The sequence below is a fragment of the Scardinius erythrophthalmus genome (genome assembly GCF_964197995.2).
Source record: "Scardinius erythrophthalmus genome assembly, chromosome: 21".
Taxonomy (NCBI): domain Eukaryota; kingdom Metazoa; phylum Chordata; class Actinopteri; order Cypriniformes; family Leuciscidae; genus Scardinius; species Scardinius erythrophthalmus.
Genome location: NC_138241.1, coordinates 34,972,072 through 35,033,596, shown reverse-complemented (window position 1 = coordinate 35,033,596; position 61,525 = coordinate 34,972,072). Strand labels below are relative to the sequence as shown.

At 36.8% G+C, this 61,525-nt stretch overlaps 1 protein-coding gene across 1 annotated transcript; it reads left to right on the top strand.

The window, feature by feature from the left end:
• The first annotated feature begins 19,910 nt into the window (after nucleotides 1–19,910).
• irf2bp2a (interferon regulatory factor 2 binding protein 2a) lies at nucleotides 19,911–23,113 on the top strand. Its single transcript, XM_081350839.1, has 2 exons — nucleotides 19,911–21,289; nucleotides 21,965–23,113. Exons 1-2 carry the CDS (start codon nucleotides 20,494–20,496, stop codon nucleotides 22,675–22,677), a joined length of 1,509 nt encoding a protein of 502 aa, XP_081206965.1. The 5' UTR covers nucleotides 19,911–20,493; the 3' UTR covers nucleotides 22,678–23,113.
• Nucleotides 23,114–61,525: the final 38,412 nt, after the last annotated feature.

The window sequence follows — 61,525 nt, the reverse complement described above, 5'->3', positions numbered from 1 at the left end:
GGCGACGTTCCTCTCGTTACTTTATTTTAATGCAATATGTGTTGTTAAATGCGTAAGTGCGATGTATCTTTTTTCTGGGCTTGAGCGATGCTCAATTCACAAATGAATCACTCTTTTGAGTCGATTCTGTTCAAAGACTTCATCAAACAAGTTGGCAGATCTATGGGCAGATCTGTCTAAATCGGTTCGCGAATCAGTTTGAATGAACTGTTCAGTTCCTACACGCACTGAATCGTCTGAAGCGATTTCAATTCACACTGGACTCGGATTCGTAACAGGAAGATTTAAGCACATCAAGAGCGTTAGATAAAGCGGCAGTGGACCTACAGTACAGTCAAGCGAGAGCAAATCTGCAAATGCGTCATATATTTGCCAGCGATGAAGATCTTTATTAGCTGAACATCTTCGTAAGCAGTCTGTGAATGAATGATTCCACAGGACGATATATTCGATTTCATTTCACTCAGGTAATTCATTTTACAACCAAACAGATTACTACGCCATGATAGCACTACTAGAAAGTATGACATTACCCGTTTTTTGGACATATACATTAATTTATACATTAAATAAGCTACCATTGCCCACAGTTTATGAACACCCGCCATCCCGCGGTAGTTTGTGTGTATTGTTGCGCAGTGGCGTGCGAACTCGGCTTGAAAACGAATGCCTTTAATTGCCTGCCGTAGACACCGTTAACCAGTTTAAACATGCTTGCAGAAATATACATTTGATTTTTGGAGAACTGACAGAAGAAGATTCGTCGATGTACCTTTTTTTTTTTTTTTTTTTTTGTGTGTGTTCAGATGTTCAGTAGCAGTCATGAGCGCGAGCACATGTGAAGAGTAACTCTTTCTTCTCTGTGTCAATTGCATGCCTTTGAATGCAACACTCTGCAGATTCACTTTATTTCGACATTGTCTAATAATCCAAATGTAGTTGTATAAGTTATATTACTATTATACAAACCAAAGGACAGGCAATGATTTTCTTTTTCGGGCTACAGATGGGAGAAAATGCTTCTTGTTGCAAAGAGAGCCAGACAGTCTACTTATGAAAATAATAGTCATTTAAATAAAAATAAAAAATTTAAATAATATAATTTTATATATATATGACGACTTCAGATGCAAAAGCCTCTAAGTACCATCTGAAATTTTCTTCTAAAAGAGCATTTTTATCAAGCTTGTACGTTTATGTTCAGTTATTTCACTTAAATGGCAATGAAAAGTACCTATTGATTGTCATTAAAGTGAAATTACTGTACTTAAATATACAAGCTTGATAAAAATGCTTGTTTTAGAAGAAAGTTTCAGATGGCACTCAGAGGCTTTTGCATCTGAAGTCTTCTTCATATATATATATATATATAATCCGAAGTAAGTTACTCGCTACTTGAGTAGTTTTTTCATTGGATACTTTTTTACTCTTACTCAAGTAACTATTAAGATTATTACTTTTACTTTTACTTTGAGTAAATATTTCTATAAGTACTTGTACTTTTACTTGAGTACAGTTTTTGGGTACTCTACCCACCTCTGCATGGTAAACAAATAAAATACTACTTTCTTTAATAACTGTTTTATTTTGATTATGATTTTAGTTAAGTGAACATGAAAGGTATTCCACTATTTATTAATATTGTCATTTTTGTCATGCCTGTCGTGGTAATTCTAACATGAGACACTGAAAATTAATAATTTACAACACAAAGTTCGGAATGGAGATTTTTACTGTTTTTGAAAGAAGTAAAACTACAGTAAAAACAGTGAATATTGTGAAATAATATTGAAATTTTTCCCTTTTTTAAATTCAGCCCATAATCTCTCAAACTAAATGTTTTCTTTGGATCATTACTGTAGTTTATGACGGTTTTATAGGTTCTGTTAAAGCCAGTTTCCCTCAGGATATCATCATTCTCCAGGAAGTATTCACACACTGAACGTCAGGATGACTTGTAAGATTGAGCTCAATGACTTCTACTGTTTACACATCCAGCTCTGTCCTGAATGCAACCCTCTGCTCTGCTTTCAGGTCACAAATGTGATTGTTCGAGGTAAATATTTGACATGCTCTTGCTTTAGTGTGTGTGTGTGTGTGTGTGTGTGTGTGTGTGTGATGTCACTGGCACAGAGCAGATGAATGTCTCTCTTTAGGCGTATTCATCTCAGATCAGCTGATTCAGCCTCTGGTTGACATGCTGGAAATGCTGAACGAACATTACTGACGTGAATGAGCGTTGTTGAGGAAAGGTGCGGTTCTTTATCTCCATGGTGTGTGTGAGACGTTAGAGCTGTTCACAGATTGCCGGTCGTCGGCCTTTATGCTTCTGAACACACTGTCCTCATGACACAGGATAATTAGTCTGGGACTGATAATCTAAAATAGCGTTCAATATTCAGAAGGGCGTCGCTTCCATGTTAAAGAGCGAAGCATTGAGCGTGAAATACAAGAGCCTTTAATCAGGCTCAAACACACTAGATTTATCAGCACACTTTCATGATATCAGTAATGCAACTTTAGCTTATATATGGCCTCTTTCATTAGCTTATTTATTTAATACAGTTCAATTGTGATTTAAAATGCAATTTTTATCCGAAAATTTTTGCCATAATTATGTATCAATATGACTATAGTAATAATATTAATAAATAAAAATAAGAAATATTACTAATACAATATTATACTGTAAAATAAAAAAATAAAGTATGATATAAAATTAAAATTACATTTCTAGCCTTTGCGGTTACCAACAATTATATTTCAATATGAATATAATAACAACAACAAAATGCTGCTGCTACTACTGCTACTACATATAGTAATAATAATTATTATTATTATTATTAAATAAAACATGAATCGAAAAATAAGAATAAATACTATTGCAATATTACTATTATTATTATTATTATTAAATAAAAAATGCGGTTTGATTACTAAGTCAACAATTACATAACAATATGAATATAATAACAACAATAAACATGCTACTATTACTACTTTTTTTACTATTTTATTAAATAGTAAAAAAATAAGATTAAATACTATTGCAATATTACTATTATTATTATTATTATTAAATAAAAAATGCGGTTTGATTACTAAGCCAACAATTACATAACAATATGAATATAATAACAACAATAAACATGCTACTATTACTACTCCTTTTTTTTTTTTACTATTTTATTAAATAGTAAAAAAATAAGATAAATTACTATTGCAATATTACTATTATTATTATTATTAAATAAAATAGTAAACAAAATAAATTACTATTGCAATATTACTATTTTTATTAAATAAAATTATTAAACAAAATAAGAAATATTACTATTGCAATATTTCACTGTAAAATATAAAAATGAAGTATTTAAGACATATTAAACTTGCAGCCTTTGCGATTTGATAGTTGCACTATTACACACTGCCATATTGCAATTTCAGTTTTATTTGGATGAATCATGCAGCCCTAATATTAAATGATGCCGAAGGGGAAACTGGTGTTGTGTTTAGTGTGTGTTCTGGCTGTGGAGGAGGACCGATCACAGCGCTAATGTCAACCTCATGACTAACCTAAAGCCGCATTTCCATTCGACTACTTTACACCCAGAATGGAAAGGAGAGACTTCCCCTTTAAGACGCTAGCCGTGGGGTTATGAGGTCAGGAGAGAAGGTGTTCACGCTCTGAGTCACCAGTCATCCTGTGTGTGTGTGTGTGTGTGTGTGTGTGTGTGTGTGTGTGTGTGTGTGTGTGTGTGTGTGTGTGTGTGTGTGTGTGTGTGTGTGTGTGTGTGTGTGTGTGTGTGTGTGTGTGATGCATGCATGCGCACTTGACTAATGTGCTTGGGTAAAGTAAACAAGTGCATGCTTGCTGTACCGTACTGGGCTATATGAGTCTGCAGGGAGGCGTGGCTGCTGTGCATGCTGGGGGTTTTCTGTCCACACTGTGAATCGATTGGGTTGCTCACTAGACTGAATGGAAATGAACCCTGAGGGGGAAGTGTGTGTGTGTTTGTGTGAGTGGGCATCAGCAGAAGGGAGAAGTCTGACGTGTTGTCAGCGGTCGGGACTGAGCATGCTCAGAAGGGCTCAGTGAAATTCAGTGGAAAACACGTCAACCTTTCCGATCCGAATGTAAATATAGACTGGTTTCACAGACAGGGCTTAGATTAAGCCAGGATTAGGCCTCAGTACAGTAGCTTTTATAAACATGCTGTGCTGTGAAAAACAATGGCACGGATATATTTTAAGATACGTTGCTTTCATGTAAGACGGTATAAACATGCACTTTGTCTGTGAAACCGGTGGTGGACGTGCTGTTCCTCTTCAATAATGTGTTTTCATTTGCATGTTTAACGTTATTGCATTTGTTACAGGGCAGTCGGGAGGACTGTAAGCAGTTTAAAAACTTAACAGTAAATGAGAGAGAGAGAGAGACAATAGTTAGTGGTTGCTTAAAGGTCCTCTTTGTTGTCTTTTAATCAACATTGCACTTCAGAGTCATTAAGACACTTTGAATCAAAGGATTCATAAATACATTGAAATACATATAGATACTTAAATCAAATCACAATAAATAAGTAAATAAATAAATCAAGAAATCTTAATCATATGTACAGACATGCTCTAGCCTAATTCACTGGCTGAACTCGTACGAATGGACTTCTTTATGACAAAAACATGTATGTATATGATATATATGACATTAAAACATGTAAATAAACATTTGATATGAAAATTAATGAATTTAATAACTAACCTTAACAGTAAATGAGAGAGAGAGAGACAATAGTTAGTGGTTGCTTAAAGGTCCTTTTTGTTGTCTGAGGATGCTCGCAATCGTCACGGCAACTCCACTCTCTCAACTGCCAACCAGAATTCGGAAGATGCAGCTGAGCTGCCCAATGTACACTCACTACAATAATAAAACTTATATATATACAAGCAAACTGAAATAGACATGTGGAGGTAAAAAAGAAAGAATAATACACAAACAATCCGTATTGAATGAGAATCTTGTATTCAAAAAATATATTGGAATTACGTGGTTGCCATGGTTTCCAAACCTTTAAAGGGGTTATTTCTCCCTAAAATTAAAAATAAGTAATTTACTCACCCTAATGCGGTATGCCATCCTTTCTTTCTTTCTTTTTTTTTTTGGACTACAAAAGGATAATTAAAAAAAAAATTCTCCGGTTTCTGCTCCTCCATATAACGGCAGTGATTAGCTTTTTAAAAAAAGACGCAAACGTATCACAGAATTATCCCATGCGTGTATTCCAACGATAGGGTTTGGTGAAAAACAAACTGAAATTTAATTACTTAAAGTCCTGCTGTAGTCAATATTTTTAAAACTCATATTTGATCACCAAAATAACATATTTAAACTTTTTTTCCTTTGCTTTCTCGACACCCTTGCCTCATTTAGTATACGCGGTTCTATGAATATGCTAATGAGCCCCGCCTCCACTCACTCACTCAGCTCAGAGATCCACTGGTTGACGATCACACGTTGATCTGATTGGTTACAAGGTAGTTTGTGACGTCAGAAACACCAGCGATTTCAAAGTGTGTTTTTGAGACTGTCTTTGGTTCACTGCAGTTTTAAGGAGGAAATACTCAGCAATGCTGTCGACTTATGAACTTACACATGGTTTGTCTTAAAGCACATTAAAAACACCACATAGACACGCTAGATTAAAAGCTGGATTTTCACCACAGGGGGACTTTAATGAAAATCCTGACCTTGGCCGTTGGTCTTCTGTGCGTTCATTTTCGTCAAATAATACATTCAATTTCGGTTTCTTTTTGACCAAACCCTATCATAAACCCCCAGAACACGTGGGGTATATACGGCACGTGTCGCATGGGATCATTCTGTGATGCTTTTTTAAAAAGCTTGATGCTGGTCGCTATTCACTGCCATTATATGCCTTTTTTATTATTTTTTATGTCTCCTTATGTGGTCTGAAAAAGGAAGAACAGCATTACTAGGGTGAGTAAATGATGACTTAATTTTCATTTTATTTCCTTTTAAGTTGTGACTTTCAAAATGATTGGCTAAATAACAGAAGCGAAACTTGGTTACGGCTATTAGCTGGAAAATTATGCCTTTTAAAGCGTGATATTTAGTGATGTTTTCAAAAAAAAAAAAAGACCTATTTGGCCTTCCACTTTCCACAGCCTTGGTTTTGTAAGTATATGGGATTCACAGCATTGCAAGCTTTGTTTAGATGGAAGTATTTGAAAATTGAACAAAAAGATTAAGAGTCAAGACTGTGAGCTTACTGTAAAAGCTTTAGTGAGGGAAAGAGCGAACGTATATGAAGAATTGCGGTCGGATTACATAAATTGTCAAAACAAGTTGGAGATTTATCAAACGATTGATTTAAGGATGTTTATTATGTACATAGAAACTATATTTCACGTTTTTGGGTTAGGAAGCTGACTTGAATATGTCATTCACAGTGCATCATGGGAGTTTTTTTAGCGCGTTTCAATACTCTGATGATTGGTGGATATTTCTCTGCAGAATCATGGCTGACATCACTGTAAAAAAAAATCTGTTAAATTTACGGCAGCTGTGTTTGCCAGAAATTTACCGTAAAAAATACGGTAGCAACATTTTAGATTTTACAGACTTAAATTTACAGTAATAAACCGTATTTAATTATCTGATATAAAGTTCATTTACTGATCTATTGAAGTATTTATATCTGTTTTGTACCATAGTAATACGCTGACAACCACCAATCACAGTGGAGATGTAAATCACATGATGAGTTAAACATCATCACAAGCAGCACGAAGAAAACTATGAAGAAACACAGTTATTTCAACAAAAATACATCAAATGTGAAGTGTCACGCAGGGAATTGTGGGAATGTCAATTTGCGTTTTTTCACTGTAAATTATACAATGACTTGTTCTTTTTCACTTCCAAAAACTGTACATTTAACGGTATTTTACAGTAAAATTACATTAAATGTACCGTTAGATCTATCACAGTTATTTACCGCATATAGTAAGGAAACTTTCTCTTAACCAATTAACAGTTTTTCACTGTAGCATTTTTACAGTCTTTGACCGTTAAAATCACAATCATTTTTTACAGTGTTTTACCAGGAACTTTTGAGCATGATTATTTAGAAAAACAGGTTGAATTAATGCGGGCCAATGGCTGTAACAAAAGTATATACAATCAATTAACAGCCTCGTAAGCTCACAGTAGGTCTGTTTTAAAAGGCTATCGTTCAAAATCAATTCCTCTATGGAGAAAATGAATGGGATTTTACTTCCGAAACCAGACTGGTGCACTCTATACTTAGTGCTTTAAGGGTTTGTTCAATCCATTATCCTGATTAACATGTCTGAGCTTATGAAATAGACAGATGACTAGCGTATGTAAAGGGTTAATAGCGAGACACAGTCAGGAAACTGAGGGTTAACATTTTTACACCAATAATAAGCACTGGTTTTCTAGGTCAGTTGTACTTTGGGAGTGAAGGGTGTCTCCCACAGTCTCCCAACATATTTCTACCACTGCTTTTATCGGATTCCTGGACTCGCTCTATTCCCGTCTAGCATCTAATGAGCTGATGGAAATATTAATCTGCATGCAGAACCACCGCTCTGTTTGAGAGACGAGAGAGAACAGCACTTAGGAGTGATTGATCATAAATTACATCTTCAACATCTCAGTTGCTTCTCAGATCAAAAGTTTCAAGAGATCTCAGAGTGATCTCAGATCGTCTGCCATCAAATATTAACATTACATAACAATATTAACTCAAAACAACTCTCAAAGTACTTTACAACACAAGTTCAACCACAACATAATATACCCAAAGTGTAACATGTAATTTTTTTTTAAATCGATTCAAAAGCTAAAGAATAAAAATGTGTTTTCAAACAAGATATTAAAGGGTAACTCTCGCCAAAATGCAACCTAGGGTCTTTTTGTTAAACTACCCGAGGCAAACTTTCGTAAGCTTAATTAGAATGGAAACGTCACTTTTAAGATTGATCGTCTTTTCGTTTTCGGTCAAAATGCCTTTTGAATGGGAGTGCATGGGGCACGACTATGATAGCATCAAAATCGCTATTTTTAAAACACTAAGATGGCTCGACACAACATGAAACTGTGCTCGAGTATCACCAGAGGCTCTACACATGAACTTAAACAATTGGGCGCCGGCATTTTGTCAGTCAAAAAAAATCGATCTCCGAATGCAACCTAACAGGGAGGACAGTAAAGATGGAAAGCTCCTAAAGCTTAGTTCCATATAAATTCACGGGTAATTTGTTGTTTTGTCGTTAGTGAAAATCAATATTGAGCTTGCATTTGAAAAAGGATCCTCATATAAGAAGCAATACTAAAATTCAGAGTCAGTTCATTCGCATTCGGAGATCGACTATTTTTGACTGACAAAGTGCCGGCGGACGGAAACACAGTGAGTTGATCAAAATCTTTCTTTTTAGTAAACTCTGTGAACACACACAATGTTCTCAGTACTGGAGTTCATGTGTAGAGCTCCTGGTGATACTTTGAGCAAAGTTTATGTTGTGTCGAGCCTTCTTAGTGTTTTAAAAATAGTGATTTTGATGCTATCATAGCACCCCAAGCACTCCCATTCAAAAGGCAATTTGACAGAAAACAAAAATACGGTCAATCTTAAAAGTGGCGTTTCCATCCTAATTATGCTTTTAAACGAAAGTTTGCCTCGGGTAGATTAACAAAAAGACCCTAGGTTGCATTTTGGCGACAGTTACCTTTTATTTCCAGTCCAGTCATTTCAATAGGAATCCACACGTTCGTCATGACCAATTCACATGATCAACTTGAAAATGAGCGAAATCCATGTGGGGAACTTTTTCATGGCTTTTAATGGATTTTGCCTGTTAAATTTCACAGAGCATTCACTCCCATTCAAAAGGCATTTTGACCGAAAACAAAAATACGGTCAAATTCAAAAGATTACCAAAAAGACCCTAGGTTGCATTTTGGAGAGAGTTACCCTTTAAACATCCGATCTGAGGCCGATCTTACATGAAACAGAAGCTTGTTCCAAAAAATTATTTTATAGCTTTATTTTCTTACTGTATGGTAATCATTGACTCGGTTGTGTCTGTTTTTTAATTCACCTAATTAGGGCTGCACAATATATCGAAATCAAAATACGCAAATGTACATATGGCTTGCGATACAATATGATTTTAATACTCCAAAAGATTACAAAAAGTTTTAGGTCAACACAGACAGCAGAGAGTGGACTGTTACTGGACACATGACTGTTACATACATGTGACACTAACTTTAGCTGGAAAATAACTTTATTAAAGAACCGCTATAAAGCCAAAACAATCTCTATACGCTTATCTCTGCAAAGCTGCTTTGAAACAATCTCCATTGTTAAAAGCGCTATATAAATGAAGATGACTTGACTTGACTTGACACGCTTAATGCTACTAAATGTAATAAGCAAAGTACTCCCGAATTCAGTTCTCTTCCGTAGCTTATATACACACAACATTATGTGAAAAAGCCCGTCTTGGTGAGTATTCACATAAACACAGTCATTTGTGTCTTGGCTAAACAGTTGAGAAATAAAACACGTGTAACAGTATACTGGATCCGTGCATTAGCTCTTAAAGTGACAGTAGCCTAATATTCCTGTTAAACAACAAAAGACAAAGAGAAAATGCTCTCGGCTGAATAACTTTTGAAGCTTTAATAAGAATCAGTATTTAATTCATTCAGTGAAGACTAAGCAGTGTTTCATTTATACATTTGATTATTTGGTAACACTTTACAATAAGGTTTATTAATTAGCATTAGTTAACTACCTTAGTTAACATGAACTGAGAATGAACAATACTTCCACAGCATTTATTAATCTTAGTTAATATTAATTTCAACATGCTGTATTTTTATTATACTAACATTAACCAAGATTAATAAATACAGTAACAAATGTACTGCTCATTGTTAGTTATAATAGATTAACTAATGTTAACTAATGAACCTTATTGTAAAGTGTTAGCCATTATTCAATTGCTGTTGTTAAATAAACCTAATGTAGGCCTTCCTGAAACCCTAAACCCTTTACACTGAGGGTAAAATTACACTTATTTTACACCACTGTTCACTTTCAGGAGTCGTAGGGATGCTTTCTTCTCACTTTTCAGTTTAAAAATGTATTTTACACACTTAAAGCATTATCGTATCGCATATTGATTTAACGCGTCATCGCATATCGCATTTTCCTTCAATATTGTGCAGCCCCGACTCCTAATGAATTTCAAGAGAACATTTGAGATGAAGTTGATGTGATGTAGAAGTGTTAAAGGCGTCTGCCATTTAAACGTTTCTTTATTGCGACCATGCATGTCTTTTGTTTATTTTCTGTTTCAACAGTCACTGACACCCTTCGGCGGTTTGTTTGTGTGTGTGTGTGTGTGTGTGTGTGTGTGTGTGTTTGAGGGGGAGGGGAATGTGCTGCTTTGAATGTTTGAGCGATAACAAAGCAATGCTTCCATGAGGTCATGTGTTGCTGACAAGGCCTGTGGTTTAACTGGGTGGGGATTTTTCTTTTGGACTTCCCTTAATGTGCTCATATATCTACTGTTGGCCCAGTTTTTCTGGCTCTCTCACTTTCTCCCTTTCACAGCAACTGTAAAAGCTGTGGTTAAGCTACAACGACCAGGCGTTACTGAGACGTGAATGCCACCCATAACTGTTCCTTTATCAGAGATGAAACCGTAAAGATAAACAGATATTTATAGCACCAAAAACTTTGTGGACACTTAAAAGAATCGTTCACCCTAAAATGAAATTCCCATTATGTGTGTGTGTGTGTGTGTGTGTGTGTGTGTGAGAGAGAGAGAGTGAATGACGCAGACATGCAAATAAACGATGCTTTCAGCAGTTTTTAGCGGTTTTATTCATGTCAGAAATATTATTTAATATTGCTGAATCAACCTAAATACATTAATTTATACCAATAACATTATTTTAAGGGTTAAATCAAGTTAAAAAAACCCTGCTTTTTAATGTAGTAATTGCAGGTTACCACTTTTAACAGCGTACAGTGAATGTCTAATGCGATAATGTTCATGCATTCGGCTGTGTGAGTTCCAGTAGCATCGATGTTGTTCGGGAGTGAATGAACTGTGACACTTATCTCTCATAACTCTTTTCTCTGTCAGTGTCTTCCTGTAGATTTCACACACTTTGCATTTTAACAGCTTCCTCGTGATGAGAGCTGGAGTGTTGTTATGGTGGCCAACGTGTGTTTGGGACATTTTACTATTGTATACTGCAATACTATTGTTTGTGCTTCCTTACATCCACACACATCATTTCCCTCTCCCGGGGAGATCAAGATAAGCCCCCGTCCCACACAGAAAGTGCATGTGGGTCGCATGAATAATGGATATGCGGCTTGAACTCCCGCTGAACTCCAGCTTTGTCAAATGGAGATCTACAGCAAACCTGCAAACGCCCATCATACATCCTCGGTTGTGCTGATGTGGCCGTTCATTCATCCGCTGTTCTGCGTCTCTGTCGTGTCTGGGTGTGCCGATCCGCTGACACACTCACACAAGAGCTGCTTTGTTCAACCTCGTGGCCTTTGTGGTCAAATGACTTGCATGTATATCTAATGAGGTTAGATAAACCGACGTGCCGCTGACCGGAGACCTGGGAGAAAGATGACTGTAGTTAATGCTTAACACGGCTAATGCTGCATGTTTACATGTTCTTTGACTTCGACCTCTGAGACCATGAGACCATTTTTTTTTGGGACACGTCATATCACATGACCTCCTCCAATGGCATACTTATTTATTTTAAGTAGGGCTGTGAAACAATAATAATAAGATAATTATTTTGTATATATAAATATACACGCATGTATATATTTGAGAATTTTTATTTATTTATATATAAAATATTTATTTATATATAATATAAATTAGTGTATTTATTTATGTGTATTTATATATATATATATATACATAAATACATTAAAAATATATATAAATATATATATATATGTATATATATATATATATATATATGCAAATATTTCTTAAATATATACATGCATGTGTGTGTTTTTTATATATATATATATATATATATATATATATATATATATATATATATATATATATATATATATATATATAAAAAGCATGCACAGTACACACACATGAACACAAACTTTTATTTTGGATGCGATTAATCGTTGCACGGCCCTAATTTTAACGTGATAGTGTGACAGGACATACATTAGACTTTGAATTGTTGCTCGAAATTAGTCTTTTATCCTCACCAAGCTTGCATTTATTTGATAAAAAACCCAGTAAAAACAGGAACAATGTGAGAAATTATTACCATTTAAAAAAACTGTTTTCTATTTCAATTTATTTTAAAACGCAATTTATTTCTGTGACGCAAAGCTGAATTTTCAGTTTCATTACTCCAGTCTTCAGTCACATGATCCTTCAGATATTATTCTAATATGCTGATTTTCTGCTCAAGAATCATGTGATTAATCACCTTCTGTTGAATGAAATTAATTTACACCTTAAGACCATAGAGTTGGATTAGATATGACCATTGATGGTGACAGAACAGACATTTCTCCTCCCTATTTTGCCATCCTAACTATTATACAGCTAGTTGTATTTTATCATTTGCATTCAGCGTAATTTTTCCCTAACAACGCAACAAGGAGTGTGTCTTCATCAGGTTAAATGCAACATGATAACATGGCAATGTGCGATTACGTTTATTGTTTTATTGGTAGCAATAGTCTGACTATTGCAGCACATGTAAACAGATACGCAGTGTTTTTGTGACATCAAATCATAATAACTTAGCCATTTCATGTAGATCATAATCGTGCATGACAGTTCTTGGCCGCAGAATACGCTCTGAAGTCTGGCTATATATCTTTACGACTTATTGCATTCCTTATATGGCAGATTATCAAAGTTTCTCATGTGTCTGATCTTTAATCTACCATCTTACCTCATAGTCGATCAGACGATGTTACGCTGCAGGTCCAAAGTCTGACCATATAAGATGACATTTGGCATTTTAATCAAAACATTTATTACCAGCTCTTTAAAAACCCCCTTGGTAAAGTGTGTTAACGCTAGCTAGTGCCGCTAACATGGGTAATGACAGCCATGTCTGCAGTTGAAAGCCTTGATTCAAAGAGCTCAAGCACGTATCGTACACACCATAACATTCCCTTTCAAGTGCCTCCCTCATTTTCATTCTGTCACTCGCTTTTGAGAGAAATCTGGTTTGAAAAAATCCACACTTTGAAGTCTACATGCGAGAAGGCCGAAGCTAACAGCCGTGTATCCGCTGCGCTGTGGATGCTTCTGACATCTCTATTTCTTTCTCAAGACGTGTCAGTCATATCGATTGCTGGTGCCACTGTGACTTCCAGTGACCAGTGTTGGGGAAAGTTACTTTTAAAAGTAATGCATTGCAATATTGCATTAAATATTGGAATATTCCCCCAAAAAATAACTAATAAATAACCATCATGTTTACACAGCGCGCACAACACGTCCTCACTTTATTTCTCTCAACATGGGGACAGGAGAGCTGTCAGTCAATAAATGTTAATGTAAAAGTATATGAAAAAGCAACTTAGATATTTTGTTGTAAAATGAAAAAGTAATGCGTTACTTTACTAGTTACTTGAAAAAGTAATCTGATTACATAACTCAAGTTACTTTTAATGAGTTACACACAACACGGCCAGTGACACAATTGAGAGGATCCAAAGTGGGATAATTAATGCCATACTGATGCCCTCTCACACACTTTCCCTTAATGGATGAAGTCTGTTTGCTTTTTACCCTTTTTAAAGTTATTGACATTTCAGACTTACAAAAAAATATTTTCTCGGGTCAAAAATGACCCGAAGCGGGAAGATTACACTTTCAATATGAAATCAAAATGGACATTTTATGGAATATTGCAGTATTTATTATAAATGATTTATCCGTGCACATCATTATTATTTTATTTAAGTTCATGTGCCTCATAATCTTTCATCTTAATAACTTCCCCTCCATCTTGCTGTGACATTTCTTCTCTGATGACGAGGGCGGGGCAACCTGTCACTCAAATGAGATCCACCAATAGCAAACCACGAATATCCACCATCCAATCAATTCCCCAAAGACAAAATCAAGCCGTTTCAACTTTAATTCTGATAAAATATAAACATTTATGCAATTTTTGGGGGTATTTTTTTATTTTATTCACCTCTAAATTCTAGTTTTTACTAGTCATTTAAATGTGAAATAAGCACATTCCTCACATTCTTTCACTTTTGCACTGTCGGGATAACTCACTAATATCATGACTTTATGCATAAACCAAAATGTGGTCATATCATAACCGATAATGAAAGTGTTTTTCAGTAGAGGTAAATGAACATTATTCACAGCATAACAATACGCTGATGAATATCAAAAGTCAATGGAAAAGCCAGACATGAGAACAAAAACCTGTTTGCATGACCTGACACATTGTGTAAAATAAATGCACTCATTCATCCAGTAATTTGAGGCTGAGTAATTAGTAACATTTGGAAAGTGTGAGAGCTAAATAAAAGCCCTGATATCATTACGACATTTACGATTATGCGAGTGCACGTTACAAAATGTCCCTGCAATTTAATGGGCAAAAAACACTGAACTGGTTTCTAGTGATTCATTCGCTGAAAACAGGCTTGTTCCACTAATGTATGTGAAACCAAAAGTGTGAAGAGACGACAGCGCCCACACTTCATTTACATAGAGCTGTAGATGTCATCTCACACACACACACACACACACACACACACACACACACACACACACACACACACACACACACACACACACACCTACACCTGCCAACTCACAAACCTCAGATGTGATGTTAGATGTGCAAGTAAGAGTCATGTGACATACAGATCAACAGTTCATGATTAGGTCTGATGCACTTCTCTAAAATGTGTGCAAAATGTTGCTGCTTCTTGTTTCATACAAGTTTGTAAATATATGTGTGTGTAAATGCATATGTACACAAACGCACGCATGCACACACACACACACATATTATATATTTACAAACTTTTATGTTAGATGTGCTTAATTAATTTGACAGCACTAAGGCTATGAATCCAAATCCGATTTGAAATCCGATCAGATTTAGCAAGTGTGAACGGACGAAAATCACATGAAATGCAATTGAAATTGAAACCAATGTTACAGTGTGAACATCAATAATTTTAGATCAGATTCCAATCGGATACACAAATAACGTTAATGGGATTTGGACTGACAGTCTGAACACGTAGCCTAATATAAAACTCACGAGACTTTACTATCACAAATAAATCTGAGTGGATTCATTTTAAATAGCAAATTTTATGGTTTAACAGCTGACCACCGAAATCGTGGCCTATTTCAGTCTGCGTCAATTCTAATATTCAAATGTGAGTTTTTCAGAAGGTATGTCATGCTGTATGTGCAAATGACTGGGGATTTTGACAGGAAACCACATCTCTTCTCATCTGTCAATGACAGCATGCTTTCCATGAGCTACAGCAAACACGACGTGAGAGCGTTTATTATGCTAGAGCTGTTTTTAATAAGTAAATTCACTTACATGTTAATATTTCCCAGATAAGCTCATTTTAACAGCGTCTGCTAAAGCATGCATGACTAATAGTAGATATTTAAATGTATCTTTTTGAGGAAAGATGTGCTGTTACAAAGTATCCAGATTTGGAATGGTAACATTCTAACTGATCCTTACACAATGTAGCAGTCGAGTTCCATATTCTATTTTGCTGTGATTTAACTGCATTTCCTAGCAAGCACAATTACCAGACTAGACTAGACCAGCCTTTGCTACTTCATCATGCTTTTTTTTTCTTTTTTTATAACTGTTGCACATGTGGCACATCTGGCGCTCTGCCTGAATCATTACTTACTTTTTCATGTTGGGCTGGCCGTCGCCATGGAAACTGCTGCATGTTTGGCAGCGAGCCCTTTGAAGGAGCGCGAGAGGATTGCGAGCTCTCAGGAATTGGCCTACACCCAGTGTAATCATGGCGGGGAACTGAAATGAGGCTTTTGGCAGCGCACCAGGTTTCAGAGAACAAAGATGTGAGCCACTAATGTTGGCTGCAGAGCCGGCTTGGCATCCTTTACCATTTCCCAGCAGCCCCTGCCAATCCTCCCGCCCCCCCACCCACCCCTGCTGGGACTGCAAAGAGGATCTGAATAAAGAAAGAGACTTGTTTTTCTCCCAGATCCTCTGCTCCAATGACATCACCTCTGCAGCCTCCAGCCCCCAGATTCCAGACGCCGAGCACATTTTTTCTGCTCCTCTCTCAGGCCCTCCATTTTGACTAAATTCCTCCATTTTATAATTGCTCTTCTACCTCCCCGATGTCACGAAATGTTTGCCGTTTGCACCGACACACTGAGAGCGCTCTGGTGTTTTTTAGTCAGTATAACATACATGGTTCATTACAACCAGATGAATATATGCCTTACTGTTTTGAGAATGTGCAGAATTTAGTCATTTATTAGTATTTAATTGGTAATTTATCAAAACAAATCAGTTTCAAGTTAGAGTATTTGTGTGTGTGTGTGTGTGTGTGTGTGTGTGTGTATATATATATATTAGTGCTTTCATCTAACATAAAAGTTTGTAAAATGTATATTATGTATGTATGTGTGTCTAATTATATATATATATATATATACTTTTAGAGCTGTCGAATCGATTAATCACGATTAATCGCATAAAAGTTTCTACACATATAAGTGTGTATATGTGTTTGTATGTATGTGTGTGTATATATATATATATATATATATACATATATTTTGTATATATTGTATTATATATTTACAAACTTGCGTTAGATGTGATTAATCTATTTGACAGAACTAAGATGTGTGTGCATATATATATATATATATATATATATTAGAACTGTCGAATCGATTAATCACGATTAATCGCATACTAGTTTTTACACATATAAGTGTGTATGTGTTTGTATGTATGTGTGTATATATACATATTTTGCATAATATTATATTATATATTTACAAACTTGTGTTAGATGCGATTAATAGAACTAAGATGTGTGTGCATATATTTATATCTATATAATAAAGTACATATCAATACAAAATACACACAATATGTATGGATTGCTTTTGTTCCTCTGTTGTAAGTCACTTAAAGCATCTGCTAAATGCATGAAATACATTACACACAACAGTAGTGGTCTAGTATGCAAATAATTCAGGCTATTTCTGGCTGTTTTGTATATGCATATATTCTCCTCTTTGTGAACTCAATGCTGAGTGTTTAACGTGTGCAATAAACACTTTATGTACAACGTGCACGGTTAGCAGTCGCTAAACTGAGGTTGTTGCACAACAGACTCGCAATAAAAACATTCTCGGTTGAATTTGTGAGCTGGAGGGAAAAAATAGCAACACAGTAAACAGGATGTTGCCTGTCAGTGGGGCTATCCTGGTGAGCGCAGGGGTTGCCATGGCTACCATTTCCTGAGAAATTAACAGCCAATCACAAGCAGGAACAGAGATTTTACAGACCGCCTGCACTCGGAAACGCAGGGTAGAGAATGACATTGTGTCAGTGGGTTTAGCTTGACACACTTCAGTGAACCCAAAAGCACAGCACATGTTTTAGCACGCACTCGTTTTATGGCTGAGGCTGATGTTGTTTTATGCCGTCTGCGCCTCTGTAAATGTGTCTGGGTCGACTTCCCAGAACTTAAAATGACCACACAAGTAGCAGTTTTAATTATGCTTCTGTCATTTTATATAAGAGAACGAGAGCTTGTGATATTTGTGACCTTATATAACAATATCAATATTTCATTTGTGTTGTTTTCATGTACGGCACCACGTCCTTGAACATCTGTAGCAGATGTAGTTGTGTAACAGAGAAAATGGGCCACTTCATGCAAAAACCCAAAAGCACATGAGAGGTAAATGCACGACACTAATGAATAAAGCACAGACTATCTTAAACACAAACAAAACCACTGATAGGATTTGATATCTGACTTCTAAAACTCACTTGGATCACATTATTATTATTATTATTTTTTAGCCTTGCAATGTTCCTGACGTGTTATTTTAATGAGGCATTGCTTAAGAAGTGCTGAGTCATGATCATGCATTTCTCAACTGGTTTTTGCTTCAGGACGTGGAATTTTATTGTGTGGTGAACAAAACCGCAACTCATACAAATGAAATGTATTAACATTACCTGGATTATTGATGGAATCAAAAAAGTCAGATTGAAGCTAAATTATATGCAAGAGCCTGGTCAAATTAGAAAGTTTATTAGTTTTAAATGGTATGTCTCATATGGTTGTGGTGACCCAATACAGCACCAAAATTGAAAATCATATTCAGCTGTATATTTTGAATAATTCACCTCAGAAAACACATTGTGGTCGACACAAACCATATTTATCCTCGTTTGAAAAGTTGTCTTTTTTTCAGTATATTTTGCTTTCCCGACTATGCATGATTTTATATGCATTTTATATTATTTTATTTGGTTGACTGAACCGATCTGTGTCCCATTTTTCAGTCACAACCCACTGATAAAGAAAACAAAATGACCTTGAGTGACACGTTCATGTGAAATCTAACCGGCCTGCTCAGAATGCAAAGGTTAGTGCGGGAGGAATTAGTTGTCAGGCTGGAAAGAAAAGACGATATTTACAGTTTCTCGGGTACAAAAGCACGCCCTAATGCTGCAATTCCTTTAGGAGGGTTTGATCACACGCCCTGGCTGCAGGCCAACAGATTTGATGTTCGTTGAGAAGGGCGAGGCGAGCTGTGGGTACGTGACTAAACATCTTACTTCCTCTTTCCAACGTCACGAGGGCTTGCACAAACACATCCGGCCTTGTGTCTGCAGATTTCAGACGCATTGCTTCACCCAAAGAGCCCTGAAGCTGCACTCATTTGGAACGAGTCCAAAACAAAAGGGAAGGACCTCTAAAGCTATTTGTTAGTTCTTCTCACACTGTGGACATTATGTACCCAGTGACCAGACACGATCAGATAATGTGTGCAACCATCAAAACTAGAGGGAAAAAAGTGGGATTTGAGGTCAAGTTTGTGTGTATAAATGAAAGTTTAATTCTGTCATTTCATGAGCATGACAAATATGACTAAGATTGGGCAAATCTGTATATTGTGAGTTGATGGACTGGGACTTGTTTACACAACTGAAGGCTGTAGGAAAGAGTCACGGATCAGAAGTGGAATGTAGGGGATCTCCAGAAAAAGAGGAACACCAGACATATTTTATTGCTATTTTAATGCATGAGTTGATCTTAGATTCTCATTTAAGTTGCATCATCCAGCCTCTGGATTTATAAACTCAGTGTATAATAATAGTAATTTAAATAACAATAATTATAAATCTAAAATATTTATTAAATTAAAAATAGCATTTAATTAATTGTATCTATTTATTAATTATACGGTTTTTTAAATTGAATTATAAATTAAAAATAAATCCTCAAAAAGAGCTGATAGTCGACAATTATTTATTTTTTTATATGCCAATCAGGCAATGTATAACAAATAAATAATACATGAATAAATAACCACACCTTTTCCATGTTTTTTTCCCAGTCATGTGAGATTTAATGGCTATTTTATAGAGCAGTTTCTTTCAGATAAAAAAAAAATAATAAATGCAAATCCGCTACAAACTACTTTCACATTTAATTAGTTTCCACATTCGCATGCCCGTAAATCACATTTCCCTCATATTTCCATTGATCGTGGGAACCAAATTCACTTGGAAAAAAATGTAAAAGGGTGACAGACAGCTCACCAGAATTTGCCAGATTTGCATATATCGTCCTCGTACGTCAGCAAGTGTAAACACACATATTTCGACTTCGAATCGTTTCCAACGCGTCGATGATCTCGAAAGCGCTCTTTCGCCTATTTATTTCCTACTTCTCGTCGTCGTTCGTCGCAGATCTGGCCTCGATTCAAGTATAGTTGAATAAAGGATTCAAGGAAAAGAAAGAAAGGGCGGGAGAAGGGGGTGCGCGAGAGAGCGCCGTCAGCGCGCATGCGCCGGAGGGTCTGTTCTATCGAAGAATCAAGTAAATAGAAGTGGAGAGTCAGAGCGGGGCGGTGACGTCACTGCTCCACATTGAGCTCGAGCCTGGCCGCGGTAGTAGTGAGTGAGATAGATCGCGCGCACGTCGTAGTAAAGCGCACGGCTACTATGAAGTTCCGTTTGTAACTTAATTATTACTTTGTGTGAGCGAGAGGAGCTTATTTTTTTTCCATCCTCACATCATCCGCAGACGTTTCAAAGAGGATTGTGCTCGATTTTCGGAGGGTTTTTTTCCAGCTAAAAGAGCGATGTCGTCCGCGGCGGTTGCTGCTTCGAGGAGGCAGTCGTGTTATTTATGTGACTTGCCCCGCATGCCGTGGGCTATGATCTGGGATTTTACCGAACCCGTTTGCAGAGGATGTGTGAACTACGAAGGAGCAGACAGGATCGAGTTTGTAATTGAAACCGCTCGGCAGCTCAAAAGAGCCCATGGATTTCAGGACGGTAGACCGGCAGGACCGGGAAAACAACAGTTGTCGGGGAAAGACATCCAGGCGTTGAATCACACGCCCGGAGACCCAGGCTCGCGTCCGCCGCAACCCCTAGACCGTTACCCGCTGTCCTCCGAGCGTCCACCGAGGCTAGGACCCGAATATCAGTCTGCACGGCACGCCAATGGCATCCCGGTGCCGAACGGATTCTCAAAACCGGACGATCCACCGGAGCTCAACCGCCAGAGTCCGAACCCGCGGAGGACTAGCGGCATGCCGCCCAATCTAGTGCCTTTGGTGAACGGCAGCATGGCGCACGCGATTAACGGGAGACCGGGACAACACTTGGGTCTCAGCCCTGCGGACCTCGGTGGGAATAAACGCCCAGCCTCGGTCTCCAGCACGGAGCACGACAAGGACAAACACCAGCACCGACCGGACAGCATGACGCCGGAGATCAGCGACAACCACAAGACCCGGGCGGACGACTGGATCAACAAGAACAAGACCAGTCTAATGGCGCTCAACCCGTACGACACCAACAACAGATTTAAGAAGGAGCACATGCAGCAGAGAGTCGTGTACGATACTAATGCTCCTGCATCCAAATCAGGTATGATTAAAATGCATTTTTTTCTGTATTTTCAGTCTTTTTGTATAGTGAAATGTGTGTATAAATGTGTAATAAACATGTATGAGTATATACAATTTGAATATTTATATATAATATCTAGATGCATTCAAGAAATGCCATATTTTCAATCTTGTATAGGAAAATGTGTGTGTGTGTGTGTGTGAATATGCTGTGTTGTTTCAACAGTCAAATATGGAAAAACCGAACCGTTGGGTTTAAAATTTTATTTAAAAATACACCAACGGTTGGTTTTAAAATTTTGAATTAAAAAACTTAAACCAACAGTTGGTTTTGTCACCTGTAAAATTTTAAACCCAACGGTTAGTTTTGTCCATATTTGACCGTTGAAACAACCCAGCATTTGTGTGTGTGTGTGTGTGTGTGTGTGTGTGTGTGTGTATAATATCTAGATGCATACAGTAGAATGCCACTATAGTCTCTTAAATGGCCTGCTTTGAATGAGAGCACTATGGCATGAGTCAGCTGCAAGAAAATTTCCGCTGATCAAAGCTCAACGTGTATTTGCATGTGGTGCATTTGCAGTCAAGCCTCATTGTTATGTCTGGCACTACAATGCATCACCGCGTCGTTGCATAAAGCCGCTTTGTGCTAGCATAGTGCAGCCCATTCATGCACACTCATGCTTTTTTGCAGATAGAGGCAAACATCCCAAGAATCTGAAGAGAAAAGCCTCTCCGGAGCCGGAAGGGGAGGGCAGCGCCGGGAAGATTAACGGAGAAGGACAGTGGCTCCCAGCGCCGGCAGATGGTGGATTGAAGATGCCACCAGTACAAACGTCTAGCTTCGCCTCCCCGCCGTCCACGATATCCCCACACCCCCGCACGACCCCGCCGGAGCCCGCCGCCGCCGCCGCCTCTCAGAACGGACATTCTCCAATGGCGGCGCTCATAATGGCGGCAGACAACGCCGGTGGAAACAGCTCGCCGAAAGATGCCAACCAAGTCCACTCAACGACGCGCAGAAACAGCAGTAGCCCACTGTCGCCCAACCAACGGCGGCTGGCGCAGGGTTCGGGAACGCCTCACGTGCCGGGAATGGATCCGGTTCATCCTCAAAGCATCCCGGACTCGTCGGTTCCCAATAGCATCCCGCTGTGCTGCACGCTTTGCCACGAGAGGCTGGAGGACACACACTTTGTGCAGTGCCCTTCGGTGCCGTCACACAAGTTCTGCTTCCCGTGTTCCCGGGAAAGCATCAAACAGCAGGGCGCCACCGGAGAAGTGTACTGTCCGAGCGGAGAGAAATGCCCTCTGGTGGGATCCAACGTACCCTGGGCTTTCATGCAAGGCGAAATAGCCACCATTCTCGCCGGAGACGTCAAAGTAAAAAAGGAGAGGGACCCTTGATTTCCTTTTTTGTTTTTGTTTTGTTTTTCCTTCCTTTTTTGAAAATATTCAAAAATATTGGTCTATATAAATATATAAATATGAATACCACATGCATACATCCAGACAGAAACTAATGGACTTGTATATAATGGACATAAGGGACATGCATACTTCGTAAACATTGCTGTACATTTTTTGATTTTTTGAATACATTGTGTTTCTATATTTTTTGAAGATAAAAGGTATGTACTCATTATTATAACGGACTACGTTCTTCTTTGTCGATGTTTAACGATTTCTTGATGTACTTTTAGGTATGGTGGCAGTTCCTGTTAAACGTAGAATGTGACTAATGCAACTCTACGAGCACTTGGCAAACATTGGAAAACGCTTCTAGCTGTACTTGTATGCACTTGTTTAAAATTGCCAAATACATTTTCTGATCTTGTATTAACGGAGAGTCTCTGCTTGCTTCTTCTGAGGATGTGAGCGTTCGACTGGGGAACGTTATGAAAGGGCAAATGTCCTCTCGGATGTGTTGATCAATTATTCATTTTGACCAGGTCGCACTTTACGTCCCAGTGTTCATGTTACAGTGCGTTTAGTAAACCAAGTACTAAAAATCAGAATGCATCCTAGTTAATATCTAAAAGTGTGTGTGAGACGTGTAATACGGGCACTGACATGTAAATCATTACCGTAACCAGTTATCTGGGCCGTGTTTGGGTACGTTAGGTAGGAGGGCTTTGTGCATTGTGTGTTGCAGGAAATTGCCTTGTCAGACATGGGTGGAGTTGGATGAAAATGAGTGTGTGTGTGTGTGTGTGACTAATACTGAATGACCCTAACATATGTGTACGTCACCTCAGTTCCTCATTTGACTTTTCCACTTAAATCTTCTAAACTTGTTTTAGCATGCATGCATTATATTTTGTTGCGCAATATCAATGCAAAGAGTTGCATAACTAGAGTATGTAACAACATGAGTATCAACACGTGCAGAGCCTCAAAAGAAATGCGTTGAATTACAGCGTGTAAAACAGCACACGGTCACATGCTCAACTGGAATTCCCGAGTCACCGTCTCTCTTGTTTGTTATCTTGACTATGGCATTTTAACATTTCATGCATGTTATGTTATAGTTGTGCATATAGGGTGTTTATTTTATTTTTTAACCAATGCAATTATTTATAGCAATTAGCATGCATTAATTTTGCTGCAAAATATCAATGCAAACTGTTACACAACAATAGCAGTGCAACAATGCAATGAAGACACACACATGCACAGAGCCTCAAGAAATGCGATGAATGCGGTAGCTTGTAAAAACACATGCTCAACCCTGGTATTCCCGAGTCACTCCCTAGTCTACTCATGCTTGTTATCTTGACTATAGGATTTCAACATGCCATGTATGTCATATGTCAAAATATCAGCCAATGCATTCATTTATAGTAGTTTTAAATGCATGCATGCAAACATTTTAGTGTTCAAAATCAATGCAAGCAGTTACATAACAGGAGTGCATGGATATAAATCTCTCCTTACACATGCACAGAGCCTCGAAAGAAATGCAATGAGCGCGATAGCTTATTTAACCTAATGCATCATATGTTATCGATTTAAGTTTTGCATATAGGGTGAAATATCCACCAATGCATTCATGCTTTTAATGCATGCGTCATATTTTGCTGTACAACATCAATGCAAACAGTTACACAACAATGCAATGCATGAATGTAAATCTCTCCCAACATGTGCAGAGCCTAAAACGAAATGCGATGAATGCGGTAACTTGTAAAACAACACATGGTCACATGCTCAACTCTGGAATAGCCGAGTCACTGTGCTTAGTTTGCTCTTGTGTCATGCATGTTATCTGTAGGGTGTTTTCTACTTGAATTAGCATCATGCAGTTGATCTGAGCCTTCATAGCATAAAGGGTTGCAAAAAACACATACTGCATATTCCTGAACCTTAAGGTTCATTCAGAGATGCATCAACACCATTAGTGGTTTGAGCAGGGGCTGTTACTGGAAATGCACACTCGAATAACAAACCGCTCATTATTTAGAGCAGGATTATTAGGAATGCTTAGATGAAGCCACACAGTCTCCACCGCAGATTGTAATTGGAACGGCAAAGGGAAGATCACGCAACCCTGACTCGTCAAGGCATGACAATGCCGAATTAGGAAGATGAGAAATAGGGAGCGTGAGGCATTGGGAAAGTCTCAAAATAACTTGTGGCGCTCTCAGCTGCCGTCTGGCCAACGGAAATATTTTCCACGGCTTGCGAGTTTGAAAGATAAACAGCTGGTTATGTCTTTGATCAGCGTCTTGCGTGAGTGTTGACGTGACCTTTGCCCTCTTCCCTCCCAACATCAGCCTGTGCTTTGAGTTTCCTTCCACTGATGTTGCTTCATTATTATTGCTGTTCTCTGTGTAAGTAAGCAGGGCTAAAGTGCATGCATAAATCTAATCAACTTTTAATCCAATTAGCATCTTGGGGTCGTTTCTTCTACAGTGATATTTGAATGTATTTGTTAAAAAGTCTCAACTCATACTTAGTTTCTTTTTTGCTTGAGTTTTACTTCCAAAAAATGATATTTTGTCAGTTTATCATTTTCTTTTTTACATTTTGAAATGTTACTTTTTTTACATTTTCAAATGTTACTTTTTTTACATTTTCATTTTTTTTTACAATTACATTTTTTTTACAGCGTGCAACACAGATCTAGTTTTTATTTTATTTTTTAAATAGAAGCAGACAAACAAAACAAGCAAACTATGCCAGCTGTTAATGGCGTTTGCTTAGGCAAGCATTGCTTTTACAACTGCTTTGAACAAAGCCCTGACACTATTAAATGTTGGTAAACTACCCAGAATGCCCTAGTAACTCCAAAGCAACAAAACACAATGGTGCAAAAGCAAAAAGCATCATGTTGGCCGAGTTTTGCACAAGCACATAATGCATTTTCTTTTAAAAAACTGTTTTGCATGAATATCTGCTGTTGAAGTCTGTTGTTGTTTTTGCAGCGGCCTTTATGATCGTGTTTATGAGTCCTGCGTGAAACCCGGGAGTTCGTTGCTTGGTTTCACAGTCGTCTAGTAAACACAAGGTATCTCGGTGCTCTGAGGCATTTTCAAATACGGTTGAACATCAATCCTCTGAGCCTTTACTGCCTCTCAACAGAATAAAGAAAGCCACGCAAACACAATCAAGCAAACGGATACGGCTTCAGCCCTGGGATTGCTGTATTTTTATCCAGGACCCAAAATGCTAAGCCACAGATTTCCTTGCCTAAATGTTACACTGTAAAAATAAATAAAAAATCCTTTAAATTTACGGTAAAAAACCGCGAGCTGTGGTTGCCAGAAATTTACCGTAAAATATACGGTAGTGACATTTTAGGTTTTACAGACTTAACTTAAATTTAAAGTAAAAAAAACTTTCATTAATTGATATAATATTCATTTACCAAGTACTAATATCTGTTTCATACCATTGTAATTCACTGACAACCACCAATCACAGCAGTGAAGAGAGTCACATGATCAATCAAAGCTCATTAAAAGCAGCTTTAATTAATTTAACAACATTAAATGTAACATAAAACCCTAATGTGCATAACTGATTAAAAAAAACTCTAAAGAAACATAGTTATTTCAACAAAAATACATCAAATGTGACTCTGGATCACAAAACTCTCGAGTCGCACGGGTATATCTTTGGCAATAGCCAACAATACATTGTATGGGTCAAAATTATCGATTTTTCTTTTATGCCAAAAATCATTAGGATATTAAGTAAAGATCATGTTCCATTAAGATATTTAGTAAATTTCCTACCGTAAATATATAAAACATGTATTTTTGTGAGTGAATGCAGCACAATCGCCAACATAAATGCACAACTTTAAAGGAGATTTTCTCAATGTTTCCATTTTTTTGCACCCTCAGATTCCAGATGTTCAATAGTTGTATCTCGGCCAAATATTGTCCTATCCTTACAAACCATACATAAATGGAAAGCTTATTTATTCAGCTTTCAGATGACGTATACATCTAAATTTAAAAAAATTGACCCATGTGACTGGTTTTGTGGTCCAGGGTCACAAATGTGACGTGTCACGCAGGGAATTGTGGGAATGTCAATTTACATTTTTTTCGCTTTAAATTATACAATTTCTTGTTCTTTTTCACTTCCAAAAACTGTAAATTTAACAGTATTTTACTGTAAAACTTAATGTACAGTTAGATCTATCACAGTTATTCACCGTATACGGATCAACAATCAACAGTTTTCAGAGATGGGGGACTCGAGTCAATGACTTGACTCGAGTCAGACTTAAGTCGCAAATTTTAGGACTTGAGACTTGCTTGACAAATATTAATAAAAGACTTGACTTGACTTTGACTTGATATTCATGACTTGAGACTTGACTCGGACTTGAGGTAAATGACTCGAAATAACTTGTCTTTTTAAAAATAAATATCTGTATTTGAACGCACCGCAACAATCACGTGACGCAGCAGGAACGCGCTGTGTGAACAAAAGCCGCGTGTTGTAGTGATGACGCTGAAGCGCGGGATCGTTCGCCAGCTGTGAAACGGTATGTAATGCGCAAGTTTATGATCGAATCAGAGAGGAAAAAAATGCACAAGCATGGTTTCTCGAGAGATAAATCACAGCTCATAAGCAAACTTAAGACGCTGCTGAGACATTAAAGTCACATCGATGTCACATGTCTTTACGGGATTTTTACGGGTTGTGTGTGAACGCACTCTCTTATTTCGGAAAATCACTGGCAGTGTGAATGAACCTAAATCAAACTAACCCGAGTCAAATCTCGGGTCACTTAATCCGTGTATTTTCCGGAATCTCTGTGTGAAAGGGGCTTAAGGTCACACACCCTGACGAAGGCTCATTAGCCGCAACGCATAGGTGTGCAAGTAGCTACATGTCACCTGATTTTAAAATATTAAAGCCATGATGAAATAAAGGCTTTCTATATATTTTTAATAATATTCGAGTGCCTTGGATTAATGATTTTTTTATGATCTGAATAATCCCTTACATACAAAAGCACAGCGAAAAACAAAACATTTCTTGAAAATTAAAATTGGGTTAAAATATGTTAAAATATGCCATATTCCAGTTTTTCTTACCTGCATACATCCCTTTGTACTGTCTAGTTATATGCTACCAATATAGTCTGCTATCCCAGGGTTGACTTGAATGTTAAACGAAATATAAAAAAAATGTAACTGTAATTTAATAATAATTAATAACACATTGGTACAGAGTCTACCGTTCTCTGGGATTTGTTTTCATGATAATCGAATGTAAAGAGTTTTATCTCTAAAAACTGATTAGCTTATAACGCTAGTGTATGGGGCACAGAGTAAGTAAAAAGAAATCGCTAGTTAATACCACTAACAAGCACCCTCATTATGCTACCGTGTTAGTGTGAGGCTATTTTGAGCCTTGTTAGTGGTATTAACTAGCGATTTCTTTTTACTTACTCTATGCCCCATACACTAGCGTTATAAGCTAATCAGTTTTTAGAGATAAAACTCTTTACATTCGATTATCATGAAAACAAATCCCAGAGAACGGTCGACTCGGTTCCCATGTGTTATTACACCCCAGGTTCATTTTGCGCCGGAGTTGTCCTTTAATAGCATAATAGCATGTGTACAGTGACTAATAATTGGATAGTTTTTGGGGATGCACATAAAAGATTGTAAAAAGACACCTACACATAAAGAAAAAAAAACATACAGACTTTCGAACCTATACACAAATACACATACACAAATAAACAAAACAAAAATTCAAACTTGCAAGCACAACCATGCACACATGCAAACAAACAATACACTCTTCACTCATACACACACACACACACACACACACACACACACACACACACACACACACACACACACACACACACACACACACACACACACACATTCACTCACAAATATTAATGAATCAATCACACTCAATCAAATCACCTCTCTCTCTCTCTCTCTCTCTCTCACACACACACACACACACACACACACACACACACACACACACACACACACACACACACACACACAGAGAGAGAGAAAGTCAAACACAACCATGGACATGCAAACAATACACCTTTCACTCATACACATGCACACACATCATTCACAAATATTAATAAATCACTCACTCGCACAGATTAATAATGTACAATAGTCAATCCACCTGATTGACAGGTGTAAGTTTTGTGTCAATTCAATTATTACTGTTTTTTTTTCTTGTTATTCTTTTGTTAAAAAGGAAAGATCTAACTTGTTGTTAAGGATGTGTTCATGTTCCATAAGGGGATGCCAGTTTGAAGAATGCCATTTGGTGGCATAGGAACCATTATACTTGAATTGTGAATTGTTTAATATCTTTTAATGGTCTTCTGCGATGTTTGAGGCATATATATTTTTTCATGCTTTAATGTTGGTCTAATTTCAGTTACATTTACATTTTAGGCTATGTAGTTTGAAATTTTATTTCTTTTTTTAGATTTTTAACCACTCAGCTGTATGTGGAAATGCATATTTAAAAAAATGTTGCAAATAAAACCATAGTCCACAACTTATGTAGTTTTAACTTATTTTAATATATAAATTCTGTGAAATCATCAAACGTTTGTATGACTTGCCGTGACTTGTGACCCAAGCTACGACTTGACTTGACTTGCTTGACATAAAGCAGTGAGTGACTTGACTTGACTTGACTTGCTTTTTACAAAATTGACTTGGACTTGCTTGAGACTTGAAGGTTAAGACTTGAGACTTGCTTGTGACTTGCACATGTGTGACTTACTCCCACCTCTGACAGTTTTCCACCGTAGCATTTTTACAGTTTTATTTTTAACCTTAAAATCACAAACATTTTATACAGTGTAGCTGTGAAATAAAGCTGTTCGAGCTTCCTAATGGTCATTCATTAGCAGATAAGGTTCTGTGTTCGCTGGTTAATCAGTGTCCGGTTTCCGAAAGCACGCTGTAACGAGGAAAGCACACTCATGTCTACTATTAAACCAGACTTGGCCTTTGAACCCGGATGCTGTGCTCTTATCTGCTCAGAACGGCTCTCAGATGCGATGAATCATTGATATTTTAGACCAACTCAAAGCAGTGGGAAGGTTAACCATGAGTGACCTGATGCAACTGGTTAACACAAAGATCTAAGATATAGATCTGATTGTTGACATATAACAGATGATGACAGTTTGTGGGTATTTTTGTCATAACAGCTTAAAAATAGTCAACTGACTAATTGTGTTTCCGCAACTGATGCATCGCCACAAATAGCGTTACGCTTCATGCAGGAATGTTGTTTTCCTGAACAGCCAATGTTTTTTGTGTCACCCTGCAAGACGTATTTTACAAACCAATTTACATTTCGCAACTCAGCACAAAAGTGACGCCCTCCTCTTTGGCCTTGTGCCCGTAACACACTCCCAGCATGCATCTGTCTGTTGTGTTGTGCAACACCTTTGCTTGCTGGCTTCAGTAATCCCTGTATTGATGCTGGTTTGGGATGTTGTTGCAATTAAACTGTGAGATTAAATCAAGACAGGGTTTATTGAGTTGAAGTTGCGTCTGCGCTGCGGTGGATGAGTGATGTTAGCATGCAAATACATTCTTTGTATCTCGAAATTGTTGTATAATGAAATTGCAAACCAATGAGATTGGCCTGGATAATGTATATAATATATCTGTATTATTAATTTAGAAAAGGCCATGCTAATTGTGAATTTAGTCAAAGCTGTCACGACCTGTAGTGCTTTTATACAATAATTCTTAATAGTAAGGACACAATTTTTCATTACAACATCATTAAGCGTACTCATTAAGTTCCAGGACCGTACACTTTTACACACACACACACACACACACACACACACACACACACACACACACACACACACACACACACACACGATATTGTAATGATTATTTTATTATATTATTTAAATAATTATATACCGTCCAAAAAGTCTGTACGTTTTTGAAAGAAGTGTCTTCTGCTCATCAAGGCTGCATTTATATGATAAAAAATACAGTAAAAACAGTAATATTGTGAAATATTATTAAAGTTTAAAATAACTTTTTTTTTATGTGAATATATTGTAAAATGTAATTTATTCATGTGATTAAAGCTGAATTTTCAGCATCATTTCTCCAGTCTTCAGTGTCACATGATCCTTCAGAAATCACTCTAATATGATGATTTGATGATCAAGAAACATTTGATTACACACACACACACACATATATATATGCATATATACTGTATAAATTCTAATTCCAGTTTGAACTGTTCATTTGTACAATTTATATTTTTAATTATATGTATTTTTTTTAATTTATTTAAAAATAATTTAATTTTTTTTAAATGTAATTATAATAAAACACTCTTATTTGCTCTACAGTCCCAAGCTTGTGTTATGGACCTGATAAATGCACTAAACTCACGTCACTATAACATGCATTTACAGCTATAAACATTTTATGGCCTTTAAATGTGGGTTGGAGTGCAATTTCCTATAAGAGAATGAATACTTGTTATCTCCAGCAACGGTGCAGAGAGGAGGGCAGGGCACTGTGTGTGTTTGTTTTGGAAAAACGAGGGATGAGACCAGTTTTAAAGCGTTTTATCTGTCGATTGGCTCCGCACTCGTCCACACGTCACCGCCGTCATGTGTGCATGCTGAAGCGGCTGATGGGCTCAGTACTTCTTTGTCTTGCTGTGTGTGTTAAAATGACAATTTCTTGAGTTACTGTGCAGATTTTGCATGACACTGTCCTGTCTGAGACTATAAACCAAAAGAGGAATATTCACCTAAAATGTCAATTTGATCACTTATTCATTCCAAACCTATATGATTTTTTTCGGTGAAGCTCAAAAGATGTTTTGACGAATGTCCATTCTGCTCTTTTCCATACATTGAAATAAGGCTGTGCAACAATTAATCGCATCCAAAATAAAACTTTGTGTTTACATAATATATGTGTGTACTGTGTATAATTATTTTGGATATATAAATACACACACGCATATATATATATTTGAGAAATATTTGCATGTATTCACTGTATATATTTATATATAAATATTTTGTACATAAATAACACATTTTTCTTTAAATATATACATGTATTTATATATACAAAATAATTATACACAGTACACACACATATATTATGTAAACACAAACTTTTTAGGATGCGATTAATCGCGATTAATCGTTGCACAGCTCTATATTGAAACCATAAAGTCACTTTTAAGCTCTAAGTATGCATAAAACGCATGTATATATTTGAGAAATATTTGCGTGTATTCACTGTATATATTTATATATAATTAGTATTATATATAAATATAAATATTTTATATATAAATAACACATTTTTCTTTAAATATATACATGCATGTGTGTGTATTTATATATACAAAATAATGCATGCACACACATATTATGTAAACACAAACTTTTTAGGATACGATTAATCATTGCACAGCCCTACATTGAAACCATAAAGTCACTTTTAAGCTCTAAGACTACTGTACCATAACAGCAGGCAATATGACTCGTTTAACGCTTTCTGTGAGGAATACACTGAAGTTGTTAAAATATTCTTATGAGTTGTTCAGAAGAACAAAAATAGTTTGAATCAACATGAGTGAGTAAATGACAGAATTTTATTTTTTTGCATGAACTTTTCCTTTGATATACAGTTTGCTTGTCATTAACCTTTAAATTGAGGTTATCTTTGTTTTCAGACGATAGACAGCAGGAAGCGTCAGACGCGCTGAACTTTAGATCCTGGAAAATCCCCACAAAGTCTGTGAAACCGAACATCAGACGCATCTGATCTCAGTCCTGTTTACGCTGCTCAGGTAATAATTACAAGAAGCACTGCACAAGTCCACAAACGCAGATGTGAATTCTTAGCCAGGGCGGTGCGAGTGTGTGTTTCCGTTGCATATTTATCGTTCAGCGCACAAAAGAACGTTTTACACACTTTAAATTGCTCAGTGCAATTCTATTCAAAACAAATCTGATGGCAGAAGACAAAAGTTTATGCAAATTCTCGCTATCTGCCTTATTTTACAACACAAGTAAGCTATTTCAAGTCAAGCCAGCTTTATTTATAGGGCTTTATAAAATACAGATTGTTTCAAAGCAGTGATAACAGGAAAATATCCCCAAATATCCCCAACTGAGCAAGCCAAAAGCATAGCGTTTTGTTTTTATAAGTGTCCCTTTTGGCAATGCTGACACACACTTGCATTGTGTTTTCAATCGCATTCCGATATTGGAAATATGTGCATTTGCAAACATGCACTTTTAGGCCTCACTGTCAAAATCAGCGCGTAAAACGCGATTATATGTCTTTCTGTCTGCACTCATTCACCTACTTTCCCTGTTAACATCCATTTAGCTAATTCTAGGCCACCTATTCTGTCCAATCTAGGCCATTATAGAGTTATTTTTATATAAAAGAGAGCGCAGCTATTGCACACGTCGAGCGGCAGTCAGCGGACGTATGTGTGACAGTATGATAAATCCAACAACTGCGCCAAAAATAAAATCTGGTCCACATCCACCAAATCCCAGTATAGATGATGCATTGGTTAATTTAGGAGTGCAAGGGAAAACAAGGTCAATCCCGAATCGAGGACACCTTGGAATCCGTCTCTTTTCATCCGGCCCACTTCTGCACGACGACGAGCTCCAGTGAAGTCTTTTCCTCCCGGATTTAACTGCCAATTAGGTTGTGTGGGCTGAGATCCGGGCGTATGTAAGAAATCCCGCTTTGATGGCAGGCTTGGACAGGGATATTGAGCTGGGTTGGTCCTTCCCGGGTATTTATCCGCTCTGCCACATAAGGCAGAATAGCTGAAGCCCCAAATCAGTAATTTAGCAAAACATTAAAGAAGAGCGCAGATGAAAGAGCGCTGGGGTTTTCCTTCTCTCTTCCTAAACATACACTGCTGCACTCAGAGACTGCTAGGAAAAGCTGGAATTAAACAGGCATTTTTATTTATTTAACTAATTTAAAACTTTTTTAACAGTTTTCCCGTCATTTATAAAGTTTTTATATGATTCAGTAACAAAGTATATTGAAATTTCACTCAGGAGTTATAGTAAATTTCACAAATAATTACAAAGAAATGGGAAGCAACACTGAATTAAACAGACATTTTTAAATAATATTTCCTTAAAAAAAAAAAAAACTTATAATAATCTTTATTCACAACTTTACAGTTGTTTTTATTTACTAATTTGCCATTTTTGTTTGTTTGTTGACATTTGCTTTTGTTGAAGGCGTCAGCCCACATTATTTCAACAAGTTTTAAAATAACTTAAAATAACAACGGAATTCCTGGTGAAAACTACATTACCCATGATGCTTTACAGAGAATTTTACCAATCAGATAGACAAAACGCAAGTGATGTTATCAAGTCAGTCTTAAAATACACTGTTTTTATATACATAACATTTTTATTGTTTTTAATTCGATTATGCTGTTTGCAATGCTTCATGGGATTGTAGTTCTTTAGTTCTGTTATAGTTTCAGGCAGCCGAAACAGTGAAAATCTGTTTATTCTTGTCAACCTGAAGTGCTTTTACTCGACTGTTCTGTTTTACAAACATTTATTGTAACTGTTGTGAGCACTCAGTTGTGTTTTCTATTTCTGTAATAAGGATTGACCTCTAATGCTGTGTCAGTCCTTCTATAACCACATTAGAAAACCAGGCCTTTAAAAATAGAAATTGGAGCTCGGTCTTCCAGCCCATCCATACACGCCACACTTCTTTTTGTGGACATCAAAAGCGCTTCCACTGTTTCCATTTTAAATCTCAAAGCTGCTGCCAAATCAAAGGCCGAACCCGTCCCGCACAGAACAGCTGTTATCAGCATCACTGCTTGATTTGAGCTGAAGTTTCATACAGACTCTGGATAAGAGAGTGCAGATGAGGATTTGCTCAGAAACTGGAAGAGGGAGAAAATGGTCCAAGTTAACTTTTTGCAACACCAGCCCAATGGAGGGTGAATGGAGACCATTTCCAAGTGAAAAATTACATGATTTTTTTTTTGTAGATATAAATATGTAATAATAATAATTTAAATGTAATATATACAAATTAAATTTAAATTATATTTATCTATTTGTGTGTGTATATATTAATAAAAATGTATATATTTAAAGTATATATTAAGTATAAAGTAAATACATTATCTATATATAATATTCTTTTTATCTTTTATTAATGTTTATATATTAAGACAAATATTTATGTGCATATATATATGTATATATATATATATATATATATATATATATGTATATATATACAGTATATATATAGTCTGTTTATACTAAGTGTGTGTGTGTGTGTGTGTGTATATATCTATATATATATTATATTATTTGTTACAAATTAAAAATATAAAAAGTATAAAGTAAATGCATTTACAATATTATTATTTCAAATATGATTTTTATTTGTTTATTAATGTTTATATATGCATATATACATATATATTTTTGCATTTTATTTGTATGTATTTAATATTGTTCTTTTTTGTTACATGTTTTTTATTGTTTTTTTTTATTAAATTTTTTAACCATTTTGGAAAATAATGCACAGACTTTTTTTTTTTTTAAACATTTGTATTATTTATTTATTTATGTTTTTATTGATTTTGATTATAGACTGAACATGATTTCCAGTTCTGCTGGACCATGTGAGTGCAGATCTTGGGAATGTGAGTTTTGATATGAATATACTGTTTCTGTCAGTGAAAAACAGAAATGAAAACATCTGATAATGCAAATATAGCCTCTTTAATTCTGCTTATTAGTGCTTGAAATCTGCTCACTCTTCTGTTAGACCAAAACTGATGTCACAAATTCTGTCTTCTCAATTTAGGACAGGTTTAACAAGATAACACTTAGAATGTGGCTTAAAATATCCTCGGACGTTTGCAGTGGAGCGGTTGTTGATGTCAGATAACACTGTAGTGAAGGAGCCTGGGATCTGAGATGAGCTATTCCTGTCCATCAGCTCCGGGACACACTGCAACCTAAGAGAAGGTACGGATATACAGGAGAGATTATATCATATATAATAACACTGACTTTTATTCAACCCTCCAGCCAAATATTTCATTCCGACACAGTGACAGTTTAAATGCTTAAAAACAGGATCAAAAAAGGATCAAAAGGCAAAAAAAGAATGAAATGTTGAACAAAAAAAAGACTCTTCTTTCCAGAATTGTATTATATAAACCACTAGGATTGACTGACTAAATGTAAAAAAAATATATATATATATATATATATAAATATATTTTTTTATTTTTTTACATAAAAAAACCTGTAAAATTATATCTATTCAAATTATTTGTCATATGGATATATTTAATTTGAATGAAATAAAAAGTTATGACAAAAATAACTTTAATATATATATATGATATATTTAAAAAAAAATCAAGTCTGCAAATTTTTTCCAAAATGGTTAAATAAAAATACAAGTTTTTTTTTATTATTAAAACTATTTATTATTTTTAATATATATATAATTTTATTTGTTACAAATAATGTGCTTTTTTATTTTATTAAAATTTAAAATATCCATATGACAAATAATTTTAATAGATATAATTTTACTTTTTTTTTTTATAACAGCACAACTCTCCTTAAGTGTGTTGCTCAGATCAGACAATCAGTTGCAGTTATGCTTTAAAAAAGGATCAAAAGGCAAAAAAAAGAGAGAAAAGAATGAAATGCAGAACAGAAAAAGACTCTTCTTGCCAGGATTGTATTATGTAACCCACTAGGATCGACTGAGCAAGATATCAAAGACGTTACATCTGCGTTCCTCCCTTCAGGGTCTCCGGGGTTCGGCTGTGTGTTTCCCCTCTCTCTCTCTCGCTGTTGAACCCGGCTCAGTTTTCAGAGCAGAAATAGGCCCTCGTCGAGCTCTGTCATCACATGCCACTAACAGGTGTGCTCTCAAAAGAAGCCTCAAGAGCATTACACAACCACGAGGCGTGAGGAGAACCCGAAATAGCTTCAGCCTCGCAGGTGTTATGGGTTCAGAGACCAGAAATGCAACTCGTCAGTGGTTTCACTGGGACAAAAGTGCATAATTGGTTGAGTCACTTCTTCAGAGTTTCGTAACTTTGAAATGAGAAAACCTAGAACAGTCAGTGAGAGGCATGTTTTACCCAAAATTCATTCTAAACCTGTTTGCTGTTTGAATAGATTTTTTTCCCTAGTGCTTTATACAATACAGATCGTTACAAAGCAGCTTTACAGTAATAAACCGGAAAATAACATGATGCAAACTTCAAATATGAGACAGATTAAAATTCTGCTGTAAAGCAGCTCTAGAAACACAATACTTTTATTATTCAGCTCAAGTCAGTTCAGTGTTGATTCAGTTCAGTCCTGTCTCTATGAAGCCCCTCCTTCTGAAAAGCACACTGTGCTCTGATTGGTCGGCTGGAGCATTGTGTTGTGATTGGTCAAGCGCTTCGAGTGTGTTTGGGAAATGTCCCGCCCCTTACCGTAACTGCCAGTTTCAACCAAGCGGCAATCTTCCGATCTCTCTCGTGAATCCGACACGAAAGTGACTTAAACTGCAGTTCATCGACTGGCCACTAGAGTCCGGCTCCAAAAGAGAGTCAATCCCATAGAACCCCATGTTAAAATGTCCAACTTTACAGCAGAAAAAAACATGTTTACAGCCTGGTACAAAAAGTGGTGTTGGTCTATATTGCTAATTTTGCCCTACATGAAAACTGTGAGGAGGGTGAATTTTTTTATAACTCATCCGTTTAAATTATATTAAGCCTTAAAGTTCTGCATAAATAAGGGCGTGGCCACTTGAGTGACAGGTGGATTGGCGCTGATGTCACTACTAGCTGTTTGTCTGCTGTCTGTTAGCGTCACGTCACCTCAGATAATCCGGCTCTGCCCATTTTCGTTTATCCGGGAGTGACGCGCTGCCAAGATGGCGACGGCCGGCTCCGCCCACTTTGGGCTTCAAAAAAGCTCTTCAGAAACTTAGGGGTGACGTCACGGACACTACTTCCATATTGTTTTACAGTCTATGGTTTCAACACACTACTAACTAACTCAACCAGGCCCCGCCCCTTTATTCTGCTTATGAATTATTTAAATGAGGAATTTTGTGACGTGTTCCCGGAAGAAACTCAAGACTACAATGGAGGCGTTTCAGGGAGTTCAGAAACACTGACACTGATATAGAGAAGAACTTTGAAACCTTTTTCATGTTTGGAGTTTGAATTTTGAAATTAGAATTTTAAATTCAAATGTTTCCTTTTGAATTTTGAAATTAGAATTGTTGTGTTGGACTGAACAGCTGCGCACAGGTTTGGAATGATGAGTCGAATGTGATGGAATTCTCCCTCCTCTCTCTCTGGGTAACATGATCTAGGCCGAGCGCTCGGGGATCAGGCGTGTTGGGTCAGATGAGGGTGTGTGTTGAGAGATGGCTGGTGTCATCGGGTCTGGACGAGTTTTGCTCTAGTAAGCCTCGGCTCAATGCCAGCAATGCAGTGTAAGAGGAGAAGAGGAGTGAGAGAATCCCAGTGTGCTGTTGCTGCTTTCATGGAAAACTGCTCCCTGTCCCAGTGTGCATGACACGCATTACAAGAGCCGACACCACTGTATCAGACGCCGGATTTACACACTCTCCAGTGCTGATGTCAGGGCATGCTGGGAAATTATGGGTGCATTTTTATCCCCCATTTACACCCCCCCCCCCCCCAAAAAAAAAATGGAGAATGTTTGTCTGGAAAAACTTGAGTTTGATTTAACTTGAAGTAGATTTAATAACTTTAGGTTTTAATTTTAATAAAAAAAAATTGGTAACACTTTACATTAAGGTTCACTAACATTAACTAAGCATGTGCAATCCATGTTATTGTATTTGTTAATCTTTGTTAACATTAGTTAATAAAAATCCAGCTGTTCATGTTAGTTCACAGTGCATTAACTATTGTTAAGTAGATTTAAATAAAGTATTAGTAAATGTTGAAATTAACATTAGCAACGATTAATAAATGCTGTATACGTGCAGTTCATTATTAGTTCATGTTAACTAATGTAGTTAACTAATGTTAACTAACGAACCTTATTGTTACCAGTTTTTCATATTAAAAGTTCATATTAATGTTTTGGGGGTGAAACTGTTTCTCAACAGGTCTCATTAGATTCTCTCTGATAAAGGTTATTCTTTTCTATTTCTATAAATAATGCTGTAATCCTATTCTAAGGCTCTTTTCTGGCACACTGTGTGCATTTCTCCTCTGCGTTTATTGGATTTGTAAAAATACTCCGAGCCATTTTTAACAGATCGATGTGTCCCTGAGCTGTTATTTAAGTCAGATGTTTGGGGATCCGGATGACCACGCTTACAGCGATTTTATTTATTTATAGACATGCAACTTGGACACTTTGTTAGTCTAATAATGCACTTTAACCGCTGACAAACTAGTACATTTCTGTTATGAAAATTATATTTTGTATTATTTTGTAGTGATATTCACATTCAAATGTGGATTTTGGAGTGGATTTTCTTTTTCATGTTTTAAACAACTTTATTTTATAGTTTAAAATACTATGTATTCTAAATATACATTCTCTTAAAACAAGTCTTCTTATCTTACATAATTTGCTTCTTAAGTAAATGCATCTTGTTTGAAGGATATGTTTTTTTTATCGGAAAACAAGATAAACAATGTCAAGAATAAATTATGAGGAAATATTATATGTCAAAAAGTTTTGCAACTCAAACACAAAAGCATTGAAATAAATTCCTCCCATCTCATACTTTTTCCATCATCGTGTCCCTTTGAGGGCTCTGTAATATTCCGACAGTTACACATCCTACATGATTAAAGTTTATGAGGTCATATCCAGGTTCATCTGTGGGAGAAACTCTAGACGAGAGCTTCTTTACCGCGGTAACTGTGGTATTTTCCAGCCTGCGAGTGAAGCAACAGCTGCTGTGATGTCTAAACTTGCCAAGCGACTCGGATAAACTGCTGATGCGGCCTGAAATCTGAAAGGAGGAGGATCGTGAACAGAATATTGGCCCTGAGATGCTCTTTACTCCTGGATTACCAGATCTGTGTGTCTGTCTGAATTCCTCTCGGCATTCTCGGAGCGGTGGGAATACTTTCCATGTCAGTCTGTGGGATGGATCGGCATGCTGGAAAACTGACGCCACGGCAGGGAAAGAGATCAGCGTTGGGTCATGGATGCCAAGAAATACTCGAGTTGAGCTTTAGAAATGTCACTGAGTTTAGTAGAAGGGTTGTGCAAACTTCAGATTCGAAGAATTGGCTCCTTTTCAGTTCATCAGAGTGAGTTTGAGTTGAATTGGTCTCAACTCACAGGAAGTTGGATTGGAGTTTGAATCAAAATGACAGGAAGTGGGATTTACTCAATAGCATTTCTATCTATCAATCCATCTGTCAGTCTATTCATCCATCCATCCATCCATCATCCATCCATCCATCTGTCAGTCTATCTGTCAATCCATCCATCCATCCATCTGTCAGTCCATTCATCCATCCATCCATCCATCTGTCAGTCCATTCATCCATCCATCCATCCATCCATCCATCCATCCATCCATCTGTCAGTCCATCCATCCATCCATCCATCCATCCATCCATCCATCTGTCAGTCTATCTGTCCATCCATCCATTAAGTGCTTAAAAATTTCAATTAATTTCAATTCAACATTCTTACATAAAATTTGATTCACATTGTGTTTGCATCTTTAATTCAAATTCAGGAATTGAATTAAAATTGAAAAGCCATTACTGAAATCTAGGATATTTTAATTAAGATGCGGATGTGGGTTTCTTGACTGCATAATCACACCTGTGCATAACCACAGCATTATATAGTGACAGAAACTTTTTATGTACATATGACAGAAATCTCTCATTGTTGGTTAGCAGGAACTCATCATCATCCATTAATTTGTCATCTGAGAAATTATCTCACCCGCATCCTTATGTGAGCAGGGCGTGACGTTAAATAATTAATAAAAATGACTGAGTTCCACCGTTAATTATTTTCCTGCGCTTTGTTATTCATGGTCTGAATAACAATGTTTTATCTTATAAGCTTCTCAATTACAAGTAATCAACCCTGAAGCCTGGGAAAGCTTGCCGAAGATGACATGTTCAGCCTTGTTGTTGTATCATTCTCTAGAGGTGTTCAGACAACTTTGTTCATTACTGAAATCGGTGAGTCTTGAGTTCAGTAAAGTGGTGTCATTGATTTAGTTAACACCCAAAACCCTGGAGTGCTTGACATTGTGTAAGAAATGCAAATGCAATCAGCCAGATTTAATTAAAAGCAATGGTGTGTGTGTGGCAGGGAAGGTGATGCAACTATTTGCTTTTGTTATTTTATGCATGTTATGCAATTAGATATTGGTTTGGTCAAATGTAGCATTTCCCCCACTCATAACTGAACAGAGAGGGGTTGTTTACTCCGAAACAAAGAGCGGTTTTGAATTACAAATGCACAAACACGCACACAAAAAAAGAAAACCCCTTTGTTCGGGGCGGGACAGAACGCTGTTGTTCTGAAGCTCATCATGGTGATGTCAGCACAAGCGTGACCATGTTTTTGCCATCATTGGTCTAATCTTGAAGGTTTAGAGTAGTTTAGTATTGGTACGATGCTGTTGTTGATCTGAACGTGTGTCAGTCGCATTGAAGGGTTGAAGGCCGAATGCAACAGATTGAGGTTCTCAGTTCAGAGGAGGATCACCTGTTCATAATAATGATGATATCCAGCCTGACCACGCATTGTTTATCATGCAATTTATACGTGAAAATGAGTGATATGCAGTTTTGGCGTGCATATAATACGCACTTTATTGCATGTAATGCACATACTCCACACCACTACTAAACCTGCCCATGCATGTCATATGCACGTAAAAACAAATTTTCACGTATAAATTGCACAAATAACACATTGCATGCTATAGTGTGTGACCGGGTTGTGATATCAGTGTAATGATGCAGCCAAACTATTCCCACCAAACAACTCTATCAGTGAAGAGCAGCGAGAGACAGATTTCTATTATTCCATCCATCCATCCATCCATCCATCCATCCATCCATCCATCCATCCATCCATCCATCCATCCATCCATCCATCCATCCATCCATCCATCCATCCATCCATCCATCCATCCATCCATCCATCCATCCATCCATCCATCCATCCATCCATCCATCCATCCATCCATCCATCCATCCATCCATCCATCCATCCAAAACTTTTAATTCTACTTTCTCTCTTACTTGCATCCTGTTTGCAACAGACATTCACGATTTAATTTTGAATGTCATTCGACTCTGATATGTATATGCTTTTCCATATTTTTCTATTTGGTGAATATTTTAGTCTAAATCCGCATGTAGTTGGCAGTGTTTACGTTGTTTATTTTGGCACAATCATTGATCGACAAAGTCTAAAACCGTGCTATGAATCTGAAGCATCTTTCCTGTTATTTGATAGTCCAGTTTGGATGGTTTTAAGATTGAAATACTGTCTGAGCTCCACAACCACCTCCAGAATTACACAAATAGATGCTCAAAATGCTGCTGAAGGTCTGGTAGGGGTCGTTTATGTGGGCAGCAGAGTGTCAGGAGGAGATTGTGGAGGTGTGACACTGTCAGAACATTACCCAGAATACACCACTGTGAGTGGCAGAGACAGATACTACAGAAGAGCTTCTGGATTTCCTGAGAGCATCGCTTCTACACTGCAAAAAGCATTTTCTTCCTCAGTGTTTTAGTCCTGTTTTCCTGTAGGAATATCTAAACATTCTTAAATCAAGATGCATTTACTTGAGAAGCAAAATACATTGAGTCTTGTTTTCTGATAAACTGATCAAAATTAAGTGAGTTTATGCTTAAAACGAGAAAAAATATCTGCCAGTTTGATCAGAAAAATAAACTTAAAGGGGTGGTTGAATATGATTTCACTTTTTTAATTTAGTTAGTGTGTAATGTTGCTGTTTGAGCATAAACAACATCTGCAAAGTTACAACGCTCAAAGTTCAAAGCAAAGGGAGATATTTGCTTTTAAAGAAATCACTTTATAAGGACTACAACAAACGGCTGGTAGAGACTACACCACATTCCTCCCGGGTTAGTGACATCACCAACCCAAAATGTACATAAACCCCGCCCCCTGAACACGATTTATAGATTATCATGACAGAATATGCTAATCAATGACTAGAAGATAACTACACATAAACTACATAAATGCATCAAGTAACCATTCAGAAACGTCCTGTTGCTTCTTCATGTTGTCTCTTCTTCTTGAGTCTCTTCATCTTTCTGACTTCGGTCTGAACATAAAAGGCTTAATGTTTTTGAAATTTTCAGTGCATGTGTGTGTGAGGTAAAAGGACACAAGCTCTTGAAGCTCCGCCCCCTGTGCCGGGAGCAGCAGCTCATTTGCATTTAAAGGAACAGACACAAAAACGCTGCGTTTTTGCTCACCCTCAAAAAGTGACAACTTTAACATGCTATATAAAAATATCTGTGTGGTATTTTGAGCTAAAACTTCACACACACTCTGGGGACATCAGAGACTTATTTTACATCTTGTGAAAAGGGCTTTATAGGGCCTCTTTAAAGCAAGGGTAGGCTAGTTTCACAGAAAACAACACTTGTTATCTAATGTCATTTTGTTTCTAATGCAAACATATCTTGATTTAAGAAGGTTTACTGTAAAATAAGACAAAAATACTGAGAAAGAGCATAATTTTTTGCATGTAAAATGTGTTATATACATGTATATTAAGTATATGACTGGCCTTACAGCAAGAATCTGCTGTAAGTCCGTTTCCTCTTGTGTTTATCTCACTCACAGGCTTTCAGCTGAGCTCTTGGTATGTGGGATATGATTTATCGCTGACAGAAGCTTCAAAGGAAACAACAAACGCCAGGTTGCTTTGAAACGGAGGTGTCGTCTACCAGAAATAGCGCAGAGCTTCACTTCAGTGTGTTTTAGCAACCTCGCTCCGTGTCAGACCAGCTCCGTGTGTTTTAGCAACCTTGTTTTGTTGTTTGTAATGCGCTGGTTGCTCAGAGACCTTTATTCTCTCGTGTCTCGCTGTTTGAGACACACATACGCCACGCAAACACTCATACCATGCCTTTATGTCACTGTCCCTGAATTTAATAAGCCACATGAGAACCAGCAAAATCAGATTCATATGAGTGAAGCCAGATACTGTAACGCATGCAAGACAGCTGAGATCTTTGTCGAATTAAATCACAGTTGTGTCATGACAAATCCAATGAATCGCTTTCCGATGTCCTGATGTTATGAGGAATCACGCTTTCCTCATCTTTTAAGATGAAAGAGACTCGTGATCATTTCCGTCTGATCTGTGAGCATTTGCAGCATCTCTGCAGACAATTTGCTATCAGATGCATGACTTTTCAAAGTTGTAAATAAAAGATTTTTTGAGTGCGTTTTACATGAAAATATTATAATTTACTTAAAGCCTTCATGTATAATGCATTATAAAGGTATTCATGATGTACGTTATAATGCATTATATCATTTCAAATTATATAATTCTAACAAATAGTTGTAACCTAAGTTATGAATGAATAGATAAGTATTATAATGGTGGTTACAATTACTCATGAGACCATACAATAACCTAAGGTTACAACTATTTGTTAGAATTATATAATTTGAAATGATATAATGCATTATAACGTACATCATGAATAACTTTATAATGCATGAATAGATAAGTATTATAATGGTGGTTACAATTACTCATGAGACCATACAATGCATTACATAGAAGTTGCATTACAAGGCATAATTAATGCATTAAATATATAATTTAGTATTAGATTCTGATTGGTTGAGGCGCGTTCATACGCCTGTGACCTCATAACATCAGTATTACTGTGTCTGTGTGGCTTGACAACCCTTCTGTAAAAAATCCAGTATTACTTCGCTAAAGAAATTGTTTCAAAATGTCTGACAGAGAAATATGATGAAAAAACAAAGCAGACACACTGAAACTGATGAGAGAGACATTGAAGAGAAGTGAAGAAATGAAGCCGGGACTGTTAAACCGGGGCTGTTTTCTTTGCCGTTTCTTTGTAATTATTCATCAGATTGACTGTGTGAGAGTGTGATACTGTTTCATTAGTATAGTCAGGAAAGAAGGTGTGAAAGAATCACAGATGGGTGTATTTTGTGATAAATCTGCAGGATTCACATGAGATGTCGTAACTGATAGATGATTCATCCAAACGCAACATATGTGCGGCCGGTGAAGCAGAAACACTTCGAGGAGGACTGGGTTTGTCTGGATCAGCTCACGCTCGGAGAGATTTCTTTCATCCCAGCACTCGGATCAAGGTTATCATGGTTATGCATCTTCAGTTTTAATGCTATTTTTAAATGTAGGTAGCTACTTTTAATTTGCAAAGGTCATGGGCAGGCAATGCATGCATTGGAAAAGAAAAAAATTGGATGCAATGTTCGTATAGGCATCAAAAATCACAGCAAAGTCGTTGATCATATCATTTCCCAGGGAATGCATGAACACAAATCCATTCAATGCAATGCGAGTCGCTTTGTGTAAAAGTATGTTGTCGGTTTCCTTGGTTACTGATTATGTTGCGCACCTGTTTCAGTTTCTGTTGATGAGCTTCCCTGTGTAAAGCCTTCAGTTCTCACACTTCTTGGTTCGCTCTTGTCAATACATTGGATTTATTAAAGTTTGTTTGATACTCTCCTGCGTTGTGCGATTACTACAACCCTGTTGTGACACATTTAGTAGATTTTGCATGAATTTATTCATCCCTGCTAGCATTTTTAGGTTTACTTTACAACATTTACTTTTAACAAAGGATTTGATACTTATAGTTTAGTTCAATTATAAACTATTTATTTGTTTATCCACTCATAATTTTTGGTTTGTTTTGCATTCATTTATGCTAGCTGGCATTTTTTAGGTTTATTTAACAATACGTCTACCAAAGGAATTGATACTTATAGTTTCGTAAACTATTTGTTTGTTTATTTATTTATTTAGCCACTCTTAATTTTTTTTTACATTTTGCATTCATTTATTAATGCAAGCTAGCTTTTCTTTTTATTTATTTTAGATTTATTCATATTTTACAATAACAATACTTTTACCAAACGATTTTTTAAAGTTCAGGCAAATTTTGAACTATTTATTTATTTATTTATTCAACCACTCTTCATTTAGTTTATTTTGCATTCATTTATTTATGCCAGCTAGCTTCTTCTTTTCTTTTTTTTAAAGATTTATTTTACAATAATAACCCTTGTACTGATGACATCTAGCATCATAGTTTTTCTTTTCATTTTGTCAACAATTCCCCCTGTTTCAGTTATTAATAATCTCACAAAACCTCAGATGATGTTTGGGCGTCTTTCTTGGCTTGTCTGATGGGAATGTTTAGTATTCTTACAATAGATTTATTTTGATGTCTTCAATCACTTAATTTCTTGTTTATTTTGCATTCATTTATTTATTCCAGCATGTTTTTGATGTATTCTACAATAATAACCCTTGTGCTGATGACATCAAGCAGTTATTTCAGACACGCATTGCAACATCTTCTGTTTTCTTCAAAAACATGAGTGTGAATATGACAGTATTATTCTGTAAGACTGCATGTGGAGAGACTGTCAGTGTGGAGGGGAAGAGATTCATCTTGACCTAAAATAAGGACATGAAACAGTCGCGACATCGCCTAAATAATTTATCGCCCGATAAAGTCTCACTTTAAAGCAGAAGCAGGAGCTAAAAAGTTGTTCTGAATGCTGTTTTATGTGGTGGCGGTGAACTCACTTACTCAACAGCGTGTGTGTGTGTTTGTTTATTCACCAGATTTCTCTGAGCTCTTCCAGCCCGTCCTCAGAGTCACACACATCTGATAGACTGAGCAGAGTCATTTAACGCTTGAAGGATACAGACAGCTCCTTTAAACAGCAAACCTCTTCAGGGACACACACACACACACGTACGTAAACAAGCATGTGAGTATGAAGTGTCCCAAAATCTCCCTCTTTGCATTTTAATGGAAATGGTTTGCAACCCATTTTAGGTTTCAAAATAGTATCACTTTACAATAAGGTTCATAGTTAACATTAGTTAACATTATCTAATAATGAACTGCATTTATACAGCATTTATTAATCTTTGTTAATGTTAATTTCAACATTTACTAATACTTTATTAAAATCTTCTTAACATTAGTTAATGCACTGTGAACTAACGTGAACAAACAATGAACAGCTGGATTTATATTAACTATAGCATTAACAAAGATTAACAAAAACAGTAGCAAATGTATCGCTAATGGTTAGTTCGTGTTAGTTAATACATTAACTAATGCCTTATAAATTAACCTTATTGTACCAAAAATATATGTATATATATATTCTATTTTTTATTTGGAATAATATGCACTGCATAGTGAGATTCACACTCAGATCAGAAGCTTGTATAAGAAGGTAAACAGAGTCCGTTGTTTCAGGTCATGTTGATTTCTCTGTTTTTAATCTGTCTCTGAGAGGCCGTCGGTGGGCTGAGGTCAAAGGTCATCCCTCTCTTCTCTCCGTTTACATGCATCCGCTTCCTCAGCTTTACTCGACCCATCAGACGGTCTCTAATCTGCTGATCTGGAGCTTGGAGAAGAGACGGATAAGCCGTGATCGGACCCTGACAGCGCCTGAAATAACTGCTGTTAACACACTGTGACACGCTAGCACTAGCTTTAATCTGTGTGTGTGTGTTTGTGTGTGTGTGTGTGTGTGTGTGTGTGTGTGTGTGTGCCTCTTGACTCCCAGCAGGGTTGTGCACCATTCAAAACACAATTGAAGATGTTTTTTAATTTCTGATTCAGTTCATGAAGTTGCAGACAGGATTCTGAATTGTCATTTGTCAACAAATTAAGTATTTCCAGAAATAGTCAATTAAATTAAATGCACAAATTAATTTGTTTGTTAGTTAGTTATAGTTAGTAATATTTAATTTAATAATTTAATTTAAAAATTAGGTTAAATATACAATTGTATTTTATTTATTTATTTAAATAATTAGAATAATATTTAATTAAATGTAAGATAAAAATGTAGGTATTGTAAGTTCTTGTTGTTAGTGTAATAATTATAATTATTATTAATTAAATTCATTATAAGTTGGTGTTGTTGTTGATTAAAAAATAAAAACAACAGCAAAAATTGAAATGGCTCCTATACACAATTGTGTTTAAATTATAAAATAAAATACAGAGTAACAAAATATTTCATAATAATCCTTGAATTAACCTTTGTTTTATGGAATGTAGTGGCAACACATCTTTTATTAGTAATACACTTGTGTGGATATGTCATTACATCATCAACAGATTCATATTATAATAATTGTTGATATATACATTCTAAAAACATTCTGGTGCTGTTTGTCAAAATGTAAAGGTTTTGATTGGTTAACTTTGTATAATTAGGCATGATTAATCATTGAACTGATGTAAAATGATGTAAAATGTAAAGGTTGATGTTAATTGATGTAAAATGTAAAGGTTTTGATTGGTTAACTTTATATAATTAGGCATGATTAATGATTGAGTTGAATTCAACATCCCGTTTGGCCGATTCACTTCAGATTCACACTCGCGTGTGTGTAACATCCGGGTTAAAGCTCGCGTGAGGTAACTGTTCTCGGAAGCGAGCGTTTACTCGTTATTTCGGCTGACGGCTTACGTTTAAGCCATAGGTGGATTAACCATATGGGCAATTTGGCAAGTGCCATGGGGCAACACGCAAAGATTTTTGGTCCCACTTTATATTAAGTGTCTTTAAGTTCTATGTACTTATTGTGTTCATGTTGTACTGTAAAACACTTGCTGTTATTGAGGTGTGATCCGGGTAAGGTTAGGGACAGGTGTGGTGGATTGGGTGGGTTTAAGGCTGAGTTAAGGTGTAAAGGAAGGTCAACAGTGTAATTATAAAATGTAATTACTTAAAGGTGCATTGCGCAAGTCTCTGAGTATTTGCAGAACTATGCCCCCTCTGGCGACAAGCGAAACTGCAACACTGCAACTGAACGCGCATGACGTCATGCCCAGTCTCAAATTCCGACCCGAATCCCTCTTATTTATTTTACTGTACAGGATTATAGAGGCAATCGCAGTGATCAGAGAAGGGCTCATTCAGCCCATCAGGCAATTGTTTAAGCATGTATGGGTTAGAAAAACGGGTATTTTTAACATGAAATGTTGCGCAATGCACCTTTAAATTAATTACAGCTGTAATTACTGCTGTACATGCAGGTATTTTTTTAAATATAAGTACAATTTAAAAACATGTATGTACACAATAAGTCCATTGTATCAAATTATTAATTTCAATGTAAGTACTTAAAGTGGGACCATATTTTTTTCTCTTTTAAAACAAGCAATTGATTCTCAAATGTATTTTAAGCCTATAGGCCTATACAGTATATACCCTTTCATCAGAACGTTCTAAATTCCCTGAATGTTTTGTTGAAAGTTTATTATTTTCATTATTTTCAAAAAAAAAAACATTCTTGTGGACGCCCGATCTTCTGCCAGATTCACACGACTGCGTGAGCGCGCACGTTTCATTTCAACGCCCATATTACACGAGCACGTCCCCTGGGAAGTTGAGCGTGAAGCTAAACTTCTGTATGAATTGAAAACGCTCGCTGTGCTGCGCGCTAGGCTCGTGGAAACGCACCGTACAGATTCTAGGAGTGTGCGGAGTGGTTTCACTCCCTTTTAATCGGAATGAAACCGCCTCGCGACGCTCATGTATGTGTGAATCCACCACAGAGCATCAGCCTTGCACTTTCATGTTTTCCCTCCACAGACGCACGTCGGTAAATTAGGGAATGAAATTGCGCTCCTGGCGGCGGTTCAGGGAAAGAGGAGGCGTGTTTCGGCGCAAACGTTCCCTGGTGCTATTTTGCAGTTTCAGAAAACAATTCCAACACAGACCAGGAGAAACCGAGTCTAAAGTCAGCGGCGCGTTCAGATGCTATTTTAAGGGCGCATGCTTGGCCATAATGTAGCGTATGCACAACACACACACACTTTGCTTCTCTCATCTACACACAGACGCAGCAGTTCACATTTTTGCAAATCATACATTATTACAAGGAAAAATATTACCACACGAGGGAAATCATTGCTGTGTCCATGAAGATGTGAAATAATAGGCATAAATCTAGCTTACACATTTACCCAAATTATTATACGCCTGTTTAACCGAAGCTAATCTGTGTGTGTTTCTCCGTCCACAATGTCACTTCTCTGTGTTTTACGGCCCTGACGAGAACGTCGGTCTCCTCCGCTGTGAACCGCTCCTGGCAAATCCGCCATTATAACAGCAATCCACCATGGAACAAGCACGCCTGCTCTTAAAGGGAATGTGAGATGACGCTCTGATTGGTTTATTTCACGTTACGCCCAAACCACACCTATGAGTAATGAAGCGACTTCAGACCAACACATTTTAGATTTGCGTCAGGATACGGCGAGATCCACCCACAAAGTTACTTGCGTTTCGCGTTTGATACTTGCGTTTCAGATCATTAAAATAGGGCCCTAGGTGTCAGTGCCCATGGACACCAAAGAGTCTTAATCCACCACTGTTTTTTTAAGCCCATGTTAAACCTCGTCTATTATGACGGAGTGTTCTTCTCTTTTCTGCGCTGATTGCTTTGCTCTGAACCTCACTGAGATAAGAGGACAGTAAACCGGCATTTGTTCCTGCAAAGGATCAAACCGATTGAACACGGGAGACTTTGAGCCAGAAGTCGTTCCCGCAATCAAATCCTATTGACTTTCCTCCCTCTAAAAACAGAACAGGGAGATAAACGATAGAGAGATTACAGGAGCGAGCCATTGCCGAGAGCGTGTTTATCGCCGTTTCCTGGTAGTGTATGTGTGTGTGTGTGTAATCATTGGCCAGGACTTATCAGTAACGCCTCACGTTAGTCTCCGTCTCCTTCTGTTGAACACACTCTGGACTTTGACCAGATCAATGCCTCTAAATGCTTGCCTCTTTGAGTTTAGCTACAATGCAACTTTTACTTTCTCAGTTTCTTGGCCGAATCCTCACTCCTGAATGATGTGCCGAGAAGAGCAAACATAAAACGTCCTGTAATGCAAGTCTGTTTTCCCCAGATTACTCTCCTGCCATATGTTTTCTTCGACTTCTCAGCTTCCTTGACAAACCAATGCAATGCTTCTTGGCCTTCGTTCCTTCTGTTTTCATTTTTAAGTCTAGTGTTACTCTTGCATCTTAAACCCTCCCCCCCCCCATGAGACAAAAAAAAAAACAGGCTTCCCACAATACAACTGGCTACAAAAAAACAGTGAGCTCCACTTTTCTCATCTTTAGTTTTTTTGGTTGCATGCATTGAAGTCCTCTGTTCTTCTCTCCAGTCTTGGGAGTTTAATTAAAGAAGTGAAGGACCCGCTGTGGATATTCAGGGTATTTTTGTGTGACACCATTATGTCAAACTGTCACTATTTAGCATGTGGACATACTGAATTTAGCTCTATATTAAAAAAGAGTTTGTGGTATATGAATATATATATATTTGTGCTGTGCAATCGATTAATCACGATTAACCGCATCTAGCATAAAAGTGTGTGTGTATATATATATATATATATATATATATATATATATATATATATATATATATATATATATATATATAATATAAACAGTTTTATGTTAGATGTGATTAGTCACGATTAATTAATTTAACAGAACTATATATATATATATATATAAATAAAAAAAAAATATATATATAAAAATATATATATATATCCTATATACATATATAAATAAATATAAATATATATATATATACACACACACACACACACATTTGATTGTATTATAAATGTGTATATATACTAATATAATAAAATAATATTGTGTATATAAAAATATAATATAAAAAATGTCTATCACTCCAATAAACCATGTGTTATTTTAGTATCATTAATGTGCTATTATATTTTTATGAAATATTTATTATTTTTTTAAATAGTTTTTATTTTTATATTTCCTGATTTAATTTTAATTAAAAATATATATATATATATATATATTTGGTTTTAGAAATTTTATGGTATAATATTTTTAAAATATGTCTTTATAGTGTTTATCATTTTGATTTCCATTTTAGTTTTTCCTTTTTTTTGTACATAAAGTACAGTTTTAATTTTTTATTTATTTTAGTACGTCTAAAAACAAAAGAAACTAACTGTATCTAACTGAATTAAAATAAGTTTTTGTTTTAAGTTTTTATTGTTAAATTGTTTTACATTTAAAAAGAAAGTATTTGTGTGTTTTATTTTATTTATTTATTTGGATTCTTGTACGTCTACTTAAACTAAATGAACATTTCAAATGAATCTAATTGAATAAGTTTTGGTTTTAAGTTTTTAGTTTTAAATTGTTTTAAGTTTAAAATAACCCTGTTTGTTTCAATTACCGTTTATTTTATTTAAAGTAACAAAAATGTTTGTTTTAGTTATAGTTAACAATACAAACCCTGCCATAAACAAACTAACTCTGTATACAGACGGAACATAATATTTAGCTGCAGTGTGGATGTATTTAACTCTGTTCTTAGTAAGTTCATCTTTACTTTCTCTAGGAAAAGTTGTGCAAATACGCTGCCAAAGTCTGTTGTGAAAAACTGTCAGAGTTGCTCTCAATGGGACACGCGGTGATATGATGAAATGGTTTCCACAGATCTGTTTTCTTTTCCAGCGGGGATGCTTATCTGTAATGGAGAGTGAGATATGGCTGGAGTCCCGCTGAGCACAAACTCACATTACAGAAGCAAAGCAGCGTGGGAAACCTGGGGTTAAGCGTTGCACAATGCAGAGTGGGACGTCCATCTGTTTTGTGTCAACCCGCCCCAACGGTATATTATACACTGTAGGCCAAAACATTTACATTGAGAAAAATATGACAGGATTAAACATGTCAATGTAATAATACTTGGCACTTCAGACTTGATTTAGCCACATTTAACATTTGAAATGACTTTGCATTTTCTGATTTAAAAATATACAATTCGTTACAACCTGTTCACACACTGGCAATACAAAAAGCGATTAATACATGAAGATTATTACATATAGCTTTAAATTTATGGTTTAGGTTTGGATTAGCTTCCTAACACATTATATGGCAATGTAGAATTTTAAAGTCCCCCTGGGGTGAAAATCAAGCTTTTAAATGTTGTTTATGTGTCTATATGGTGTTTTTAATGTGCTTTAAGACAAACCATGTGTAAATTCATAAGTCGACAGCATTGCTGAGTATTTCCTCCTTAAAACTGCAGTGAACCAAAGACAGACTCAAAAACACGATTTGAAATCGCTGGTGTTTCTGACGTCAAACTACCTTGTAACCAATCAGATCAACGTGTGATCGTCAACCAGTGGATCTCTGAGCGGAGTGAGTGAGTGGAGGCGGGGCTCATTTGCATATTCATAGAGTCGTGCATACTAAATGAGGCAAGGGTGTCGAGTTACATTCAAGATATATTAAGGCATGAAGAACATTTTTTCAAGGAAAAAACATTTAAATATGTCATTTTGGTGATCAAAGATGAGTTTTAAGGGATAAAATTATTAGGGAGATTTTAAATGTATTCCAACTTTGAGCATTTGATGTGTCTCAGGGCCAAATAAATTTTCAAAGTCAAGGTTCACAAGTGACTGATTCTGCTGAAAGCAGAGCGGATTACATATTCATCAGAGAGGCCGGTTTCAGTTCGTTTGGTTTTCATGCCCAACAGAAGTCAACATGTGGATTAATGATGTGCACTAGATGGAGGCTCCCATTAGACAAATAATGTCTGTGTGTGTGTATGCAGTCAAAGAAGTGATCTCACCATTTATATTTGTTATGCTAAACAATTCCTCGGTACAGGGACACATTGACATTTAATTTGATCATATGATTGGGACAAATATGTGATCTTAAATTTGAATCAGTTCCAGACAGCAACACCGTGTCGGCCTGGATCCGGGCCACATGTGGATTCTTTGCGTACCAGATTTGGGCCGGATCTGGGCTGACACTATGTTGCTTTCTGGGGTATGTGCATTTACGAAGCCAAATCTGTTGCATACAGAAGCTTTTAAGGCCCAAACATATTTCATAAGCACTTTAAGACATGATTCTGGCTATGCATGGCCAGTTTTTGAAAATGTTTTGAAATGTAAACTCATTCTCAGCGTCGTTTTCATTTTCAGATCAACAATAGCATGAGTTAGAAGAGAATTTTGCTGAGTAAGTTACACTAAAAATAAATTGGTGTAATACTTTGGAACCATTTTCATTTAGAAACGGCTAAATTTCACAAATAATTACAAAGAAATGGCAAGAAACACATTGAATTAAACATGCAATATTGAAGTAAGAAAGACTGAAATAAATTAATTTGTTTTCCAGTACAAATATTGAAACATTTTTAAATCAAGACACATTTATTTGAAAAGCAAAATACGCCCCCCCCCCCATGTATCAAAATGAAGTGAGTTTATGCTTACAAAGAAAGAAAAAGAAAATATCTGCCAAAAAAAAAATATTCAAAAGGAAAACAAGTTTATTTTTCCTCATTTTAGGCATAAATTCGCTAAACTTTGCTACATTTGTGATAAAACAAGACTTCTAATCTTATGTAATTTTGCATCTCCAGTAACTGTGTCCTGATTTAGGAATGACTAGATATTTGTACTGGCAAACAAGACAAAAATACTGATGAATTACGCCAGTTTTTGCCCCAGTAGCGGAAGAACTGTGTTTGTGTGTGTGTGCATGTTTTCTGGCCTAAGTTGTGTTATTGCTTAACACCTAACCTTTGTTTTTCAGATAAGTGCCGCGCTGAATAAGTGCCAAACTGTTAAACAAGTCTGTCCGCATTTGTTGACACAACGCTTCTCTTGCCAGCTCTTGCAGGTCACGTCCTCGGCTCGCAGATTATCAGGGATTCGCATCTGAACTCGCTCTGTATCTTCCCGTCAGGACACCGGGGGCCAAACACACACACCTCTGACATTCATGTAAGAAATACCATTTAGTTGAAGTCATGTTGGCTGTTGTGTAACTCTGCAACTCTAGCGAAGACAGTGAACGTCACAGCAGGTCAAAGAATGTGAAGCAGCTCACGGTTAACCCTTCGGCAGATTCTTCGCTTCTATTGTGGCATCTACAAACTAACTGTGAGAATCCTCGACTGGCAGAAAGTTACATTGACCTTGTTTGTAGACTCTGATTTGACTTGTTGCCAGTGTAGTTTGGTTTCATAACTGTGCCTTTGTTTAAAGTGAAACTAAATTAAAATAGGATTTAACAAGATCAATATCACTCTCTTCTGGAGAAATAAAATGCTGAACTAATCTGGTTTGCTGGCTAATTTTAGAGTTTTGGACATTTAAAAATAGTTGCATCTAAATTAACTGGTTTATTCAAGTCCAAAAAAACATTTTTAGGGGTTAAATCAGGTAGAAATATCTCTTTGAGATGACAATTGCTGGTGACCACTTTTTACAGTGTAATATGAACAAGCTAAAGACCAGCAAACCAGCTTAGGCTAGTTTAGCTTTGAGATTTTTTTTTTAAATCAGGGATCCAAAATAACTAGTTGGGAGACGCAGATGAAAGGCCTCTTTAAAAATTGCCCGTTTGATTTCCCAAATGTGCCTTTGTTTGAAATGAAACTAAATTAGGTAGCTTATGATTAACCCATTAACAATATAAATCACTTCCTGCTGAAAGAAAGATTAAACCAGCCATAGCTGGTTTTCTGATCTCAGTTTTCGAGGGTTTTTTGGCACTTTTTTCTGATGAAGACCCATAAACCATCTTAGGCTGGTTTAGGTTTGGGTTTCCAGCAGGTCTTAGCAAGAAAATAACAAGAAACCAATGAAAGGCCTCGATAACCTGCTTTCCTCATTCAGTTTTGACTTGTTGCCAAAGTGTTTGTTTAGTTTCCCAAATGTGCCTTTCTTTGGAATGAAGCTAAATCATGTGGTTTATAATTAACTCATTAAAAATATAAATCACTTCCTGCTGAAAGAAAGATTAAACCAGTCTTAGCTGGTTTTCTGGTCTGGTTTTAGAGGGGTTTTGGCCACTTTTTAGCTGGTCAACACTGGGAGACCAGCTTTGTAGACTGGAAAACCATCTTAGGCTAGTGTGCAATTGGGTTTCCAGCAGGTCTTGGCAAGAAACCCAACAAAATAACTAGAAACCAATGAAAGACCTCGATAACCTGCTTTCCACATTCAGTTTTGACTGAAGTGTTTGTTTGGTTTCCCAAATGTGCCTTGCTTTGAAATGAAACTAAATCATGTGCATTAACAATATAAATCACTTCCTACTGAAAGAAAGATTAAACCAGCCTTCGCTAGTTTTCTGGTCTCAGTTAGCTGGTTTTCGAGGGTTTTTTGGCACTTTTTATCTGATTAAGACCCATAAACCATCTTAGGCTGGTTCAGGTTTGGGTTTCCAGCAGGTCTTGGCAAGAAACCCAACAAAATAACTAGAATCCAATGAAAGGCCTCTATAACCTGGTTTCCACATTCAGTTTGGACTTGTTGCCAAAGTGTTTGTTTGGTTTCCCAAATGTGCCTTGCTTTGAAATGAAACTAAATCATGTGCATTAACAATATACTGTAAATCACTTCCTACTGAAAGAAAGATTAAACCAGCCTTTGCTAGTTTTCTGGTCTGGTTTTAGAGGGGTTTTGGCCACTTTTTAGCTGGTCAACACTGGAAGACCAGCTTTGTAGACTGGAAAACCGTCTTAGGCTAGTGTGCAATTGGGTTTCCAGCAGGTCTTGGCAAGAAACCCAACAAAATAACTAGAAACCAATGAAAGACCTCGATAACCTGGTTTCCACATTCAAGTGTTTGTTTGGTTTCCCAAATGTGCCTTGCTTTGAAATGAAACTAAATCATGTGCATTAACAATATAAATCACTTCCTACTGAAAGAAAGGTTGAACCAGCCTTCGCTAGTTTTCTGGTCTCAGTTTGCTGGTTTTAGAGTGGTTTTGGGCACCCACAAACCATCTTAGGCTGGTTAATGTTTGGGTTTTTCCACCAAGAAGCTCAACAAAATAACTAACAACCAAGCTTGTTTCCACACACACTTTTGACTTGTTGCCAAAGCGTTTGTTTGGTTTCACAACCGGCCCTTTGTTTGAAACTCAACAATGTCATGGTTAACTTCCTGGTATGACCAAGACCAGTTGGTTGACTAAGAGTTTACAAAGGTGTGAGGGCCAAAGGCGGTTAAAGGAGAGTGCTATGAGAACCAGTGTGTCAGTACATTCACACAAATGTCACCTTCTCAGAAGTGTTTGTCTCCTATAAGAAGCTTGTATATTTAGTCACGCCTGTGTCACGGTGCATTCCTGCGCGCTTAATCATCCAGTACAGTGATTGGCAACAATACACACATTGCATCCTTTAACCAGGTTAACTATTAGCATATAGCTCACTCGAGCACGGAAACGAAAAGCAGAAACACACTCGCAGAGATACACATGAAGGGAAGTCTGAACACAGAAGGGTTTGACAGCTTTGAACATAAACCACCACTTCCCTCCATGTCATATGACTATCGTTAGCAGAACATTTGTCACGCTGTGGTTTTCTAACTGTCTTGTTTATTTTCTCTCCGTCCTTTTTCTCGAGTTCCTGAGGTCGTAGTAAGACTGACACATGCCGTACCGAGAGAAGCACATGGTGTCTGTCTCATCCAGACCTCAGAATCTGGTTTGCACTTTAGTACGCACGTGTTTTCTAACTCCAAAGGAATCTTTGGCTCTGTTCCAGATCCTAGTGAGTCAGTGTTTTAAGTCATCACAAATTCTAAGGCCCTTGATGCATTGAAGCACAATGACACCACAAAAGACAGTGGATAATGCATGATAGATGTCAAGTTAAAGTGTAATGTGTACTATGCTTATGTAAAGCGTGATATAAAGTCACAATTAACTCGCAATTCTGACTTTATAACATGCAGTTGGGAGATATAAAGTCGCAATTGCATGTTATAAAGTCAGAATTGTGTGATATAGTCAGAATTTCCAGATTGTGAGATAAAAAGTCGTAATTATCTTTTAAAATGTTTTATTCTGTGGCGGAAACAAGCTTCCATACGTACACTGTAAAAAAAAAAAAAATATGAACAATAAGTTGACAACGTGTTTTTACATGGCTTTAACTCATCAAAATAAGTTAAGCTAAAAGTTTTTTTATAAGCTATACAAGATTAAAGTCAGTTTAATGTAATTTAAGTTAAAATGATTTAAACATCCTAGTTGATTGTACTTAAAAATTTAAGGCACGTTTTTTTTAGCACGTTGCTATGGGGTTGTTAGGGTGTTATAAGTGGTTGCTAGGGCATTACTATTCTGAGTTGTTTTTAGCATGTTGCTATGGGGTTGCTAGGGTGTTATAAGTGGTTGCTAGGGCATTACTATTCTGAGTTGTTTTTAGCATGTTGCTATGGGGTTGCTAGGGTGTCATAAGTGGTTTCCAAGGCATTACTATTCCTGAGTTGTTTTTAGCACGTTGCTATGGGGTTGCTAGTGTGTCCAGGGTTGTTGCTAGGGCATTACTATTCTGAGTTGTTTTTAGCATGTTGCCATGGGGTTGCTAGGGTGTCATAAGTGGTTTCCAAGGCATTACTATTCCTGAGTTGTTTTTAGCGCGTTGCTATGGGGTTGCTAGTGTGTTCTGGGTTGTTGCTAGGGCATTACTATTCTGAGTTGTTTTTAGCACATTGCTATGGGGTTCTCAAATTGTTCACTTATTAGTGGTCATTTCAGTGATGCTGCCTAGACAGCAAGGCTTCAGGTAGTGTGTTGTCAACATCAACAGATGTGCGTTTGCTGCCGAACTGTAGTTTGATTGGAGGACTGGTTGTGTTGTCGAGTTGAGGTTGTCATCCTCACGATGGACAGTGGAGGAAGGAACGGGAGGGGTTGAAAGAAAGTGTGTGTTATTTGTAATGTCACCTTGGGACCGCCGGGCATCTGCTCCACCACGGTTAGCCACCGCTTAATTGCCAGGGAAACGATCCCGACCTTGGCTGATGGAAACGTGGGCGGCACACGAATGTCCTCATCCGCTGCTCCCACTGACATTGTTTTAATTCCATCCGAGCGGGAGCGACTCGCGCTGAATTTATCATGAGGATTCAGAGCCCGCTCGCTCCACTTATGTAAGTCGCCGTAACGATCTCCATGACAACCGGCTCCACGGCAACACATGCCCGCCTCCCTGTAGTGAGCTGTTTCCATGGCAACTGGGGGAATCGGAGCAGCATCCTTTTGATGATGCTCTTCAGAGATGACACCCTTTGCACATCTTTTATGTGTCAGAAAATAAGAAGCATCTGAAAGTAGGTTACGTAGGAGAAATCTACAGCTCCGGGGCTCTGAAGTGACTGATGGTTCTCACAAATAGACTCGCAGCGCAGTGATTTATAATGCATTCGGGCTCGGCGAGTGAAGGGAATTCACAAAGAATAATGTTGTTTATTATTCTGAATATGATTCTAGCCCACACTAAAACTTTGAATGTTTGCTGTAAATGTGTGTTTTTTCGACTGATGGGTCACGATCAGTGTTATTTTAGATGCTATTATAGTTTTTTTTTTTTTTTTTACATTTTAATACATTAGTTAATTTTATATATCTACATCATCCCCCCCCCCCCATTTTTATTTCAGTTTTAGATTTAGTTATACCATGGGGTCTGTCTGATAGTTTAAAATATTTAACCAGTATTTACAATAGATATATAAATCTAATAAATATTATAGTTAAATATTTAATATATAATATTATACTAAATATGTATGTAATAATTTAAATTTTTATATTTGTTTCAGGATATTTCTATTTAAGCAATTGATGCGAACCCATTTGTGAACCTAAATGACTTCACGTTGTGATGTGATTAATTTGAATAATTGCTTCAGTCACTGTCACACTTTACATGTTTTTCTGCTGGGATCTCGACTCCATGTGTCCGTCATTCTCTGATCCGACACTCGACAGACAAAAGTCCTCCTCCAGGGCTCGTTCTCCTCCCGTTACACCAGCGGGAGTCTGCTAACACACACACACAGACACACACGCAGAAGCATTCATCTCATTGCATCAGCACTGAGCAGTTTGTGGGTTTTGGCAGTGGTTTATTCATTAACCTTGTGCAACTTCCTATCAGTGTGTAACTGTAACACTGTGTGGCCTGATTCCCAACCGAAAGAGAGAAACGAAACACTAGTGTCTCACTCACTGCGTTTGTGCTGGAGAGGGTTTTGGATGATGTTTGTGTTTAATCTGTGTGTGTGTTTATGTGCACAAACTGCTGAACGGATGTTTACTTGAGGTTTTGAAATGACATCTTGACTTCAAAAATTGTTGTCGTTAACTAAAACTCAGACCAGAAAAATACATTTTTGATTCTTGAAAAAAAAAAAAAAAACTATTTCAGCAACATTTCTCATTTTCATTTAGTTTAACTTGATGCACTAAAATAAATAAAATGAAAATGGTTTTATCATCCTGACGTTTTTTTTACGCGTTAAATGCCTGAAATAAGGTCTCAACACATTAAGCTCAAGATATTTTCACCTTTTATTCTGTGACATAAAAAACATCAGTAATAATACCCACACAAACAACTGACTACAGATGTTTTCAGTGACATTAAACACCAGAAAGACTCATCTACTCGTGTTTATAGTCACACTCTTGCCAACTCAACCCTTCAGGGATGTTTTTCGATAACGTCTGAAAGAGTCGTTGAAGCTTAATTCTGGCGACCTTGTTTAGCTTTTGATTGTATTTAGGCTTCAAAAGTTGATTTCCATTGTGAAGATTATCATGATGATGAACAAAACGTGTAAGAATCATAAACTTTTGTTGTTCACAGTGCTCATTTTCTGCAATAAATCAAAGGTGTTTGTCGAACGAAGCAGGGTGATGCAATCTTTCGGTTTGGCCTACAAAGAAACGTCATCAGGGCGGCGCTCAATATATGGCATTTTCACTTTCATTGTGATAAATTACTTTCACCAGAAACTTTGCATTGCATGTTTAGGATGCTGAGTTTAGTGTAATCAGTTTAAGATCATGCACATAAATGAACTCATTTAAAGTGCCTCTATTATGCTTTTATTAAATATTAGCTGTCATGTAATGTGTAATAGAGCTGTTTGTGTATGTAAAAGGCCTGCAAAGTTTTAAAAATCAAAGTGCATGACAAATAAAGTCATTAGGCATGTTTCCATTACAGATTTGCGCAAAACTTTTGCGATTTTTTTTTTTTCTAAATGTCGACAAAAAACTATTTCGAAATGACGGTGTTTCCATTAACAGATGTTATGCGACTAAAACTTCGTTTTTTCCTCTCGCGATAAGTAAAATCATTCCAAAAATCATGGTAACGGACGTTGGTAGGTTTATGTAGCCCACTAATCCCAGCCACTGCACTGGCCATTATTATTAATGGAAGGAGATGTATGTGTGTTTTCCAAGCATTAATGGTAAGAAACGACCCTTATACTTGAGAGCGGCACATATGAGGTGTTTCTGGGTGTTTCTCCCTC

What these genes read in the sequence shown, in the direction of transcription:
- irf2bp2a (XM_081350839.1), top strand. Translation starts at nt 20,494, where the DNA reads ATGTCGTCCGCGGCGGTTGCTGCTTCGAGGAGGCAGTCGTGTTATTTA. An exon ending in TGCTCCTGCATCCAAATCAG is followed by an intron (nt 21,290 to 21,964) that starts GTATGATTAAAA and finishes GCTTTTTTGCAG; the next exon opens with ATAGAGGCAAACATCCCAAG.